This window comes from Lactuca saligna, chromosome 7, assembly GCF_052625555.1.
Source record: "Lactuca saligna cultivar CGN05327 chromosome 7, ASM5262555v1, whole genome shotgun sequence".
NCBI classification, from domain to species: Eukaryota; Viridiplantae; Streptophyta; class Magnoliopsida; order Asterales; family Asteraceae; genus Lactuca; species Lactuca saligna.
The window spans coordinates 27,884,823-27,956,911 of NC_136423.1; the positions used below are offsets into that span (position 1 = coordinate 27,884,823).

General features: G+C 37.7%; 4 protein-coding genes across 4 annotated transcripts; 3 read left to right on the top strand and 1 right to left on the bottom strand.

The window, feature by feature from the left end:
• Positions 1-16,550: 16,550 nt before the first annotated feature.
• LOC145006774 (uncharacterized) lies at positions 16,551-16,955 on the top strand. Its single transcript, XM_078965827.1, has one exon. It carries the CDS (start codon positions 16,551-16,553, stop codon positions 16,953-16,955), a length of 405 nt encoding a protein of 134 aa, XP_078821953.1.
• A 5,887-nt stretch (positions 16,956-22,842) lies between these two features.
• Positions 22,843-25,803, top strand: LOC145006439 (Chaperone DnaJ-domain superfamily protein). The gene is made up of 7 exons (XM_078965526.1): positions 22,843-23,666; positions 24,007-24,518; positions 24,608-24,693; positions 24,789-24,854; positions 24,936-25,025; positions 25,136-25,312; positions 25,413-25,803. The coding sequence occupies exons 1-7, from the start codon at positions 23,125-23,127 to the stop codon at positions 25,461-25,463; spliced, it is 1,524 nt and encodes a 507-aa protein (XP_078821652.1). The 5' UTR covers positions 22,843-23,124; the 3' UTR covers positions 25,464-25,803.
• A 2,242-nt stretch (positions 25,804-28,045) lies between these two features.
• Positions 28,046-29,075, top strand: LOC145006441 (Mitochondrial transcription termination factor family protein). The gene has a single exon (XM_078965529.1). It carries the CDS (start codon positions 28,048-28,050, stop codon positions 28,999-29,001), a length of 954 nt encoding a protein of 317 aa, XP_078821655.1. The 5' UTR covers positions 28,046-28,047; the 3' UTR covers positions 29,002-29,075.
• A 176-nt stretch (positions 29,076-29,251) lies between these two features.
• CIPK23 (CBL-interacting protein kinase 23) lies at positions 29,252-33,570 on the bottom strand. The gene is made up of 15 exons (XM_078965528.1): positions 32,745-33,570; positions 32,364-32,426; positions 32,086-32,157; positions 31,875-31,982; positions 31,698-31,778; positions 31,199-31,252; positions 30,980-31,105; positions 30,809-30,898; positions 30,604-30,723; positions 30,387-30,512; positions 30,063-30,179; positions 29,892-29,948; positions 29,700-29,774; positions 29,505-29,580; positions 29,252-29,423 (listed from the first exon to the last, which is right to left on the bottom strand). The coding sequence occupies exons 1-15, from the start codon at positions 32,916-32,918 to the stop codon at positions 29,398-29,400; spliced, it is 1,365 nt and encodes a 454-aa protein (XP_078821654.1). The 5' UTR covers positions 32,919-33,570; the 3' UTR covers positions 29,252-29,397.
• Positions 33,571-72,089: the final 38,519 nt, after the last annotated feature.

Below are 72,089 nucleotides of genomic sequence, written 5' to 3' on the forward strand. Positions count from 1 at the left end.
TGTTACGAGGTGAGGGAAAGGTTCCCGCTTATTCTTCCATTTGTATACCCTCTAACCTATGAGATTTGAGATTTTGTTGTTGTTGAATTCAATTATTACTGTTTGAAACCAATAATAAATAGTCTTGAGTGTTTTAATGAGGATAAATTACTTCCTCGATTATAATAGGCGGAATAAAAAAAATAGATATGAAATGTAGCAAAAAAAAAAAAACAAACTAAAGTGATAAAATGTTTATTTAGTAGATTTACAAAAATGATAATATTTGGATGTCAAATATATTTAAATGGCTATATTTTCATTTTTTTAACATGATTCACCATGTAAATTGTGAAAAAATGTCTGATGTAAGATTAAAGGGATTGGTAACACTCTTAGCATGTTATCACATAAGAATTTTAAGTTTTTTTCATGACACCTAGGCTTAGCATGTCTAGCACAAAAAAGTTAGAGAGTAGAAGCGTGACAATTTAATAGGTTTAATTGTGGAGGAAAAAAATTAAAATATATAAAAAAAAATACAAATCAACCAATCACAACACACCTTGATACTTTCTTTCTCCTCTTTTTTCTCGCTGCATCCATGACATCTCTTTCTTAGCACCCTCTTTAGCATAATGGGAGTGATATAACACATTTAACACTTTCCTTAACACCTTCCTTGACACCTCTACTCCTTTTAGCCTAAGATTATTTTATCTTATAGGAAAGGACCTTAAACAAAAAGCTTGCTAATTTTAGCTATGAGTTCGGAAATATACCAAATCGTAACCTTTCTAAAAATGTTTATGTAGTTTAATGTCACAAGTTAAAAAATTTCAGAATTGATCAACCCAATAAAAACATTAAAAGACTTATTTTTACATGTGCAAAAATGTATTTGATGAGATTTGATATATATATATATATATATATATATATATATATATATATATATATATATATATATATATATATATATATATATATATATATATGCAAAAATGTATTTGATGTGATTTGATCTCTCTCTCTCTCTCTCTCTCTCTCTCTCTATATATATATATATATATATATATATATATATATATATATATATATATATATAATATTATCATTGCTAATTTTGAGATTTTTTCAACCTCACAAAAACTACATTAAACTCACTAAATTTTCTCAATAATCTTGAGATTGAGTATACTAGCGAATTTACGTCTAAAATTCGCTTGCTTTTTGTTAAAGTAAGTCGTTTGAAGGGGCGTAGTGTAATCTTTTTAGAAAAATTTTGTTTTATGTAGTATATATATACACATCATTTCACTTATAAGTACAAACAAACAACTAGTCTACTAGTTAAGGTGTTGCCTTATTGAAACAAAGATCTCAAGATTGATTCTCGTTCCTTGCAATTCCTTTGTTTACATTTCTTTTATTTTTTCAGTTATTCTATTCATTTATTTTTCCAGTTATTTTATCTCACATCGCCAAACACATGTTAACTCAGTTATTTTCATCTATTTAAAAAAAACATTTTATCTGCATCCTTAATTTGATATCTCATTTGAGTCTCACATCAATTCAAATATCAAAAGATACTTCAACTTAATATTTATATAACAAGACTTGAAGTTAGTTAAGGATTCAATTAAGGTTTAGGTTTAAAACCAAAACCAAACCGGGAAACACAAGTACAAACTGAAAACCTAAACACCGTATCGATGAGTTTGGGTTCAGTTCGGTTCGGTTTTAAAAGTTTCAAAACCAAGGTTGTCGGTTTTGGGTTTGGTTTTAGGATAAAACCGACCCGAACCACCTCATACTTTGTCGTTGCGATGATACCCCATAAAAAAAAATAGGATACTCATTTTCTTTTAGCCCGGCTCCACTGCTGGTTACTTAATGATTTTGTGAGACTTTTTTCATGGTTTAATCATTTATTTTGTGACGAAACTGAAAAATAGAAATCATTGGTATATTTTGGCAGTCATATAGTTGTTTTGGTAAAGATAATAAGAATATCAATTGGGTGGCATGATAGGTGGTTATTAAATCGAAGGAGATGGGAGGTTATTAAACCAAAGGAGATAGGAGGTCTGGGAGTTGGGTGTCTTGATTCGGCTAATTTGGCACTTCTCGCCAAGTGGTGGTGGAGATTGAAAAATTGATATGATTCTTTTTGGTTTTCTTGTATAAAAGCTATTCACAATATTAAGCTTATCGATGGTAGATCAATTGTCAAGAAGTCTATTAAATGTGTTTGGTTGAGTATTTCTCAAATCAATTGTGATTTTGAAAATAGAGGTTTTCAGTTTGATAAATTTTTTAAAAGAGTTGTTGAATAAAGGTGACAAAATATTCTTTTGGAAGGATCTTTTGTGTGGTGATATAGCTTTAAAAGATGTTCATCCTAACCTTTATGCAATTGAGAAAAATAAAGATTGCCTTGTGGTTAAGAGTCAATATTATGAATGGGCAAATTTCGTCTTTTTCATGGGATTGGGGGAAACTTAGAGGTGGGAGGGAAACAAGCCAGTTTCAGGCATTATCGGATCAGATTGTTGTTTTCAGGTTTGATGAAGGATGTGATAGGTGGATTTGGGGAGGCGACAATGAAGATGTGTTTTCGGTGAAAGCTTTAAGAGATGTGATGGCTATTCAATCCAACAATAGGACTTTCGACTCTTTAAATTGGGTAAAATGGGTCCCTCTAAAAATCAACTGTTTTGTTTGGAGATTGATTGAAAACAAAATTCCTAATTTTTTGAGCTTAGTTAGGCATGAATTCATGTCTCGTCTATTTTATGTCCTTTTTGTAAAGAAACTGATGAGAGCATTGATCGTGTTTTTTCTTCTGTACTTTTTTCGTTGTGGTTCTGTGGAGATGGTTGGTGAACTGGTCTTCCCTTCTTTAGAGGCTTCCTAATTCATTTGGTTATGCTTAATTCTACCGTGGGGAGCAAAAAATCAAGAAATTGTGTTTTTCTCTAGTATACACCACTCTTTGGATGTTATGGAGGGTCAGGAATGCGATTGTTTTCAAAAACGAAAGACGGACAATCATGATTACAACTAATGATATTAGTTTAAACAGTTTCAATTGGATCAAACATAGGTCTAATTGTAATTCTATTGATTGGCATGCTTGGAACTCCTCGCCTATTTTGAACTGGTTCTTGTAATTTGGGTCGAGCTCATCGCTTGTGTTGTTTATTTGCTTTTTTGCTTTAATAATATTCTCACCGTTTAAAAACAATATTTATTTAAACAATTGAATCTTTATTTTAAAAATAACTAATAGTTATGCTCAACAAACTTATTGTTTATTTAATGTAGATCCGCAACTAATCCAATTTACCATAATAAAATCTACCGGTTTTGACATGTTATCTTATATGCTTGTGCTTATTGTCTATTATCAAAGCGATGGCTCAATAATTGAAAACTTACATTTAAATAGGGTATTTAAATTATAAAATAAGATTTATTTTTAGTCAATCCTTTCAAATATGTGTCAAAATACCTTAAAAACTATATATGGTGTCTAAATTATAAAATATAATGTATTTTTAGCCAACCCCTTCAAATATGTGTCAAAAGCCAAACTTATACATTGTCGTGGGTCGAAAAGTATTGATTTTAATTTAACGATCTTATGTGAAGATTATGTATGTTTTCTCGTCCTCGTCTATAATAAACACTAGCACTCTACTATAACTTAACATAGTTAGCCGATCAAAACAAATTTCAATATAGTTAATGAGTATTTAACTATTTATCATTCAGTGTACTGTATGTCCACAATAACTTTTGGGTACTGTATTAATACTTCAGTAGTGGAAGTATCATCTCCCTTATGACATCGGTATTGCCTCGTCTAAATAGACTGAATGAATTGATCTCCTTTTTCTATAGGCGGATACGACACAAAATGGTTATATCCGTACATGCTTTGACCATCGAATAATTATCGAACTAGTGGACAATATTTTGACTCGTTCATGATTTATTGATTTCATAATAACTTAGGGCCCTGAATGCAAGTTTTGCGCTAGATAGGGTTAAATGCACCTACAATAATCGTACTATCACGCGTATTCTTAATATTTATGATGCTAAGCTTTTTGCATCAATAATTAATCTCTTGTCAACACATTACGACAAATATCATTAGATCGCATTGATAATCATTTAAGCGGCATTTGGATTTATTCCTACTTCCTAATATATAAGGTCTAATTCATTAAAAAAAAACGGTGGTTGCCATTATTGTAAACCAATAACGAAAGGTTAATAATTCATTATTAAGAGAAAATTTACTTACAAAAAAAAAAGTAACTATAAATAAGAAAACGTTTATTATGGGTTAACCTACATAAAAGCTAAATAAAAACTCATTAAAAAAGGGTTATTATCCATACACAACAATTTATATATTATACACTTATACAATACAACCCTCTAAACCATAAACTGTTTTATATGGGTAAATATATTATGTACAAATCACTCCCCTTACAAAAATAACTCAATAGCTTATTATGTTAACATCTCCTCTTGCACTCACAATGTGATATCAATAAACATTGAATATATTAGTAATTTGCGAGGCTGATGGAACATATGATAGTGAAGTGGCACCGAGTTGTAGATGATAACGAGTAAAATAAAACTTACTACTCTCAATATGTGTTACCTGCTCATGAAAAAATGAATTATTTGTAATATGCATCACATTGTTATTGAAACAATGTAAAGGTAGGTCGAGAAACATCAACATCCATATATGCAAGAAGCCAACGTAACCAAACAATCTCACAAGTAACCATATACATAACTAGATACTCAACCTATGTAAAAGATCAAGAAACAAATATCGTGTTTCTTACTTTTCCATGAGATTAGTGTAACTCCATTAAAAATACAAAAACAAAGGATGAACTTGCAATCATTAGGATCACTATCCCAATTAATATCACTATATAAACCAAATCGAACATAGTAGCATGATGTATGCTTGGATCTGATAAAGGAGCACCATTAGTCGAAGAACATCGGATATTGGTTTGAAGAGTCGTATCAACAGTTTTATTATCAGAGAGTCGTATACGTTCAAACCGATCAAATTTATACTTTTTCGTGAGATAGAAAATAACATTTTTTAGATTGAACAACCCCGATACCCAAAAAATAACACATTAAGTGCAAGTCTTCCATAGCAAAACAGTGAGCCAAATCAAGCTTTAAATACTTAATAGAATCATAATCATTATTGCTAATGATCATGTCAACTACATATAAGGAAATGATAATTCGATCTGCACTTTGTCATCTATAAAAAAATATTGAATCGTGATTACTAGGAAGAAAACTAAGATAAGTAATCACCAATAGAAAATTTCGCAAACCAAGCAGGAGGGGTTTGTTTGAGATTGTATCAAGCTTTTAAAGCCTATCAAATTCATCCGACTGGTGAGCAATACTTCGAGAGAGGAGTCATATACAATATCTTCCACTTCCGAACATATTCAATTGTTATCAAAGTATGAACGGTCTTCGTTTTTGCAATCGGAGTAAAAGTCTCCTCATAATCTGTATCATACTTTTACAAGTAACATTTTGCAACAAGTCTGAACTTATATCGTTCAACTGTCTTGTCATGCTTTATTTTGTACTTATATACCTAACAACAACCAACTATATGCTTTTCTGGTGGAAATGGAACCATATCCCACATACGATTCGAATAAAGAGTTATAAGCCCCTCAGCCATAACATCTTGTCAAAGGGGATTAGAAGCAATCTCTCTGTATGACTCCAGTTCTAACATATGATATATATATATATATATATATATATATATATATATATATATATATGGAAAAAAAGCAAAAGAATCTGAATACAAAGAATAAGAAAACTTTAGGAGCTTGTTAGTCTTGTATGTACGAGTGGACTCACATAGTGGCAGAAGATCCATAGTCATAGCAGGTGAGGGGTGGTCGTATGTGTAGGGGAGATGTTTTGATGTTGGTAATGTATCATGAACTGAGACATCTGATGCAATTTCATCAAGGACAATACAAAAAATGATAAATAACTTGAAGATGTGAGTATGTCATGTCATGTGGCTAAGCATGGATAGGGAAAATTGGAATATGGTCCAAGAAAATGACATGCCATGAGACATACATTTTCAGACTTACTGGATTAAAACAATAATATCCTTTAAAATTGATATCATACCCTACAAAACACATAACACCGATCGTGGCAGTACATATTTCACTTAACATGAGGGTGGAACACAAAACAAGAACACCCAAAAACACATAATGAGTATATAATAAGGTAAATAACCATATAGCTTTTCGAACGATGACATCCCAGAATAACTTGAAGTGTGGAACTGATTTATCACATGGACAAGTTATAAGTGATTCTCTTTAAAAACACTAGGAACCTACATGATAGTAACAAAGACCACATAGTTTCAAAAAATGTCAGTGTTTCCTTTTCGCGATAATGTTTTTTAGGAGTAACACAGATCACTTAAGGTGTATTTCCCCTAAGCACATCGGAATCTATAACATCCCAAGATTTGTCATTTATAGTCTCTGGGGATGGAAGGGTAAAGCCATGAAAAGCCTAAGGGCTAAGTTGCAATTTTGGGACCAGGAGGAGTACGTTGCGCGTACATAAGGGTATGTTGGGCGTACTAGGCGCACCCTAGTATGTTGGGCATACACTTGTGTACGCTAGGCGTACTCATGTCAGAAGGAAACCCTAATATTTAGGGTTGGGGGCTATATAAACATCCTTATGGCTCATTTTCTGTCATCATTTCTAGCCTCCATATTCTAGAAACGTTCCAAACCCTAGTTTTGTGTGTGAGTGTGAGTTAGTATGTATTTTAAGCTCTTGAAGGTGAAGGCATTGCATCAAATAGTTGAAGAAAGAGGGCAAGCTTGAAGATTTGAAGTTCTCTGGTCCTCTAGAAGCTCCAGGAGGTAAAAAGCTTCTAGCTTGACAACTATTTCGAGTAGATCTTGTATTGTTTAGTTTCTTGGCACTTTTCTTGTCCCAAAAACCCCAATATGGTGCATGATGCATTTTGGTCATATTAAGTTGTCCTTACAGACCCTGGGAAGGGTCCTAAGTGATAAAAACGATGTCCCAATAGCTGAATGTGTCCCATGCATGGAGTAGGAAGGTCTTAATGGATTAAGACCATGTGCTAAGAACTTCCTGGACGTCAAAAGTCTTAAAGTTCAAGACTTTATGAATCGTAGGCACATTTGGTCGATAGATCTAAAGTTCGGGCTTAAGTGCTTAAGCTATTAAGCACTTATGAGAGTTTTGGTTCAGACTTGCGTACACCCTGCGTAGAGAGCAGTACAGCCCGCGTACCGAGTCAACGGTTGCGTTTTTTAGTCAAAAATGGGTTGAAATACACCCCGCGTACTAGAGGGGTACACCCAGCGTACTACCCATGTTGGGATTTGCGATTTGGGCTTCGGTATTGGGCTACATTTGGACTAGTCGGACTTGGGCCTTGATGGGATCTCTGGATAAGAGTATTTTGGGTCAGTTTTGGTAGTGAGTCTTAAAATGGGACCCATATGTGGACTTGTGGATCATGGATTTGGTATTGGGCCTTGGTCCAAATTAGAGGGAAGGCAAAATGGACTATTATCATAGGTGGGACTCTTGGTAAAATTAGTATTCCCATTTATTGACTTAATATTCGTTATTTTGGATAGTTCGGGATTTTTGGTGAGACAACGATTCGGGAGTTCGATTCTTCAACTTCGATCGACATTGCCAGGTGAGTTATCCTCACTATACTTAAGGGTCTAAGACACAGACCCTTTGGATTTTTATCCTAGTTATCTTGTGATTACGTGCTGTGATGTTATGTTAGATTTTTATTTTGGGTTAGGATGATGTTATGATCAGTGGTCTGTTAGGTCTGTATGACTATCCGTGCGTGCTAGCTTACATGGTTTAAAGGATATTAGGTTGAAAGGTTTGGTTCTGCTTCGCAGCTCTTCTCTGAGTCTAACCATTGTGGAATCGAATCCTTTAGCCTAAGATTGTTTACATTGTGGTGCATGTATGCTTAGTAACCTGTAATTTGGTCTGACTGTCTGTATGTTGGTAGGAGATTATATGTTATATGTGCACATGATTGATTCGTAGTTGAGGGTATTCCATCCCGAGGATGATAGGACCATAGTATGTTGTCTCTATAGATTGTTATATAATTATCTGATATAGGTACACATGTTTGACTGGTTGTGGGCCGAGAGTATTCCATCCCGAGGATGATTGGACTCGTAGTAGGTGGGCATTCCAACCCGATGGTTGAGGGCCTGGGGTATTCCATCCCGATGGATGATTGGACCCATAGTATTTGTTATATATGTGTTATATGTGGGCATTCCAACCCGATGGTTATGGGTCGAGAGTATTCCATCTCGAGGATCATTGGACTCATAGTATGTTGGCATTCCAACCCGATAGTTGAGGGGCCTCGGGTATTCCATCTCGATGGATGATTGGAACCATATCATGTTGTTTGTTCTTGTATGTGCATTGTTGTTAGTATAGGTATTTTGGGGGTAACTCACTAAGCCTTCGAGCTTACATGTATTCATTATTTTTTCAGGTACAACGGATGACCGTAGAAAAACGAAGGCGTGACCGTACACTTCCTCGATTTATGATGATGATTTTTGGGAACTCTGATATGAAACTATTTTGAAAACACTTTGTAGTAATTAATTTTTTTTTAATGTTTTAAAAAGGTTTAAATTGGCTTGATTTTTATGGGTATTATAGAAACACTTTAGATGTTGTGTCTAGACAAGAGTTTTGAAATTGATGCATATTGTCAATAAATTAGACTGCTTCATGTGATAAACCCAAGTACATCAAGTATAAATAAGGGTATAAAAATACTGCTAAAATATACCAAAACCTAGTGTAGCTAAAGTAGGAATCGAATCCACATAGACACAAAAACACTTGGTTTATACCTCTTTGCACAAGGTATTGTGATTCGACACAAAAATAACGACAATAAAAATAAAAGTGGGATTTTTAATTAACTAACAAGAAAACTAAGAAAAACAATTGCATAAAGGAAAGTAAAGAAGATATTTTTATGAATAATTATAGTTTTAGACAATTCTAGTTCTGTGTCCATTTAAACTATATGTAACTAATTCGTGATTTGATGTTTAGACAATTTTTAACCTACGTTGGTAGATTTAATTTTACTAACCATAATCTAGACAACCTCTTAGACTTTGATTGAAAAATCATGTTACGTTTCTTACAAGTTTCCCAATAATACTCAATACTTTTCATAAGCTCAGAACGATGAGTGTCTGAACTACATCGAGAGGCTGGTGACCATCTTGGAAGGAGAGGTAAAGGTTCCGTGTAGCAAAGACATATCCTTGGTAAAGGTACAAGTAGCAACATCGGAGGGGATCCAAGTAGACTTAGGAGTCGGAGACTGGGATGCAAGAGCATTATCTGGATTGTTCATTACAGTAGGCTTCGAGGACGAAGCCTAGTTCAAATGGCGGAGAGTTATAACATCACAATTCATAGGAATGAGATCTTAGGGATTTTCATGTAATTAAGGAAGCCTACTCGACAAGTTGGAGGCCCCAACTTGTCGTGTAGAAACTAGTATACTCGACGAGTTGGAGGATCTACCTCGACGAGTTGGAGATGGATATGAAAACCCTAATTTTTTGGGTTTGCACCCTATTTAAATGACCTTAAGTCCTTTCACCCAGCCAACCTTGCCACTTTCACGTCCAGAGAGAAACCCTAATCGAGCTAACCTTCATTTTAAGTGTGTGTGTGAGGCTAAAATGTGTGTGTTTGGTGCATTTTTGAAGAGGCTAGAAAATTTTGAGGCTTGGAACGAGGAGAAGCTTGTAGATCCAGCATCTTCTTCGTTTTGACATCCATTTAGAGGTAAAAAGTCTTTACCTTGGCTTTCCATTTCTTAGATCTCTTCTTGTGTAAGTATATGGGCATTTATGGTACAAAATGGGGTCATTCTCGGGTTTGAGCTTATCATGAGAACATGGTCTCATATCTGGAATCCTCTAGGCCCTCATAAACATAAAGTTCTCGACTTTACCTAACCCTAGCCCTTCTTTATTCCCTAAACCTCTTCCTAAGATTAGTTTGGATGTTTTAGCCTCATGACACCTTGCATGCACGTAAAGTTGGCAACTTTACATAGTAACTTCACCCTAGGAAGCTAGATCTACATTTTGGAGCTTTGGTGTCGCTTAAAAGCTTCTGACTGAGAAAAGGACTGAAGGAACTCGACGAGTTGCATAGTCAACTCGACGAGTTGGATGTGGGTTTCCCGATTTTTGGATTCTGCATGAACTCGGTGAGTTAGTGAGATAACTCGACAAGTTGGTTAGGGTTGTCCCGAGATTCTGGATGATGTTGCATGCACTCGACGAGTTGTCTGGTAACTTAGCGAGTTGACTGGGGTTTTCAGGATCTTCTGAGTTCCGAAGGAACTCGACGAGTCTGTAGGTTGCACTCGACGAGTTGGGTCAACATGGACTGTTGACTTTGACTTTGACCAAGTTTGACTTTTGAGGGTATTTTGGTTATTTGAGAATTCATTGAATTGGGTCAATGGTGGTTATAGGTGTTGGTGTTCGGAGCCGTGTTTCGAGAGTTTGTTCTTTTCAGTTCCGTTCGACATTGTGATGTGATTTTTCTTCACTATACTAACAGGGTCGAAGGTACCAATATTGAACCTTATTAGATTGTTATCCTGGTTATTTCATGATGATATGCTTAGTGACTTTTTATGTCGGTATCCTGGTATATAGGATGATGATATGTTAGTGACCTGTTAAATCGGTATCCTGGTATATAGGATGATGTTATGATTTGTGATATGTTAGGTCGGTTTGATTGTTTGTACATGCTAGCTTGCTTATGATGTTTATGTGGTGACTGTATACGTGGGGTTGGGTTGAGGCAGGACCTGCTTTGTGCGGAAGGCCAACAAACCTAGGGCAGACCGGATAGACTACAGACCCATTGGGGCATATCAATTAGGCCGAAGGCCTGGAGAATGGTCCAGGTATGCTGAAGGCACGGGTGGGCGGACAAGACATGCTGAAGGTTCTAACAGTAGGCCAGATAGACTGCAGGCCCGGTGAGGGCGGTTCAATTGATCAGATATGGGAAATGATTTCTGTGAAGGTTTCTTAGATCTTGCAAGAAAAATTGTTCGGTGTCGTGGACTGGGTCACTGCCAGGGTGATCGCCAAGCTTGAGGAGTAAGTTGCAGCCTTGAAATCTGTGAGAGATGTTGCTACTAGGATGGATATTGGGGGCGTGCTGGTTGTGGGGCCACAACTACGAAAGAGGAGGAGGGACCTTTCAGCAGAGGACGAAGAGTCGGAGGCTGCTGACCTAGGTACTGGAAGTCAGGAGGATCAGTAGATATGTGGTAACTGTAGGGGAACCCATGGACTTGATTGTCACAAGTTCATGTGTTTCAAATGCGAAGAGAGAGGGCATGTGCAACGGGATTGTAAGAAGGATCAGATATGCTTTCATTGTCACCATCCAGGTCATTTCAGGTCCAACTGTCCTACTTTGGGGCCGGAAGGAATTAGGATTTTGACAGTCATCGTTCCTCAGGAGGTCAAGATCGAGTCGCAAGAATTCTCTGGTATGTAATTGGAACCCACCCCATTATGTAATAATATTATGGTCAATTGTCCTTGATCGGTATTTGTCTTGCCTTGGAGTCTTGTTGAGTGTGGATAAGCAGTAGTTTCAGGTTAGTTACATGTTTTGTATGATCAATGTGTTGCGGAACTTCATGAGTCATTAGGTCATTAGAAGTGTCAAGAGAATTTTGTTATCAAAGAATTGTAGGTAGCTAGAGTTTAGGGATTCATTAGAGGATGGGAAGTAGAAAGGTTGATTGATGGATCAAACTTTTATCATCTATCACAAGGGTTGTACCTTTTTTGTTTTTCCATGTTCACAGGAGTGAACAGGCTTGTGACCCCAGGTTCAAGTTATATTTCCAGCTCGGGGTCCGTTAGTCGTAGGGGTTGGCGATAGTATTTCAACCTGGTAAGCACATGTGAGTCGATGTAGCATGAGTACCATATTCTCGGGTAAGCCGGGTGCCATATTATTAGTTGGATTGCAAACAAGGATTAGTTCATGTCACCTAAGATCGAAGGGGAGTTTTCCCGCATACCCTCAGGATGGTCAGGATAACCCAGGAGGAAGAAGTCAGGATTTCTTCGAATGCCTGTGATAGTGTGACATCTCATGTATTCTTCATGATGGTATCGGGAAATTGTATTGTGTTGAAATTTTACTGTATTGGGAAAGTTATATCCTAGGTTGACTTTATGTTATTATTGGGTTGATTTCTAACCAGTGGGTGGTAGTTAGAACCATAAGTGCGGGAGAATTAGAAATTCTTAAGTCGAGTGTCAGGCATTGAAGGTTTTGACAGTTGTTGTTCATACTCTTGTTTCAGAATTGATCGGTAGACATTGATCGACAAAACTCTCATGTGCAGTGTGCTTATGTTTCCCTTGGTCCTTAGGTAAGTTCACCCTCATTGGTAAATTAGAAATTCTTATTTATAGAAAACTCGGGATTGGAAACCATTGAGATCGCCTTAAAAGTCTTATTGGGCTAGTTTCGTGTGGGTAGGACCCATGAAGTCTCGATCAAGTATGGGATTTTGTTTCAATCGATGATGTGGGCATCTTTTGCTATTGATAGGGCAATTCTTCATGTGTATCTATGGGGGATCAAGGTAGCATTAGGGTTGGATTGGTTTGTAGGCATCGTTAGGTCGGGATTATAATCTGCGGATTGGATTAAGAGTTTGAAACCTCAAGTGGGGGAGAGTTGGCTATATGGGAGAGGGCACCAGGATGGGCCCAGGGTTTTGCTCAACAGACCTAGGGTGATCCTAATAGACTGAAGGTCAGCAGGGCGTACCAGTCAGGTCAAAGGCCTGGAGAACGGTCCAGACAGGCTGACAGCCCAGAGAGGCGGTCCAGACATGTTGAAGGTTTTAAGAGTGGTCCAGATAGGCTGGCAGTCTAGTCATGTTGAAGACTCTATATGTATTCTGTTAAAAATACATTCAGGTATTGAGTGTACTGTTATGTTGTAGCAATTAGTAGGTCTGTCTCCTAGCATTGAGCATGTTGCTTTGTGACAATAACTTGTGGAACTGCATGTTAATTGTGCTTGTTGGTTATCACCTATGGAGTGCAATTAAGGACTGTTGGTGCTCATGTAGGAGAGCTTGAAAACTCTTGGACATCAATTTTTTCTATAATGAAAGCGTGTGGTAGGATTTTCTGTATTGTGATGCTTGTTTGGTGTTGTGTGGGACGGCGATTAGGTTCCCTCGAGGCAGTGAAAGGAGGAGAGTGTCTTTAGGGCTCATGAGGATGGGCAAGTAATGTAATACTGACAAGGTAGGTATAAGATCAGGAGCATTTCAACCATGGAATGAGGACCAGGTAGGGGCATTCCAGTCATGAGTTGTTGGCCAAATGGTCATGATTGATCATTTAATCTCTTTACGTTACTCTTTGTATTGACACATTGGTGGAGATCGGAAGACCCATTAATTAGTTAGTTTGGATAGGGAATGGTCAAGGGCTGTTAGGAGTGTCATTCGGGTATCAGATTGAATTTGTGAAATGTTTGCCCTGTATTCTTGATTGTTCACAAGTTGTTGTTAGGGATCGGATGAAATGTGAAAGTTTATGGTTTGATCATCTTCTTTCATCACTCTAAAGGTTGGTAATGGCATGGCAGAGATTCAAGGGTATGATATAGTTTTGGTGAACATATGGATTCAGATTGGTAAAGGTCCGCTATCGACCTATTCGAGGATATTTTCTGCATGATCGATTGTGTCTTCAGTCTTTAAGTTGGGGTGTATTCATGGATGGCCATTTTGGGATGGCTTATAGTGAAAATTTTCGTTGAGAATTATGAGTGTATCAATGTGAGGCATGCATCCTGGAAGACAGTGAGGTGAATGGGGAATCTTTTGGTTTGTGGTGCGAGTCACGAGTTTCAGGCGAAAGGTGTGATGTTATTGATTGTCAAATTGAGGTTTGATGGGTTAGAATGTGCCTGTTCTTTAGGTTCTGGGAACCGGGTTAGATCTTTCTCCTAATTGTCTATGGCAACACATTGTGCTTAGGAGGGTTGAGGCGATCCTGCTCTATGCACCAAGCCAAGATACCCGGTGCAGGCCGACTGAAAGTCGTAGGCACAAAAGCACCGGGGGAGCAGTAGGATTGAGGCGGAAGGCCAACAAACCCTGATAACTTCAATCCGTTTGTTGATTGGATTCGACACATTGATATTCCATCCCGAGGCTGATCGGTACAATCATGGGTGTTTGTGGTTATACACTAGCAGTTGGTTGTTACTGTATATAGGTTGGGGAGCTGAAGGAAGCTTTACCCTGTCAGCACAAAAAGGGTTCATCTCCCAGTTGCCTCCCATGGTTCGTGTTATCCCTGGAAATCCAGTCATTGAATGAGCTTTCCCAATGAAAGAATACATAATCTCTTTCCAGCAAAGAATTATCGGCGACAGCTGTAACATCCATAAAATTCAAGCCAATTTAAAACTTTTTAAAACATTCAAAAACCAATCATTATTACAATTTTTTTTCAAAATGGTTTCATGTTAGAGTATCCCCATAATCAAATCATAAAAACATAAGGAGGTGCACGATCACGCCTTCATTTTCCCGCGATCATCAGAAGTACCTGAGACAAAATCAACAACTATACGCCCAAAGCTTAGTAAGTTCCCCCAAAATACCAATGCCATACAATCATAATAATATCAGATAAACAAACATCATGCATATAGAGTCTATAACATGAATGGACCACCCACACCAGGCCTACAGTCTATCTGGCCCACTCTCAGAGCCTTTAGCATGTCTGAATGCCCTCTAGGGCCTTCAGCCTGTCTGGACTGTTCTTTAGGCCTTCGACATAACTAACATGCCCTCGTGTCCTACGGTCTATCCGGTCCACCCTGTGTATGTTGTCCTTCAACACAAAGCAAATCCGTTTCAACCCAACCCCAAATCAAGCAAATCATGTGCAAATAAATATCATATGCTAGCATATATAACAGTCAAACCGATCTAATAGATCACTAATCATATCAACATCCTATAACCAGGATACCGACCTTACTGGTCACTAAGCATATCGCCATGCTAACTACAAGGATGTAAATCAATAAGCATATCATGCAATAAACCCGTATACAAATCTAAAAAGTGTCGGCATTGGTGCCTTCCACCTTGTTAGTATAGTGAGGACAACTCACCTCACAAGTAGCTCGGGATGGTAAATGCCAAACTCCACAAATGAAACTCTAAACTCAATCACTTACATCCACCAATTATCCGCTTCCATAAATTCCCAAATTACTAAAATACCCCTAGAAGTCAAGCTGGTCAACCCATTGGTCAAAGTCAAAGTCAATGGTCAAGGTCAACAGTCCATGTTGACCCAACTCATCGAGTGTAGCTCCGTGACTCTTCGAGTTCTTCTAGAACTTAAGAAATCATGAAAACGCTAGTTGACTCACCGATTTTCCCGACAACTCGTTGAGTCCATGCGATGTCGAAATGCCGGGACAACCCTAACTGACTCGTCGAGTTGTCTCACTGAATCACCAAGTCCATGCAGAAACCAACAACAACTAATATTCATCCGGCTCGACGAGTTGATAATGCAACTCGTCGAGTCCCTTCAATCTATTTCTCATTCAGACGTTTTTAAGCTACCCCAAAGCTCCATATTGTAGATCTAGCTTCCTAAGGGACGATTTCCACGTAAAGTTGCTAACTTTACGTGTATGCAAAGTCTTAAAGGCTTAAGACATCAAAACCTAGTCTAGGATGAGTTTAGGGCATGGTGAGAGGCCAATACAAGATGAAGTTGATAACTTTATGAATTTGGGACTAAGTGGAGTCCAGATATGAGACCATGTCCTTCTGCCAAGCTTAAACCCAAGAGTGGCTCCATTAAACCCCAAAAATGACCAAAAATGTCCATAGAAGAAGATCTAAGCATGACAGGGTCAAGGTGTTAACTTTTTACCTCAGATTGGTTGCCAAAGCGAAGTAAATGAAAGATCCACTTCCCCTTTTTCGATCTAAGCTCCTCACTCTTCAAGTTTCCCTTCCAAGATCAACAAATAACACCTTTCAAGCTTTCAACACACACAATGGGGGTTTAGGACTCGATATAGGGTTTCCTAGGGCTGTTATGACGACGAGGGAGGCTAGAAATGGCCTATAAGTTTTTTTAAATATAACGAAAACCCTAAATTTAGGGTTTCCATGCACAACCTCTACTCGTCGAGTCGGGGTCCTTCGACTCATCGAGTAAAAGTCATAAAATCACGCGGGATGACTAGGTTCGTCATAGCGAGTTGGGGCCTCCAACTAATCGAGTTCGGTCAATAAAATGAGTATAAAGCTTTTAAAAGTATACCCGAGAGTCGGGGTGTCACAGCAACATATAATCTATGATTTTGTTTCTTGCAAGAACTCCAGGTTTTCAGGTGTAAGGGAAGATGGTGTTCGATATATTGGGCCGTTCCGGGTTGATACAGAGGTTGGAGAGGCGGCTTATCGATTGGGTCTTCCGGAGGAGCTCAGTCAGATTCATATCACTTCCAGTGTTTTGCAGTTGCGAAAGAGCCTGTCAGAAAAGGATGTCGTGGCATTATTGGGTGATCTTCAGGATGATGAGCGCCTGAACAACATCGAGAGGTTGGTCGCCGTCTTGGAAGGAAAAGTAAAGGTTCCGTATAGGAAAGACATACCCTTGGTAAAGGTACAAGTAGCAGCATCGGGGGGATCCAAGTAGACTTGGGAGCTAGAGACTGGGATGTAAGAGCATTATCCGGATTGTTCACTGCAGTAGGCTCCGAGGAAGAAGCTTAGCTCAAGTGGCAGAGACTTGTAACATCACGATTTCTAGGAATGAGATCTTAGAGATTTTCATGCAATCACGGAAGCCTACTCAACGAGTTTGAGGCCCCAACTCGTCGTGTATAAACTAGTCAGCCTGTGTAGAATTTAGAACCTACTCAATGAGTTGGAGGACCCACCTCGATGAGTTGAAGCTAGATATGAAAACCCTAATTTTTAGGGTTTTCACCCTATTTAAATGACCTTAAGTCCTTTCACCCAGCCACCATTTCCACTTTCACGTCCAGAGAGAAACCCTAATCGAGCTAACCTTCATTTTAAGTGTGTGTGAGGCTAAAGTGTGTGTGTTTGGTGCATTTTTGAAGAGGCTAGAAAATTTTGAGGCTTGGAACGAGGAGAAGCTTGTAGATCCAGCATCTTCTTCGTTTTGACATCCATTTAGAGGTAAAAAGTCTTTACCTTGGCTTTCCATTTCTTAGATCTCTTCTTGTGTAATTATATGGGCATTTATGGTACAAAATGGGGTCATTCTCGGGTTTGAGCTTATCATGAGAACATGGTCTCATATCTGGAATCCTCTAGGCCCTCATAAACATAAAGTTCTCGACTTTACCTAACCCTAGCCCTTCTTTATTCCCTAAACCTCTTCCTAAGCTTAGTTTGGATGTTTTAGCCTCATGACACCTTGCATGCACGTAAAGTTGGCAACTTTACGTAGTAACTTCACCCTAGGAAGCTAGATCTACAGTTTGGAGCTTTGGTGTCGCTTAAAAGCTTCTGACTGAGAAAAGGACTGAAGGAACTCGACGAGTTGCATAGTCAACTTGACGAGTTGGATGTGGGTTTCCCGATTTTTGGATTCTGCATGAACTCGGTGAGTTAGTGAGATAACTCGACAAGTTGGTTAGGGCTGTCCCGAGATTCTGGATGTTGCATAGACTCGACGAGTTGTCTGGTCGGAGAGTTGACTGGGGTTTTCGCGATCTTATGAGTTCCGAAGGAACTCGATGAGTCTGTAGGTTGCACTCGACGAGTTGGGTCAACATAGATTGTTGACCTTGACCGTTGACTTTGACCAAATTTGACTTCTGAGGGTATTTTGATTTTTTGAGAATTTATGGAATTAGGTCAATGGTGGTTGTAAGTGTTGGTGTTTAGAGTCGTGTTTCGTGCATTTGATCTTTTCAGTTCCATTCGATGTTGTGATGTGAGTTGTCTTCACTATACTAATAGGGTCTAAGGCACCAATGCCGACCCTTATTGGATTGTTATCCTGGTTATTGCATGATGATATGCTTAGTGACCTGTTAGGTCGATATATTGGTATATAGGATGATGATATGTTAGTGACTTGTTAGGTCGGTATCCTGGTATATATGATGATGCTTTGATTTGTGATCTATTAGATCACTTTGACTGTTTGTACATGCTAGCTTTCTTATGATATTTATGTGTTGATTGTATACGTGGGGTTGGGTTGAGGCAGGACTTGGTTTGTGCAGAAGGCCAACAAATCCAGGGGGGACCAGATAGACTGCAGACCCATTAGGGCATATCAATTAGGCCGAAGGCCTTGAGAACGGTCCAGACAGATTGAAGGCCCGGGTGGGTGGACCAAACATGTTGAAGGTTTTGACAGTGGGCCAAATAGACTGGTTTGTATGATATTGTTTTGGTTTGTATGGTGTTGGTATTTTGGGGGAACTCACTAAGTTTCGGGCTTACAATTTTGGATTTTGTTTCAGGTACTTTGGATGATCGCGGGAAAACGAAGGCTTGATCGTGCACCTCCTTGAATTTTATGATTTTGATTTTTGGGATACTCTGATATGAAACTATTTTGAAAACATTTTGTAATAAATAATGGTTTTTGGATGCTTGAAAATGTTTTAAATTTTCATGAATTTTATGGATGTTACATGTATAGAATCTTTGTAACAAGTAATTGATGTATTTATAAAGCCCACTTGGTTAAATAAGCATAGTCTTATCCGTCAAAAACTATGTTTGTCAAATGCATTCAAAGTTCAGGAGAGAAAGTTGAAAGCTTATACTTTTAACATTGTCAACATAAATCTGGAATAACTAAATGTGTAAAGCCCCTTTATTTTGACTTATTTTGTTTAGTTTGGGAAAGTAGATTAATAAATGTTAGAGGGCATAACGTGTTAATTTGGGTAAAGGTGGAACATTATATCTGTTTAGATAGTGCGTCGAGGCCTAAAGGAGCTTATTCGAGTTTCAAGGGTGTTGTAACGCCCTGTTCCAAATCGTTTCCTAATGCGAGATGTTGACCCAAATACTGAGTATCATCAGGATTATCACCTTTGAGGAGAATAGATTTAGACCTATTTAGGTGTGGGTAATGTAATTTGGATGATCTTGGAGTTCGGTTTGTGTTTTGGCGCCAAGGGGTATTTTGGTAAAGTGTCAATTCAGGCTTTTATAGAAATTGGATTTTTGATCGGGAAGTTTTGAGTCAAGTATAAGTTGATATAAGTGTAGGGCTTCTTGTTACGTTTCCGTGGATATAAATAACGTCGAAAACGGATAAGGGGTGCAAAAGTTATGATCATTTGAAGTTAGAAGGGTTTTGGACCAAACTGGGTATACAGGGTGTACCAGGTGGGAACGCATGGTGTTTAAAGGAAAATGGACACGGGCCAACTTGGGAATGTTAGGTGTTCCTTAAGGTAACGTAGGGCGTTCACAGGGTTGTTTCAAAAACTCATTTTAAGGGTTGGCCCCTTTATAAGCATCATTATGCACACGAACCTCTTCCATTCTTCAACCTCCTTCCTATCTAACCCTAAGAACAAAACCCTAGCCCCTATTTGAGTTATCATTAAGCTTCAAGGTGATTTATGTGTGTTTTTGGTGCTTGAGGAGGAAGAAGGAACTTCTTGAAGAGTCATTTCTTGACATGGAGCTTTTGGATCCTTGCTTTGTTCACCTAGATCTAACTTCTGGAGGTATAAAGTCTCAACCCTGACAACTCTTTCATGTAGATCTAGCTAGGTGTCACTTTGTTATTATTTTGGTCCCTTTTTGGTGGTTCTTGTGAGTAGAAGTTACTCCAGAATCTTTGAGCTTCGTATTTGGCCCTTGTTGGGGTTATGGAGTCATAAAGTTTGGATCTTGATGAGTACAAACCTTCCATGCATGATTTGATAGTCATTTGATGAAGTTTGGGACTTAAGGTTTTGATTTGGGTCCCATTGAGTTATCTTAAGTCATAAAGTTAGAAACTTTATGACTTAAGAAGTCCCTTGAAATCAGATCTAGAAGTTGGAAATTTAGACTTAATGGATTGAGTTGAGAAGATGCACTTGTGGTCCCCTTTTTAACTTAAAATATTAGATCTTGAATTCTTGGACCATTCTAATGGATAAAGTTGGAAACTTTATCCATTATTAAGATATTAAGAGCATAAAATCTAATTTTGGGTGTTGTATTCAACCCATGCATGTGTTAGATGGTCTTAATGGGTTAAAAGGTTAGAACTTTGACTTTAAGCACTTAATGGACATGAAAGGTCATAAAGTTGGAAACTTTATGACCCTCTGTGACATATTAGACCTAGATCTGTGTTTGGACAAAAAGACTTAAGGTATTAAGCGCTTAATAGAAAGTTTGGGGATTCAGCGCGAATGCCCCGCGTAAGTGGGAGGAACGTTGCGTGTTTCGGTTCGAGTTCACGATTTTGGTCAAGGGCTTGAACGCTCCACATTCAACAATGGAACGCCCACGTTCGAAGTAGTTCAACTTGGTTTACTCGTTTGACCTTGAACCTTGACCAAGTATGACCAAAAGAGTATTTTGGGTATTTTGTGAAATTAATTGGGTTTTGGTCTACGTCTAGTATTCAGGAAGACTTGTAGAGCTGGTGTTGGAGCAGTGTTTTGTTTAGCTATTTGAATGTCTGTGAGGTGAGTTTTCCTCGATGTACTTATGGGTCGAAGGCATCAAGGCCGACCATTTGGATTGTTATCCTAGTTTATCGTATGATTAAGTACTGTTGTGTTATTTTAGAATTGTATCTTGGTAGATGGAATGATGCTATGCTTAGAGAGCTATTAGATCTGCCCGTTATCTATTCTGGCTATATGTTTATTGATTGCATGTATTGATATAGTGTGGTTGGGTTGAGATTATACTGCTTGGTGCGACCAGTCAACAAACCTGGTAATATTTATATCGATATGTTATATGTATGCTTATCTGTTATATATATGTCGACTTGGTTTGTGTGTGGTTGGGTTTAGGCGGTCTTACTTTGTGCTGAAGGCCAACAGACCCAGGGCGTCCCAGATAAACTGAAGGCCAGTGGGGGCGTACCAGTTAGGCCGAAGGCTCGAAGAACGTTCCAGATATGCTGAAGGCTCGGTGAGGCGTACTAGTTATGCTGAAGATTTTGTGAGCGTACCAGAGAGACTGTAGGCCAGTGAGGCGTTCCAGTCAGACTGGAAGCTCTGGGGCATACCAGATGGACCGTAGATCGGTAGGGAGTTCTAGTCATGCCGAAGGCCTTGTACACATGTTGTTTGTTGGTAAATGTTATATGTTTGTGTGGTGGTACTTTGGGGGAACTCACTAAGCTTTGTGCTTACAATTTTGGTTTATGGTTTCAGGTACATCATAGAATCGTAACAAGGTGAAGGTGTGGCCATACACATCCTGATTTTATGTCATTGATTTTGGGAGACTCTGATTTCAAATAATATTTTGGAAATAATAGTTTGTGAACACTTTTATTATTAAGTAGGTCGCTTTTCAAAGGTTTAAATTTTTTGAAACTTTGGATTGTTACGGGTGCAAAGTGTAAATAATGTTCATATAAATACGAAGAGATGGAGATTTATATCTCATTTCAAAGATGAAAACCCTAACTCATGTCATGTGTACTCTACGTATTATGAGTCATAAGACATTCTACTTAATCATCTTGGTTAGCTTGTTATTACATTAATATGTGAGTGAGAGAGTCAGCACATTGTGAGTTGTATGAGTGTAGATAGTTGTGTATGTATTAGGGTTTTCTTGTTTGTTTTTTAGGATGATAGTTGTTAGAGTTAACATTTGATTTTGAGATTTATGTTGAATTTCATTTAAGCAGCCCTCCTCTATACGACACAAGTTTCTTATCATCAAATAATACATTTTTTTTGTTTTTTCTCTCGAGAAATATTTTAAACATAAAAAATTATTTTGCAGAACCATTGTCAGAATGAAAAAAAAAAAAAAAACCGATGCCGTTAGGTTGTCGAAGTGGGAAGGACACCATCCGACGTGGTCACCTTCCATCTCACTGCCAAGTCAACCACACCCCTCCACCACCACCACTATGCTATCCTTGACATAAGGAAGAGAAGATGAGAATAAAGATATAGCGATACAAAGGGAAAAACCGGAGAAGATATAGATAGAGAGAAGAAGACGTCAAAAGCGTAAACCATATTGCATACCATCGCCACAACACCAATGACGCCACCCCGAAGTGGTGCTTGCGCCTATCACGTGCACGACACGTCTACGATGTCCACTCTCTGGAAATAACCTTATAACTATTTCAAAGGGTCTTATCTCCTTTTTCAATGGACCCTACAAAATTAATGGTTATTAAAAAAATTCATATTTTTTTAGTTATTTTCATAAAATACTTAAAAAGAAGTGTCGTTTTGGTTTTGTTTTTCTTTCTTTTTTCATTATTATCGACTATGTTCCATATCAAACATTCTCTTGTCAGTTGTCACCCATGACCTGTTATTTCCATTTGTCTAGTATTCTTCTATCTTTCTACTTTATATTTTCTACCACATGGAGGTTGAAGCTAAAAGAACCCACTTTCATCAAAAAGGAATAGCGAAAATGTCGATTACCCATGTCCTAATCCATGAGGAAAGTGTCACAATTATCAGAAAGCAATCTTTATCGTCTTCCACTGTCCCCAGGCATGAAAAACATCAATCATTTCTCATGGCCCCTCACATCAAACTTTCCAGATAACCATATACCTAAACCATGGAGTTTTACCCACTCTGCAAAACCCCATTACACCCATACAACAACAATCACCACCACCACCGGGCGCCGCCCGACCAAAAATGGACGAATCATGGAGGATGAGAATGGGATCAACGGCAACCAAACACCAACCCAGTAACCTCCCTCCGCGACGCTCGGCGGATGAAGCAGATCGCCAGAATGGTGACGGCGGCTACGAAGCCCTAGATCCTGAGGACTTTGATGATGTGTTCGGTGGTCCACCTCGCAGTGTGCTTTCCCGTCAATACTCCGTTGATGCCGACTTCGCGAGGTCAAGGAATTTGGTATTTGAAGATATTTTTAGGAAACCGAAAGGGTATATGGATTTGGGAGGGAGGAGTGATCGGACGTTGCCGGAGTTTAGAATTCCGGAGAGTCGAACAGGAGGAGGAGAAAGGCGGAGGACTGAAGAAGAGTTTTACAGTGATATATTTGGTAACTCCAGAAGATCGAGGTCGAGATCTAAGTCGCATACCAACTCAAATTCAAAATCAAAGTCGAATTCGTCTTCAATCTTGAGTTCGGAGGAAGTGAGTCCGTTCCGGCCGGCGGTGGTGGAAGACGACGACGTCTCTTTCTCTTCCTTTGCTTCCAAGCTCAGGTCAGTGTACTTGAGTCCGTAAAATTCCCAGATTCCGTCTTAGGATTGAATGGGATTCAATTCCATTCCTTTCCTTTATATTATAAGATTAAAACACCTTCAATATATTGAAATAAATAAATAAATATGATTTTATTAATCATAACTGAAAATTTTAGAACTACACAAATGATAAATTGCTAGAATTATATAACACCTTTACTATTCTTTGATATTATAATTCCATCTTATTCCGATTCCGATTCCAATTCCAATTCCTTTGACAAGCTACATTCCTTCAAAAAAAAATTAGCTTCGTATAAAAATGGAAAGCTCATAGAAAGTTTATGATTTTGTGAAGGCCAATAAATGTCTCATTGAAATGGAACACATCGGAGAAGATGCAAACGGCGGAGGAACAACAGGATCTTCCTTGGAATTGTAATTCTTTCGCTAAAACTCAAAGCGTCGAGAGTGATTATATCCAGAAATTCAAAGGCTGCTATTCGGGATTCTCACAAAGGGTTTCATCTCCAGAAATTATCAGTTTTGGACTCGATTCATACACCAGTACTCTCAAGGAGTCCATAGAGGATCTGCAAGTCAACTCCCCTGCATCATCCGCAGTGTCTTCGTTTTATCAGGAGCAAGATGAAGGAAAAGACGTCGATCCAGAAGACGAAGAAGAAGACGAAGACGAAGTTATGAGCTCTTACGTAATTGAAATAAACCCTAGGAATCGGGAAAGAATAGGCGAAGGGATCGGTATAGATGAAGCGATTGCTTGGGCAAAACAAAAGCGTGAAACGCGTAATTTGGAGAAAGTATGGAGTAAAGAAGAAGCTGAGGAAGACGAGTGTGGTGGAGTTGAAGGTGATGCAACTAACAATTCCAAATTATTTCAACTTTGAAGTAGCATTTACATTACTAATTCTCAGTTTGTATGTTCTGTTTCTTTTCAGACACAAACACAAACACAAACACAGCTGGTGTAAAACAGGTTCCTGAAGCGCAGATCACCGGACATTCATCAAGAGAATCACCATTGGTGAACATTTTAGCACTAATTTTCAGTTCATATGTTCTTAACTTCTTATACTGACTGTGTCTGTATTATTAACTCTTCTTAATCTTCACTTTCAGTTGGATAAACAAAAGGAATGGACAACAGAAGAACCACTGGAAAAAGATGCAAGCGCATGTAAACAGGTAATGAAAACCTTGATATATCTATACATGAATCCCATGAATTTTCTTTTAACATTTGTGTTCTTGAATTACTAATACAAGATGGAACTAGAATTGCTGGATGAGGATATAAAATTGTGGTCTGATGAAAAAGAACCAAACATCCGATTACTTTTATCAACATTACATCATGTAAGTGGATGTGGATGTTGTTTCTTTTTTACTTAATGACTTAATCCATAAAGTTATTAACTTTTTCCAAATTTGCCCTCATTGACATTGTTAGTTTTCGATGAATTCAGATTCTATGGCCTAGTAGTGGCTGGATCATGATACCTTTATCAAACCTCAAAGAAAGCTCAAATGTGAAGAAAGCTTATCAGAAAGCACGATTATGTCTGCACCCTGATAAACTCCAGCAACGAGGTGCCACCATCCCACAAAAATATGTTGCAGAGAAAGCATTTCCAATCCTACAGGTAAATCTCTCTCTCTCTCTCTCACATACACACACACACAGTGAGGATGGGTTAGGAAATATGGTTAGTGATGAGTTTCTTGATGATGTTTTTTGGTTAGGATGCATGGGCTTCTTTTATATCAGAAGATGTTCGTTCATCTGTAACATGAAAGTGGATGCAAGAATCTGTGTGAACATGTTTAGACACACACACACACATACACGTAAAAAACACACACACACAAACACATATGTATGTATGTATATATATATGTAGAGCGAAGGTGTGATGGGTTGTGTATGATAAGAAGGGAAAAGCATAATTTGAGAAGATGACTGCAGAAGAATTTGCAGGAGTGGTGTGTTTTGAAGAGAGAGAGAGAGAAGATATTAAGATAGTGTTTGTTTGTGTCAAGTAAGGATATTCTGACATGTTGATTATAAATTTTGTGGTTTTTCTTTTTTTATTTAAACTTGAGATTAGTAATTTGAATTAATGAGTTTGTGAAATTGTTACGTGTTGGTTGTATAAAAACGTAGTTGGTGTTTTTTGATTGTTGTTATATAAAACTGTTATTTGAGTCATAAAGGCTAATACTCTGCTCATTTCTAGACAACAAACAAATATATATTTTTATTTTTTTTAGTTGTGCCATGACAGTGTTTTTTTTTATCACAACTCTAGTTAAATTGCATGACAAACACTATTGTAAACACAATTATATTCTTTCAAAGTTAATGGGGTCTTATGTTTTCTTGTAAAAGTGTTTAAACTTGTACAACACTAAAATGTAGTTTAAGAAAAAAAATATATGGATTATTTATGTAACTCATTCAAAACTGTTTATTAGCGCTATAAAACCATAATAATCAGTCGAAAAACTAAAAGTTAACTTACCAATCTAAACAAATAAGCACTTTAAATAACCAATCCCAAACTCCTCTTAAAAGACAACCAATATTACACAATGTTGGTAAACAATTGTCTGATTGGAGTCTGAAATAAACTTGTACTAGGAATATATATGGTGGGTTTAAAATCAGAAATATAGTCTAGGCCGATTTTTGCTTTAGACAAAGTGCTTTTTTTTTAATCAATATTATTTCATTTATATTATGCAAAAATGTTGTAAAACATAAATTATGTAAGCTATTTTTATCCGAAAATAAATAAATTTTGAAATATTGATTCATTTATATTATGCAAAAATGTGATGGTGGCAGGAAGCTTCACTAAGGCAACGAGCCCTAGCTCTAGATTCAAGTATCAGAAGGCTTCATTCATTCATTGCTTCCTCCATCAAGAAAGAGAATTTTGATCCAAAAGATGCCGAAAAAGTAGGGTCTTGTTTGTTTGATTGAATCTATTATCTTAAACCTTCATAAAATGAACTAGATGTGTGGTGAATCGAGCTCATATCCGTTCTTGATCCCTCACATTTAAACACACAAAAAGTCACACAATCATTCAGGTCAATCGCAAAATAAGCATCGGGATGAAAAGAATTAAAACGGCCACAAATGGAGAAAAAAAAATTGAAACCACCAGTAATCAGGAAAGGAAAACTCAAAACCACTACAGATCTACAAAAATCACAAATTAAACAAAATCAAAATCAATCACCGCTCCCTGGTCTTTCTCATCTGAATTTGCTAGAGACTTGCTTCTGAAATATTTCAAACACAACATTTCTCAAGCTTCATTCAACAGCTAAACACATATGTAACAACTTTATCGATAAAAAAAAGGAATTAGATTCACTTGTTATGACTTATGTTTATTGATTTTTGTGTTTGAGTGTAAGGATTTAAGAATATCGTATCATATTGGATCCATAAAGTGTATAGTTGCGAGGAAAAACTTTTGGCTTACGTGGCAACATTGGTAGAGGTACCAAATTAATTAGTAAAACATAAGTTTGTACCCTTTCAAAGACAAGAAAAATCACAGAAACCATTTAAACCAATATATTAAATATTGTTGGGTTACGGTGAAAATAACCATCAAAATTATAATTGGAATGCCTAACTTAAAATTTCTATAATCATTATCGATGTAAAATTAGGAAGTCAAGTAGTCTAAATGTAAACAAAGTTTTTGAAAATGGAATCATAACACATTCATTTTGGATACACAATAAAACTAGTTTCAATTTCGAATCTCATAAACTTCGCTCTAAAATAAAGTGAGTTTCATGTTTGAATCTCAAACCCTAAAGTTTGATTTCCAACAACTTTAAACAATCATATTAACTCATCAGCAATGAATAAAATATAACTAATATAGAGGTGGAAGCCTCTTAAACAGGAGGTCTTGGGTTCAAATCTAAGCATAGACGAATTTATTAAATTGGTGAATTTAATATCTAACAACTAACCGGCCGTTCAATAAAAAAAAATCAAACACTCAACACTCCCATTGCTACTCGAATCAAGGTGTTATTCTCCAAAACCACAACATATCACATCAAAACCAACTAAGCAACTAGGCCTACACTCTACTATTCTAATATATACCATGTCATAAAAACTCTATATGAGGACTATCAACGTAAATTGTGAAAAGTCAAAGGGCTTAAAAGAATATTTCATGAATGGTTCTTTGTACAAAAGATTGAGAGTAACCTCTTACCTCATCCATAAAATCATCCAACAACCAATGGGTTTCTACCAAAATTGCCCACCTCACCTCACCCTTCCCTACCCTACCCCACCCCTCACTCTTTGCACCAGATATATAAGATATATAGATATATGCACCCCACCCCTCTCTCTTCCTTCACACACAAAAACACCATGGCTGCAACAACAGCAATGACAGCATTCAACTCATACTCACCTCAAGAACAAGCACAAGAATCAACAGACACCCCTCAACTTTCAAAAAAACCCAAAACCCTCCTCCATAAACACCCTCTCTACACTCCAACCCACTCAAAACTCTCCCTCCAATTCAAAGAAAAAATCCTCTGTCTCGAAGTCATGGGAATCGATTCAGGGAAAGCCCTTTCCTTAAACCCTTCAATCCATTCCACCTCCCTCGATTCCATTCACTCCATCATCACATTCCTCCGATCCAAAGGCATCCAACAGAAAGACCTTCCAAGAATCATCGGTATGTGCCCTCAAATCCTCACATCCACCATCACCAACGATCTCATTCCGATTTTCAATTTCCTTTCACACGATCTCAAAATCCCAGATCACAATTTCCGAAGAGTCATCAACAAATGCCCTCGATTGTTAGTTTCGAGCGTTGAAAACCAACTGAAACCTGCTCTGTTTTACCTTCAAAGACTTGGGTTTCGGGATTTGGAGGCGTTGGCTTATCAGGATTGTGTATTGTTGGTGTCGAATGTGGAGAACACGTTGATTCCGAAGCTGGATTACCTGATTGGACTTGGGTTTTCGAAAAGGGAAGCGATTGAAATGGTTTTGAGGTGTCCTGGGTTGTTTACGTTCAGTCTTGAGAATAATTTTAAGCCGAAATTCGAGTATTTTGAGAAGGAAATGATGAGGGATTTGAGTGAATTGAAGGATTTCCCACAGTATTTTGCTTTTAGTTTGGAGAAGAGGATAAAGCCTAGGCATTTGGAGGCTTTGGAATGTGGGATTAAGATTCCATTACCACTTTTACTTAAAACCACTGATGAAGAGTTTGCAGATTTGTTAAAGCAGGGGGATAACAACAAATCAAGATATTTGTAAATTCATTCGTTCATCTCTTTGTAAGTATTGCGAATAAAGCTAAATTGCAATAAATAGCTAGCTACTTCTATTTATTTATCTATTTATAGTATTTTATAGTGAAATTTTCTTTTTTTGGATGACTTTATAACAAAAAAAGTGAAAGTAACAAATCAATGGAAATATGTAACTATTTTAACCCTCTATGGAAATATGCAACTATTTTGTTACATTTAAAGACTTCTAATAGACATCAAAGATAATGCAAGTGTTCTATTAAACATCATTTGTCATAAAATCGTCTGAAAACCATTACATTACATAGTTTAGTGTTTAAGTCATGACAATATATATTATATATAGATCAAACGAAAACAAGAAATTAAAATAATTGGGAAAACATCCACAAATCCATTATCAAGGAGGTAGTGTAGTGGTAGTACCTGAAAAAAAAATGAAAAAAGAATAAAAGATTTATTAAAATTTTCATTGAAGCGCTTAATCCAAATAGACAAAAAAGATACCTTTCAGATCTCCATTTGCTTCATCTCCATTTCTCCACACAATATCCTTCAATCCAGTAGAAAGGTTCTTATAAAACTGCATACTCAACAACAAATAATATATATAACATTAACAACATTTTCTCCTGAACAAGATTTATAAAATTAAAATCAAACATCAATGCAAAGAATTCATGTCACTTTTATTTTGTATACCTTGTGAAATTCTAATGTATCTCCTCCTGCTTTTCGAACCTCAACCATGTGCAATGAAGGTGCCACTTCAAAAATCTGAAAAAAAAAACACTAATAGTTTAATACAGATTTTTATAACCAAAAAAAAATAACAAATAGTTCCCCGTTAAATTTAATATATATATATATATATATATATATATATATATATACCTCTGTTGCAACAGATAAATGACCCTTGCGTCCAGTCTTTTCGCCTTGAAGTTTCAACTGTTGTTTAAAACATTAAAATCAAAGGTTAAAAAATGGACCATTTTTTTTAATTTCTTTCCAATTCAAAAATAGAAAAAGAAACATGTTTATTAGATTATCTATCTATATCACCTTGTAGTTATTTTTCTTGACATCAAATCCAAGTGGTGTAGCAGCTTCTTCTATTTTTGATATAATCTCATTCGCTGGACATTTGGATGTAAATCTTGTTTCACGCTTCACAAGCCCCTATCAAATTGTTTTTTTTTTTTTTTTTTTTTCAAATGTAAGGGTAAAATAGTCATTTAATCTCCTTTCGATATACTTTGGAATGTAAGGGTAAATATAGTTAGTCATTTAATCTCTTTTTGACATATAATAAAGAAAGCCAAGAAAACGACTTTATTTTTTACTTCATTTATTTTTTAAACAATTATTGGGGAATAAAAAAATTACCATTTGTTTTTCAAAAAGAGAACTGAGATTGAGGCCTTGAGATTTGGAAATAAGCTCAAAAGCATTCATGGTGACAGGTTGAGCAGGGCGTTCATCCCGCCTTTCCACTACAAGGATAGGAGAATCCTACATTTCATAAAACAAAACAAAACACCATCAACACAAGGGTAAAACCGTAAAACGACACATCATCATATCTTAGAGAGAGCATAATCACCCCGGCTTCATTGAAAATAGCATCCACATCAGCAAGACTAACATCCTCTTGTTCAAATCTAGGTGGCACATATCCTTTCTTAAACCATTCATTCTCCACCACTTCAGCTGTCGTAATTCTCTGTCATAAATAAAAAAAATTACAATATTGGATTTTGACTTTTTATTTTGACTTAATACAGAAAAAAAAAGACTTGTTAACATACTGTTAAAGGATTAGGATCCAGAATCCTTTTGATTAGCTTCTTTGCACTTGAAGAGAACCATGGAGGACAAGAGAAGTCAGCCTTGAATATCTGCAATCACTTCAATTATCTTACAAAATATTCCGATATTAACCCTGATGTAAATGTAAAGGATGCTAGAAATCCAAACACCTTCTTGTATAAAGCCATAAGATTTGATTCTTCAAAAGGAAGGTATCCAGCCATAAGAACAAAAAGAATAACACCACATGACCATAAATCAGCCTTAGCTCCATCATAACCCTTGTTGTTTATTACCTAATCAAATACATAAAAACCAAACCCTGACAAAATTAGCTTAATCAAGATCTGTAAAAAAATATATATATGTGGGACCAAAATATAACTTACCTCAGGGGCAACATAGTTTGGGGTCCCACATGTTGTGTGTAATAATCCATCTTCCTGTAAAGAAACTTAGTTCAATCTTCCCTATTTTATATTATGGTAATGATGTTTAAAAGATATTTTAGAAAATCACATCACTTGAGGAAATGGAAGGAGAAATTCAATGAGGGCAAATTAGTAAAAAGTTAGGATTTAATCGGGAAAGTCTCCTTTTTCCGAACTTTCTCTTTGAATTCGTTCTTTCTGCATTAAGTCAAAGAAAGTCAAAAGCAAACACCCAACGGGTGTTTCTTTTTGACTTAATGCAGAATGAACGACTTAATAGAGAAAGTTAGGAAAAAGGAGGCTTTCCCGATTAAGCCCTAACTTTTTACAAATTTGCCCTCATTGAATTTCTCCTTTCCATTTCCCTAAGTGTGATGTGATTTTCTAAAATATCTTTTAAACATCATTTATCCACACAAAACTTAATGGGAAAAAGTAAGAAAAATAAAACACTCACACGAACTTGTTGTGGAAGTGCACTTAATCCAAAATCAGAAACTTTGAGACAACCAGTTGCATCCAATAGTAAATTTTCAGGCTGAAAAAATAAAGAAAGAAATAGTGGTGTTTATATAAGAGAAAAGAAGATGTATTAAAAAAAAAAAAAAAAAAACTTTTAAGTAAGAAAAATGACCTTGAGATCTCTATGAAAAACACCACGACTATGGCAGTAATCTACAGCATTAATGAGCTGCTGAAAGTATTTTCTTGCTTCATCTTCTTTAAGTCTACCTCTAGTTGCCTGAAAAATATAAGGACAATTTTTTTAATTATTATTATTATGCGAATTGTGAAATATGACATGAAATATATATGGAAAATTTAAAGCTACAATGAAAACTTACAATTTTGTCAAATAGTTCTCCACCTGTGACAAATTCCAAAACAATGTATATTTTTGTCTTGCTTGCCATAACCTAATACAAAACAACAATCCCTTGACTATGTTAGTGCAAAAAGATTAAAAATAAACGTAAAAAGGAATGTTTTTCATTAATATGAATTGAAACTTGAAAGGGTAGTAAACTAAGTTTTTATAGAAGATACACGTGTGTAATTAATGCTAAGATTCTAATTTCTATATGTGACTTAATAGTGGAAATGTAGTGATTGACATACTAACCTCATGCATTCGAATGACATTTGGGTGTCTGATAAGTTTCATTGTTGATATCTCACGTTTGATCTGCAATTTCCCAAAAGAAATGTTACAAAAACAACTGCAAACAAAAGAAAACACAGAGGAACTAAATCACTAAATATCGAACATGGCAACAGATGGACTTTTGTGTTCAAAAAACAATCCCAATGCAATTATAAAGAATCAAGCTATAGAGTGAAGAAACAAAACTAGATAGCTCGATGATTATTAGATCGTATTACAGATTTTCAATATGATCCTTCTGCACTTGAATCATGAAAGAACGAATCGCGAAAGTTGATTGGATCAGACATTTGAATGAAGGATTTACGAAGTCAACGTTTATGAACAGAGACTCCATACCTGAGTGATCATCTTATGCTTAAGAACTTTCTCCTTATCGAGAATCTTGATGGCAACATTCTCATTTGTTTCAGTATTTCTAGCGAACTTCACCTTCGCAAACGTCCCTTCCCCAAGCGTCCTTCCGAGCTCATACCTACCGACTCTTGTCCTCGAAGGTCGCGACGACGACATCTGTTTACCCCCTCCTTCTAACCCTCTATGTAAAGTATACCAAATGAAACCCCCGTCTGTTTATCTATCTATACAGAAATATACAGGTATATTCCTATGAATCTTTGACGATCTTTCCAAAAATTGTATTATTCCATCTTCTTTATTCGAAATCGAAAGAAATATCAAGTTAAGATATGCATATACCATCCATTTTCCCCGAAGAATTTTTTCAATCAAATCAAAGTCTCTTCTTCTTACAAGGTTGCCAAACCTGAGATCTGGAAACACTCATCTTCCCCAAAATTTCAGATGTAGAAAGGAGAGGAAGCAAAGAGAAAGAAACCCTAGAACGAATTAACCTCGTAGGAACCGCCTTCGAGATCTTCAAACATTAAAGCATGATCACAATTAGCTGAAAACGGAATCACAACATAACAGGTCTTCAATTTCCAAAAAGTAAACATTCAAAGAGAAAGATTGGGAAAGATAAATGGATTTTTGGCATGCCAATTTTGGGGAAATTGGGGGGTTTTGAGAATCTTGATCTCTTTGGTAAGAACGGAGGGCAAAACGAAGGGGGTTGACGCACACAGAAATCACAATAATTGAATGGCGTGGTTTTGGTTACTTGAATAAGAATTTCATATTCGCATGAATTCTTCCCCAGTACAACCTTTCCCTAATCTTCTAAATTAGTGTATAAAGAATGTTTAATTTTTGTTTTTGTCGTCTTTCATATAATTATAATATATTCCTTAATCACTAAAATACTAAAATAAAATAAGATCTTTTCATAGATATCATAAAATAATCAAAATCTATGCAAAAATCAAAATGTCTTTCTTTTTTTAAATTTATTATGGTTTGTTAAGTTTGGTTTAATTTTTAAAAAGTTGATAGGTTTTGTCCATGTAGTTTCAAACAATTACATCATTAGTCCCTTTTGATGGATGTCGTTAATAACAAGACAAGTCAAAGTAAAAGACCTATATACTTCTTTTTTATTTTTGTTATTCTTCATTTTCTAAAACTATAGAGACTAAATGTGTAATTGAGAAAAAACAAAGCCAAAAAAACTAAAATCTTTAATACCCATCCACCATGTTCAATCCCAACCCTTTGCATTATCTGGTGGATGCACTGCCACCTTGTGTTGTATTAGCAGCTATTTTTTTGAAAACTAGACCGGATCGGTCGGTTCGACCGGTTCAACCGGGAACCGATTTTGGATCCGGTTCTTAAAGGCTAAAAAACCGGTATTCATGTGAACCGGTGAAAACCAGTAAAAACCGGTCGAACCGGAGACCGGTCAAAACCGGAAATTTAAAAAAATCTATATATATTTTTTTACTTTTTGTATTTTTTTAATATAATTATGACATCATCCGGTTTTTGAGACCGGTCCGACCGGTTTGACCATCTGAACCATCGAACCAGTAATACGAACGGTTCGGTCTCCGGTCCGGTTTTCAAAACCTTGATTAGCAGCGTCCTTCGACAACATGTGTTCACATTTTCTCCTTAAAATGAAAACCTATTTGTACCAAAAGCCTCCCCTCGCATCACTTAATCGTGTAACTCTTCGACAAGCAACTCTATCACCTTATTGCTGGTGAGTTTCATAAGTATTTAATGACAATGTTTGTATGAAATGAAATGTCTTGTCCTTGTTTGTTTGTGTTTAGAAAATCCTATATTTTCTACTAGTATAAAAGTAGTCTTCCTTCAAGACCAAAGTTTGTTTCCAAAAATGTATGTCAGTGTAAAAATAACCAATATGTTTGAAAACCTTGTAAATCAATGTATTTTTTAATACCTCATGTGAGTTTTATAACCATACTATTGACTCGGAATGCCTATACACAACGTTCTTCAGGCGTTGGAATGTTATGACGTTTGTCACCCCAAATGGTGGACTGTAGCTAACAGTCAAGGTGCGAGTCGTCAAGCCCGTATAGATCTATACACAAACACCATGTTCCCCCTCCAAGGGATTCTGGTATATAATACAGGACTTGAAATGTGTACTCGAACGTACGTGAAGTTAATGTCTCACAGAACCGTAGTATAAAAACAGATTTACGTGTTAAAATGTTCGTTTGCTCTTGTATATGAAAGTGATTTCTTGAAAATCGTGTTTCTAGTATGTAAAATTTAGCAATATCCTCATAAAACTATACCTATTATAGTTTTCTAAAAGTGTGCCTCGTTTGTTTTAGAATATCTAGAAAAGGAATCACTTGTTATCAAAGCATAGATTTTTGTAGAGCCTAAGATAGACACATATACATTAAATCTAGGAAAATTGTTTAGTTTATACATGCATTACAACAATTTATAGTTTTAAAGATAGAATGCTATTGTAATATATTTTGTATACGGGAGTTCCCTATAAAGTTTATAAATCACATATGATTCTACTTAATAAAAGTGTATAATAATCTTTATATATAACACCCGATACTAGTCGTGTGTTTTACTTGTATTTCCTCCCCTTAGAAAGCATATAAAAGCGTTTAGAATATTTAAAAAGGGTTAATTAAGGGGTATGAACTCACTTGAAAGTTTGAAGATAGCGAGATGGAAAAACCGGGCAGAGTTTCGTCTCGGGAAACGGATTTTTCTCGGGATTCTCGGGAATCTCGGGAGTAAAATCGACCTTCGGGACTTGAGCAAAATGACCAGGGCTTCGGGGTAGTGCGGGCACGAAAATCGAGGCAATATCGTGAGAGAAATGAGAGAGATGGGGTGGATTTCTCGGAACCCTCGCATCTCTATTTATAGGAGGCTGATAGGCCTCGTTACGCGGGGCGTACGCACGTACGCTGGGCGTACGCGTACGTCATGCGTGACCGAGTCCTCGACTGCCTCGGAGCTCGGATGGGACGGGTCGGTGGTTCGCACAGGCGCGACGTGGACGATTCGAGGCCAAGGCCTTCGTGTACGTGGGGCGTACGGGGTTACGCGGCACGTAACTCGGATGAGTACGTTGACTCCCCCTTCGGATAATACCGGATTTTTATTTAAATAAATATATAATTTATTTAATAAACTTCAAAAATTCATATCTTCTTCATACGAACTCCGTTTTCGACGTTCTTTATATCCCTGCGAAGGTGAGACCATACTCTACAACTTTCGTTTAGATTCAGTCAGCAAATTCCGAAATTATTTTTATTATTTATTTATAAAATGTCGTGATTAAGAAATTTCTTTAAACAAATCATAACTTCTTTATCTGACATCGGTTTTTGCCAGACTTTATACTGCTGAAATACCATTATCGAGAGCTTCGATTCTCGTTTAGGTCATTCCGGCCAAAAGTCGCTCGATCTCCGATTCGAGTTTTTAGTTGTTTGTTGCTAAGCCGAATTTGGAAAAATCTTAACTTCAATATACGAAGCCGGATTTGGGCATTCATTTTACGTACGATCCCGGTTTAATGATATAAAACATAGTAGGTAGTTAAATAGAAACTTTTTGGACATTTTAATATCAACGTTAATTTTATTAACTCAAAAGTGGTTACAATACTTGACCTATTAGGTCATTACAAAGAGTTGAAATATCGGGTTGTCACATTCATAGAGCTACATCAGAAGACATTTTCACACTTTAGTGGTAAACATGGAAGATAATATAAGATAATTTCGTTTGGAGAGGGCGAGGCAACAAAGGCATGCTCCAAGTTCATATTAGAGCTGGAGATTAAATCTAAAAATTAAAACTCATACACATATCACCTTCATGGATTTTTTTGATTCTTAATCGGGAAAAATTGACTGTCATTTGAATTTCATTTGTTTCTTGTTTACATAGCCTTATAGTTAGGTTTCGTTTTTTTTGAACAACATACACATGCACCAACTACTTTACTCGTAAATTAGAAGTGGAGATTAAATCTACGTCTTTCATCCTAAGCGAGAGTTGAACGCTCAACCTTTGGTTGCAGGACATATCCTTAACAACTTGTGATACCGCTTGGCCAAGGCCCTTTGGTATTTTCATTAACTAGTATGCTATGAGATACATACAAGTATCACACAACCCGTGATTATTTCTAGTGATTACTAACTGAAACTTGCATATAAAGGTCAATTTTTGATCTATGTATCATACAATACTATGTGGGATTCTTTAGCTTTAACTGAAACTAGTAAAAAAACATGGGCTAGCCCCGGGTACTTTTTTTTTTTTGTTAAAATACTTTGTGTAACATTGTACTTTATGCTTCAAAAATATGAGACTCGTTTTATATTTAGATGATGTGACTATAACTAAGTAGAATTTTAAATTACGATGCCATAATAGTAGAACTAAAAGTAGCATGCTATAATGTATACACATCGTCCAAAGTAAGTCCCCCTTTCTTGTATTCAACCCTTAATTATCACCTTGGAAGGTTTCATATCGATGCAACAAACAACATGTAACGACTCAAAACTCCAAGGTAAATATTTTTTCTATTTTAAAACTATAAATCATACAAACTAGTTATTCTAAAACCGATCAAAGTGAGTATCATTTGAACATCAGAGTAATATCATTAATTGCCAATGTGAAAAAACTCTAGAAGATGTTGTGCAGTCACACCGGGCTCTTCCCTTTCGAACAGAAAGTACCTGAAACCATAAATATGAAACTGCAAGCACAAATGAAACATTCTAAAAAATACGGTCCAAAAAATCCGTTTTTATTTGTAATAAAACCATAGTAATTCAAATCGTCTCATAAAAACATAAGTGGTAATATCTCAAGACATCATGTCAAAACGTTGTATCAAAATCACATATCAAAATATCAGAGTAAATCATCCCAGGCTAAATGTTGTGTTGTGTGCAATGCAATCATCCCGAGCTCTTCCCTTTGCTACCAGAAGTACCTGAAACCAAAACTGAAAACTGTAAGCATGAAGCTTAGTGAGTCTCCCCAAACTACCACATACCATACAAATAATCATGCTACTAAGAGATACAAGCCCCGCCCACACTCAAGGAGATACGGGCCCCGCTCACACTCCGCTAACTAAGAGATACGAGCCCCACCCACAATCTGCTGACTACGATATATGGGCCCGCCTACACTCGGCTAACTGTGAACACGGGACCCGACCACACTCAGTTGCTAAACATACATACAAGTATGACACAAACATTAAGTATAATCGAATCTATCAATCAATCTTATATCTATACTCAAGTAATGCTATGAGATACGGGCTGCATCCACACTCATCTATATGATGAGATACGAGTCTCGTCTACACTTAGCTACTAATCAAAACATATACGGGCCGACATTAGTGCCTTCGACTCGTTCAACTAGGAGGAAAACTCACCTCGTAAAGCTAACTGTGAAATCTCGCGTGAGGAATCTCTGACGACTATTCTAACGAATCCCCGACTATCATTATCACAATAACACTTAGTCAAAATCTCACAATCCTTCTTAAAATAACCTTTTTACCCTAGTTAAATTCAATGTTCTGGGTTGACTCAACTCGTCGAGTTGACCCATCAACTTGTAGAGTTCTATAAATAAAAAACCGTGAAATTGCGATCCAACTCGTCTAGTCATCCCCCTGACTCGCCGAGTTCCCTGGCTACTCATAGTCGTGATTAAGCGAGTCAACTCGTCGAATCATCCTCAGACTTGTCGATTTCTACCGTGTTCAAAATCGGGACAAATCGACTCAACTCGTCGAGTTCCTCTATGGACTTGACGAGTTCCTCAGTATGTTTGGGCTATCTTAACGAATTAAGCCCCTACTCTTCAGATCTGAGCTTCTTACCTCTCATATATACTGAAAATGCACTTTTAAGGGTAAAATTTTCAACTTTACCCATTTATACCCTCATTTGACGGGTTTAGCTCAAACCATATTCTTGAACATTTACATGATTTTCCAAATGTTTTAGAAGACAAAAAACAACTACAAAGATTTATTGGTGTTTTAACTTATGTTGAAACATATATTGAAAAACTTGCAGCCATGGGAAAGCCCTTATAGGCAAAATTAAAAAAAGATATCATTTGGAATTGATCAAATACTGATACAGATTACATGAAAAAGATAAAGAAAATTTTAATCAATTTTCCAAAGCTTTATCTTCCGAACATTGAAGACAGTTTAATTATTGAAACTGATGCTTCTGATGAATTTTGGGGAGGAGTGTTAAAGGCCAAAAATTTCAAAAACAAAGAATAAATTTTGCAGGTACACCTCTGGCAGTTTCAAAGCAATCGAGAAAAACTATCATAGCAATGAAAAAGAATTACCCGCTGTAAAAAGAGTTATTACAAAATTCTCTGTATATTTAACACCGGTAAAATTCCTGGTGCGTACAGATAATTAAAATTTTACTTATTTTCTCCGAACTAAGATTGCAGGAGACAACAAATTAGGCCGACTAATATATTGGCAAGAGTGGTTCTCTCGATATACTTTTACTGTAGAATATCTTGCAGGAGATAAATATGTGCTGGAAGACTGTCTCACCTGTGACTTCAGGTATGTCTTACATCATCCATGATCTCACTTGCTCCTCTCGGGCCCTATAAAAGGATATGATCCCCACGACATTTTCCTTACAAACTTCACTCACAAAGAAGAGTGGGGGAAGATAAAAGAGTTTAAAAAATTACAAAATGGAAGACCTCAAATCCTTGAGGATGAAGAAACAAGTGCTCCTCATAGAGCTATCAGCAATCGAACAAAAAATCAACTTGTATGAACAAGTAACAACGGTCACCGATATACCGAAAATGAAAGCTTAGAAACGAAGGCTATTCCAGTGGAAACGGCACCTGGTAAAGAAACAACAAATCCATTGAAAGTTGATGCTTTGCTTAAAAGCATAATAAAGGAGACAACTACTCTTCTTCCAGATGGAAAAACTAGCTTTTTGGTTAATTCCAACCCTTGTACTGAAGGAATCAGTAAAATGACAATTTTGTCACCTACTAACAAATCTGTGCAGGATCTTAAACCGGATTACAAAAAGGATCTTAACAAAGAAGCTGAAAGATTCTATGTAATCTACAAAGGGCCACACGCCGGAATACATACAAACTGGGGAATTACAGAAACCTTCTGCAAGGTCGATAAAGTAACATGCAAGAAATTCAGAAATGAAACAAGTGCACGACTTAGTTTTGCCACCTTCAATGATGAAGCCAATCAAACCAAAAAACCTCTTCTAAAGCCGAAAGTCCAGAAGATTAAAGAAGAACACAGAGACCAAAGATTTGATATCCCAAATGACGTCAAATATGAAGTCAACAACCCTGCAATCTCCTTTGAAGATATCAGAACAATCTGGAGTAAAGCTAGAGCGGCATGCCCAGAAGATCTTATCCACGGAAGATTTTTCACAACATATAAGAAAACCAAAAGTCTGTACAACTTCCTTGAAGGAGCAGATCCAAGATTAATCCAACAAGCCTTTTCGGCAGGATTAATAGACAACATCTATCCAAGCTGCAATTTTCAAGAATTAAAGTTCTTCCCAACCAGTATGATAGAAACCATTAAGAATTTCCGAAAGAAAGTTCTCAAAGCAAGAGATGATCCAATTTACATCAGAGTAATCTCCTCTCTTCCAGAATGGATTCAAGAAACAACACTTGCCCCTTATCACTATCTAGAAATTGGCTTAGTAAAAGCTAAAAAAGACATCGAACAATCTCGACCCACGGAAGACAAAGATCTCCCGTTCTAAGAAATCCTTCATCAAAATCGTATCAACGACCTTAGAAGAATTTCTGAAAAGATCATTGAGATACTCTCAGGATCAAAGAAAAAAGTTAATTATACAAATTCACACTATATAATTACCAATTGGAGCTACGGCAACACTAGTAACGAAGACCTTGAACGAGCATCCAAATTCGGAGAACATGTAACAATAGTCAATTTCGGGTCAAGTCAAAGTCAAACAAATTCAACAAGTCAAACCGGACGACTCAATTAGCCCTTGTATATTTGGGTTTACATTGTGTATTTACTAAACAACTCACTATTTTAATGAGAAAACATTATTGGAAAATTTGTATGTTTGAATTTCCATAGCCGTGAAAATGCTGAACATTGAACCACAGTGATAAAACACTAATGCACACCCATCGGGAGTGTATAGGACCTTAAAACATGGCTTAGCAGGGTTTACGAACCTCGCATTGCAAAGTCGGACACTCAAAAGGGTCACAAACGAAACCTCTCTCAATTGTTTTCACTATACATCTTTCTATTTGAAATCTCTCCCAATCTCTCTCAAAAGTTCCCATGACTTTTTGAAGTCATTCGGGTCAGGTCATTACGACCCTTAACTGTGTCAAAAATCGCTTAAAACGAGGTTAGAACGGGTAAAATACCCCAAAGGACCCGGAACCTCCCCCTAGGGCCGAAGCCTCTTAGAGGTCGGACTCTCTTGGGTTGGTACCGCAGCGTGCGAGCCGCAACAGGTGAGTCGCAGCCTCCCCTTCTCCTTAGACCGCAACCAGGAGACTAAGTCACTCCGGTTCTAGGCTGTTGATGACCGAGACTTCGCCCTGAACTTCAGATTACAACACTTTCTACCCGGTTTTCAACATTTTTAACATTTTATTCCCGTTTTTAATTATTTTAATGTGGGGCTTTCTCCAGAATTCATATTTTAACATATGAGACCCTAAATATTCATAATTTATATATATTTTTATGGAAATATTTATTTAAGAATAAAATCTATTAAGTGAGATCTTGAGGTGGAGTGTGAATCTTTCCATAATAATTGACACAAACAACCACCTCATGCCCATTCCTTTGACCAATTATTGTACTCCCCACTATTCCTAATCACCTCAAGGCCCTACCCCACTCATTTACCAGCAAACTCACATCCAAATGAGCTAGAAAACTCTCTTTCACTCTTGACGTCACTCATTTTCCTCACTTCCACCAAGTATCAAACATCACTTTTCTCTCAAATCCTTTCACTCATATTTCGAGTTTCAAGGGATGATCATCAAACTTTCTCTCATTTTTGGTAAGTTCATCACTCTCCTTATGATTATTACATTCCCTCTTACTTAATATCATAGATTACTTACACAAACATCATCACATTCATGTTAGATCTTCGAAAATTCAAGTGATCCTTCAAGTGTTCTTGAGTTGAACACTTCTCATCTTCAACATTCACCCACTGAAATCACTCAAGGTGAGTTCATACCCCTACAATTTCATATTTTCTTAAGTTTTAAGGGGGGGGGGGGGGGGGGATACAAGTTAAAATCACTAAGAACACAACTAAATCCTTCTAACAGCTTTCATCAGAAAAGTTGGGCTCCATTCACGGACTGTTTTGGTCGACTTAAACATTTTTGTTTTCAAAACTGTATTAGACGCAAATAGTTCAGGTTTATACCTTTAAAATTACTACTTGCACATCTCCATACGATTTTTCTACAATTTATGGTGATTTTTGCAAAACTGCCTATCATTTCAAGAGCCAATCCGGACCAATCTGTATTTATGGACGTTTTCACCTAAGTTGGAGGTCACTAAAAATCATGGAAAAATTTATGAACAAACTAGAATCATTTTAAAAACTCCCAGAACTTACGGATTTTGATTTGGATCTGTTATGAAGTTTTTATAAATTTTTCTAATAATAGTGATCGAAGCTGTTATAAACAGAAAAATGCTAACAATTTAGTATCACCTTGTAACATGTTGAGCAAGGTGTATATCTTTGTGTGCATGTATGTTATTGCAAACGAATCACATTTTATCTTAATATATAAACATTCATCAGCTAATATATGGATGTTTGATATATATACATATATATATATATATATATATATATATATATACATATGAAATATAAAAGATAACACGATTTGTTGTAATCAAAGTACATCCATTTTACTCAAACAATTGAACGAACCACGTTGAATATAGTTTACGTACATTACATTTACTACCCTTGTTTTGATAAACTATAATAGGTATAGTTTATGATACATTACATAACACACTCATGCAAAAAGGGTACATATATACAATTAGGGATTTTCATTTCATTATACGTAAATTTGTTAAATACTTTGTGAGACATTCGCTTCACATTTACCAATAAGTTTTGTATTGTAACCAGAGTCTCCTGGAGGGAGAGCGTGATAGTTGTGTATAGATCTATATTGGGATTGACTAACCCACACCTGAGCTGCATGCAATAGCTAGACCGGCAGGTCTGAGGTGACAAATGTCATAACATTTCCGACGCCTGAAGAACATCGTTTTAGGCCCACTAGGTCATAACATGGTTATAATAAACTCACAGAAAGTATTAACAAACATAAGAATTTATGGGAATTTTATTTAATTCAAACGCATTTATATCGATTTAAACACATATCATTTTCTAACAATAAGAGAGGTTACTTATACATTTTGGTCTTCGGATATAAGACTACATTACACATTTTAAGGAAAATATCGGATTTTCTGAAACAAATATGACATTTACAAGAGAAAGGCTTTTACCAAGATTTAAAACAAAAGCTTATGAACTCACCAACCTTGTCTTGACACTTTTTCAAACAACTTGTATTCTCAGGAAATCACTAAACAAGTATCAAAGTGCATTTTGAGGATGGGACGTTAAGGCGTCAACATTTCATGTTTTAACCAACATATTGTAATTGATTTGGAAACATGTAACTCATACAATGATGTAATTCTTTCAATTACATATATATATATATATATATATATATATATATGTTGGTTGTGTTTGCTTAAATTACTATTGAAATTGTGGTTATGATACTATACATGAAGTCCTCCATCCCCGGATGTTTCCGCCATCCTTGGTTTGGGGGTGTGACAGAATAGTTCATGAACAATAACTTTGATGCATCTACCACTACAAGACAAATCTTCTGTAGACATGCGGAGCATTTGTTTGAAGACCATCATTGCAACTACTGCATTTGCAGTGATTCCATGAAAAAAGAGGGTCCCTGCTCTGAAGATGACAAATCTTCATCATCTTAAAGAAAGATACTTCACGCGTCAAATAGCCCGCGCCACTCAAGAGAATAATGCCTCCTATATTATTAAAATCTTTTCCAGTTGTCCACAATAATGTAATCGTGAGTGGATAGAAACGTTATGCCTGACATAATAGGCAATTATCAGACCCTCTCAATGTATCTATAAATTGAGAGTTATGTTTTCATTAGAGGGCATCACAACAACAAAGTGCAAGAAAAACACTCTCTATTCTGTAAATTTTCAATTCAATGTCTTGTGAGTAAAATCTCCCTTAGAAGGGAGAAGATGTAAAATATTGTAAGAGTACTCTCGTTTTGGGAACTCTTTTATCAATAAATCCATGTTTTGTTATACTTGAGTGTTCATACAAAATAGAGTCATGAAACCTGTAAGTGACAGAGTGTCAGGTCGACGATGGTCAACAGTACCGCATGCATGAGACCAACAAGGAAAGCAACCACACAGACCAAAGGATGACACATACTGGCTTGAATAGTTTCTATCTATGTAAGTATTACACCCACTCCAAAACACTTCTTGATTAATGAGTTTCTCTTTACAAACTTTGCATCTATTCCCTTCTTGTTAAAAAAACCCGCACACCCAAACTCTTTAGGACACAAATCTTGGTCCACAAGTCATCCTTACACCAAACTAAAACATAAAAATAGAGATCTAGGCCTTAAACACTTCATGAACACGTAAAGCTTCCACCTTTTACTCCATGCATGGATTTTTGGAGCTTAAAAGGAAAAAAATAACATCCTATAGCTTGCATAGGCTTCAATTGTTATAAAGTTTGCACCTTTATGCCATGAAATCCCTTAATGATTCCAGATGTGATGGTTCACTCACTTGGGATGTCCATATCCCAAAGATCAAGCTTCTTGGACCAAAAAACCCAATAAAAATATGATAAGAGATCTAAGAAGCTACTATGCAAGTTTGAGACTTGTTTATCCGAAAATGTTGCAAATGGAGTGAAGTTTTTGGATCTACTATCTTCTTCTTGAGTCCTCTAGCTTCCTCTTCTTCCACAAGCTTCAAAAGCACAAGTTTTCTCTCAAAAAGGTCTCACAAGCTCACACAAGGCTCTAGGGTTTCGTGGCTAGGGTTTTGGGACTTGGAGGCTGTAAATGAGGCCAACCTTTAGGGATTAATGTGTTTAAATAAGGTGCAAAACCCTGAAATTAGAGTTTCACTTTGGCAGTCCTACTCATCGAGTTGAGGCTTCCAACTCGTCGAGTAGACTTTTGTAACTCCCCGATCTTCAGGTAATTGAATTACATAAGAACCTTCTTGATTACAAGGTCTAATCGATGAGTTGGTAGCCCTACTCGTTGAGTAGCAGCGGATTGGCTCGCGTGTTTAGTGATCTACTCGACGAGTAGGAGCTGGCAGATGAAACCCTAAATCTCAGGGTTTTGGCACCCTATTTAAGGGTCACATATTCCGCTTAGCCTCTCTTGGATCCAGAAACCCTAATTTGTGTTTACCCTATTTTGTGTGTGCTTTTTACCTTGAAAGAAGATCCTTTGGAGTTAAGAGCTTGGAGTTCAAGAAGTTGGAGCTAGTGGCTGTTGTAGATCCGGATTCTTCTTTGGCTTGGCATCATTTTGAAGGTAACAAGTTGTTACCTTGATTTTCCTTTGATTAGAACCCCTCATGGTTGGGTTTAGAGCCCTTTTTAGGTTTTTGTGGTGGCAAAAAGGGAGGGGATAGGATGATGATGTTAGTTGAGTTTAGGGTTTTATTGTATCGGTGGTTACTAGTATCAACAATGAGGTATGGTTGTGAGGAGCAAAGGAGTAGATGGGGAAGAGTGGGTAACGATGGTGTGTTATCTTACTGATAACAAAATATGAGAGAGAATAAGAAGGAGATATGGAGATTACCTTGAAGACGTTGCTAAGACCTATGATGGGGGGTGTATGTAGAGGTCGCGAGGGATAATGAAGGAAATTTGTGCAAGATGAAGATAGCCCCGTATTACTTGATGGTTCATAAGAACTGAGATTCAATGAATCTATGAAGAATGAAATAAAATGAGGAATCGTTTCCCTTTGTCTTGCTCTCTTGCTCTCTTTGGAGCTCTCTTTCTACCAAAGTCCTGCCAGCTGCTCCTTTTAGCCCTTGAAGTCCAACACTGATTGCAAGGATGGCCGATTGAAGGGCTCTCGATGTCGACTGAGAGAGAGTGGGGAATGATTTCTTTTTATCAAATTTGACATCAGAATAATGAGAAAGAGGATTTCTTGTATTGAAAGATTAGTGGTTTAACAAAGAGAACCGTGTAGGTAGTGCATGGGCTTGAGAGTCCCTGTGATGAGAGTCATAGTAGTGGGGATGCATGGATGTCGGGTACGCTTTAAAGAGGTAATGTAGCGTGGGATGAGCACCATAGTGTCTGTCATGGTGACTGGGCGGACGAGTGGTTTCCTTGGTAAGGAAAGAGGGAGGAATGAAATTCCGAAAAGGGAGTGCGAATTCACGGAAGTGAAAGCAGCAGTGTAGAGTTACGATTGGAGTGGTCCGTCGATGGTCTTTGAGTAGTGTGTTGCGGCGGTAGAATAAAAGCTCATTCGACTTGGTATGTTACTCAGGGCGCGGAGGGAATACCGCGGCGTAGAGCCAGGGAGAGGGGTTTGGAAGGGATACAAAGAAAGAGTCTTGGACTCTCAGTGAGATTCTGATCAGGGTTTTGGGTATGTATCAGCGGTTCATCCTGGAAGGATGTTTGAGGATATCATCAGTGTATCGGGTTTTCCAAACCTGAGGGTGCTAGAGCTAGTTCAGCATGTGTGTGTGATTGCGAGAGGAGAACTCGGGGGAGTTGCTCCAGAATGGAAGAATGGGTCTTTCGGTCGTCATGGGATGGATAGAGTGGAATTCGGATCGGGGATCCGATGGTTCGTGGCTTTATAGCCATATGAGTCAATTGAAAGATGAGAATTGGAGCAGTAAGGTATCATGGGTAATTCTCGGTTGTTGAGTGGGGTTATCGGAGGGTACAGCTGGTGCCCGGGTTGAGTAGGTGGTTAGGGCACCGTATGGAAGGAGAAAGTGAGCTTCTGGTTTTTATGGTTGTGCCTTGAGGGACTGGGTTCGGTCAAGGCCAGCTGGCGTGTCGTGAGAAGTAATTTGAAGATGAGATGCCGTAGGCTTCGAGGACGAAGCCTAATTTAAGTGGGGGGGAATTGTAACATCCCAGAATCGCAAGAGTAGAGTTGAAGGGCTAAAAGTGTAAGTTTTAGAGGGTGACTCGGTGAGTCCATGGATAGACTCGGCGAGTCAGGTCGCGACTATGGTCGCGTATCAAGTGGCCTACTCGGCGAGTCCAAAGATGGACTCGACGAGTAGGTGCTGTATGGAGAAAACCCTAATTTTCGTGGTTGAGCCCTATATAAAGAGCATTATACCCCTCCACAGCCTCCCTTATTCCCCCCTTGAGTTCCAGAAACCCTAAATTCATGGAGAGTCCCATTATTGAGCAAATTAGAGCTTGGAGAGGTGTTGTTTGAAGAGATCTTGAAGGAGAAGTGGCTTGGATCAAAGGACTTTGTGTGGATTCGAGTTTGGTTGCTATTGAGGCATCTTTTGGAGGTAAAACCTTCGTTCTTGGGCTGTATCTTTCTAGTTTCTCATTTTGGGGTTTGTGAGGAGTATATCTTGGAATGTTTTGGAGTTTGGAGGTTAGATCTGAGGTTGCTACCTCAGATCTGGAATATTGAAGGCCTAGAGTGCATTAAAGTTCCTGTGTTTGAGTGCTTAGTGAAGCCACCATGTCCCAAACCTTGGTTCTAAGGTGAATAAGGCCTAGATCTCTTTAGATTCACGTAAAGTTTGCCACTTTACGTGATGGATGGATTGTAGGAGGTTGGATCTATGTTTTGGATCAATTGCATGGCCTGAGATGCTTCTGTATGGATTCAGACCGGTGGTACTCATCGAGTCACATGGGGCGACTCGACGAGTTGCTTGAAGATGGCCTGGAACTCGACGAGTTGGAAGAACAACTCGGCGAGTAGGTTGAAGATAGCCTTGGACTCGGAGAGTTTTGTCGAGGAAGTCCCAATATTTCTGGTTGAGTCGAGGAATCGGTGAGTCAAGGGATGACTGGGTGAGTTGGGTGCGAGTGGACTCAGAGTTGTTGGACTCGACGAGTCTTGGGGTGACTCGGCGGGTTGGGTCGCTGATTGAAGGAAGTTCTGAGCATATGGACTCGGCGAGTCATCGGGTTGACTCGGCGAGTAGGGTCAGTCAGGGGTTGACTTTGACTTGTCCAAGGTTGACCAGTTGTCTTTCAAGGGTATTTTGGTAATTAAGGGTATTTATTGAGTTGTATGTTTTGATGTTCAATGGAGGAGTTCGTGTCAGAGTTCGGAGCAGCGGGATCTTATCTTTTCAGCCGACAGTTTCGAGGTGAGTTATCCTCACTATATCAACAGGGTCTAAGGCACCAAGGCCGACCCTTTATTGGATTGAGATTCAGATATGGTTATTATGTTATTGTTTGATGTGTCTGCATCCTGGTAGCTAGGATAGTACATGCTAGGAGACCTTGTTAAGGTCAGTTTCCCGATATACAGAGTGATGCTATGCTAGTGACCGGTTAGGTCGGTAACCCGGTTAGGGTAATGATATGCTATGTGATCTGCTTGCTCGGTTTGTTGACTATGACTGTTATATGAATGTATGTTTTGTGCACATGGTTGTTTGGACTGGAGATGGGTTGAGGCGGGTCCTGCTTTGTGCTGTAGGCCAAGATACCCAGGGCGGACCGGTTGTTCCGAAGGCCCAACGAGCGGTCCGGATAGGCTGTAGGCCTCACGAGGGCGGACCAGACGTGCCGAGGCTCGGAGAGTGGACCAGGCCGACTGAAGGCCCGATGCGGGCGGACCAGTCACACTGTAGACTCAGAGAGTGGACCAGGTGGGTTGAAGGCCCGATGCGGGCGGACCAACCCCACTGTAGACTCGAAGGACATGACTAGACCTGGAGGATGGATCCGATGGACTGAAGGCCCGATACGGCGGACCAGTCACACAGTAGACCCGATATGCATGGCTGTTCTATGTTCTGTTATATTATGTATGTTTTATATGTTTTGGACCGGAAGGTCGCAGCCTGGAAGGGCGTATGCGTGGTTGGTATTTTGGGGGTATCTCACTAAGCTTTCGGGCTTACAGTTATGGTTTAATGTTTTTCAGGTTCTTCGGGAGACCGAGGCAAGGCGAAGGCGCGATCGTACCGCTCCTCATGATTTTGTAGCAACGTGATTCTGGGAATACTCTAATAATTTGTATTGAAAACCTTTTTGTAAACATTTTAATGAAAATCGGGTTGTTTTGAAAAATTTAAATTGATTGTATTTTTCGGATGTTACACATTTTTAAAACTCAAAGAACCCACAAGAAATCCCAAAAAACCTTGAATAATTTGACATTTTGTAGAAATTAAATGTGTGTGTGTGTGCGTTCCATAAACACATAAAGAGAAAGAGAGAAAACAAGAGACGAGAGAGAAAAGTAAAGAGTAGTGAAGATGTTAAAAAATTTATATATGTGGCAAATGAGTTGGCAAGTTTTATGTAGCGACATGGCAATTATTTTGCTGACTAGGTTCAAGTTTACCGGTAACCTCCTTCATATTCTACAAAAGGACCTTTTAAAACCTAAAAATTGAAGTTAATGTCCCTCGGATGCAAAAAAAAATAAAAATATGAGGGACTATTTAAAACAAAACCCAAAAGTTGGTTGGGCTACGGTAATAACCCCTAAAAGTGGATGGATGTTTTGTTTGTTTTGTAGCCATCCAATGTTTTTAATGGCCCCCAAAATAAGTTGGCTAGTTTGGTTAGCTTGCCTTTATATTATGTTGTTTTCTTTGTCATGATTATGGGTAGTCGCTTGCTAGTTTTTTTTTATTTTTTTATTATTATTTTTATTTATTTATTTATTTTTTTTTTATGATGTTGAGGAAAAAAATTACTAGATATATAATTTTAGATTGTCGGTTTATGATTTTGAGAGACCCTAATAAGTAATGGAACATGTTGGAAACTTGTGTTAATTTCCATCAAACAATATCAAGTGAGAGATTGTTAAGTTGTGGAGATTAATTCTATCATTTTTAACCCTATAGCCGTTTGGTAGACAAAGAATGAGATTCTATATCATATACCACACTAATTAACTGAGTCTAGAAGAAGATTTGTTAAAATTTTCGGGCTTGGTCTTATTGTCAACTTAGTAGTATTTATATCATGTAAATTCGTGTAACCTAATGTATTTGTAAGTTAATCGGCAATATCACATGGAATCTTTCTCTTTCGTGTTCGTTCGTGGACGTAGCCGATCAATTTGATTGTATTGACCACGTTAAATATTGTGTTCTTATTACCGTTTGCATTATTTGCTTAAACCTTATCACTTATCACTTGTGGGAAATGGTTGAATTGTTTATTGAAGTGCTTAAACCTTATCACTTATCACTTGTGGGAAATGGTTGAATTGTTTATTGAAGTGCTTAAACCTTATCACTTATCACTTCTTTGCTATATATTTTGAAATTTTAATCAGGTGGATTATAAGCAAGTCTATTAAATAGCCAAATTCTTAAAACATGTCTCGAATATAGCAACATGTGCAATTTAGATGTCCATATACGTACATAAAATTGGTTTATTCCCTGGATCAAGTTTCCATCATTATACATATTGCTAACGTAAACTAGATCATGTGAATGCATGTTTTAGCCTTCACCAAAATTCTCTAGCTTTAATTACTCAGTAGACAACCCATAACTAGCTATAGCCAAAAGAGAGCAAAAAACACTTGTTTCTGAGAACTGGGGATGATAGAAAACACTAGAGTAGAATCATAGTTCACCAATCGTCTGTTAGACTGTTACAGTGGACCTCCCTTAATTTTGGTATGTTCGAAAACGAAAAAGGATTAATTTACTCCTAATTTTTTGATGATTCGGAGCAGAAGAAAATGATGAGTTGAAAGCATCAACCTTTGCTTCCTCTCATCAACTGAAACTTCCCTCTCATCTTCACTTATTGCCTCCATGATTTTTATTGTCCGTTGCCTCATCACACTGACAAAAAGTGGTGGTGCTACCTCACTCACAAACCTTTCTAACCTTGAGCTCGCCATTTACTGTGTGTGTGTGTGTGTGTGTGAGAGAGAGAGAGAGAGAGAGAGAGAGAGAGAGAGAGAGAGAGAGAGAGAGAGAGAGAGAGAGAGAGAGAGAGAGATTATGAAAATTTCAAAGGTTGCAGATGATAGTATATATGGTACTATGGTAGGACAACAATAAACAATACAGAACTTATAAGGAACTTAAAGTTTGTGTAACTCAAGAAACCATGATTAGACATGTACGAAAGTTCATATATAAATTATTAGGCCTCGTATACCCCCCTTATTAATTTTCAACGTGCATGTAGGATATGTTATACTGATGATTTGTCCTCAAAATAAAGTTACCCATTTCAGAATGAGCCCTCATCACTTGTTGAGTTGCTGTCCTAATTTTAAGAGTCACTATATAAGTTTTCAAACTTTTCTGCCGATTATATTAATTGCATTTAACAAATCTTTTCATGGAGAAAAAGTAATACGACTTTTGCGACATTAATGCCAGTCGTATATTAGATGCATGGTATGTGGATACAATTAAAGATATGGTTTTTGTTGGCATCGAAAATCTCCTTTTTTGCACTTTTTCTTTGTTATTCCAAGTAGACCCAACTTGTGAAAGGTCACACATTGACGTTGATTTAGCACACCAGCATTACAGGCAAATCTTTTCCAGGGGAGTTGGATCTTTAAGTTAATACAGATTTTGTATTTCTTGTAAATATCCTTCATTTACAAAGACACATGAGCTCTTGTTTCACACCTGCTAACTTCACCAAGATAGCACAAATAAAGTATATGATATAAGAACAAAAAAAGTCAACAACTTTGATCATCCGATCACTGTTAATTATAACTGTATGTGTATTAATTGATATCATAAAACAAGTAACCTGACCAAGATGACTACGTATCCATATCAAAGCCACCATGACCAAGTCAGCTGTGGCCTACTCAATTGCTCTCAAATCAGAAGCCATTGCCGTGTAGAAAGGGTATAAAATTAATTAAAGGAATAAAGCAGATGTATGTTGACTTTCATCCACTTTCTAAAGCACAAATTTGGATTTATTAAGAGACGTGCCGGGCCATTTTTTGCCGCAACAATAATACACTATATTTTAATTTGAAAAGGTAGCAACTACTAATTAACACCGTATAGCCCCTCTGCAAATATTTCTATGAAAGGTACTTAGTGATTAAGAGATGCAGCTGGAAAGCTTGGTCAATGTTTATTAGGCTTAAGTATTTCAACAAGTTAATAAACAATTTCTCAAAAGAGTAGTAATGCAAAAACCAAAAATTAAAAAGATACAATCAAATTAGTGGTTCAACCAATCAATACGATCTGTTACTAGTTTTTGTTTTTTTGATATATATATATATATATATATATACACACACACACACACACACACACACACACACACACACACACACAACAAACTAATATACTCCTAAATTACCATTTATGTTTCGGACGAGACTTGAACTCATGACTTCTCAAGTGAGAGAGTCATTCATTACTGAGTTACTAGTTATGTTAGTGTGTAGGGTTAGGGTTTAGGCCTAAGGCCTCTAAGGTTTAGGTTTTTCTTTGTATATTCCTATGTTATATGATTGTCAATTGAGTAATCAAATAAGTTATTATCTATCATGGTATAGTGATTTAGGTTGAACTCACTGTTGCTGACAACAACTGTGGTTGTTGACCTCTACATCCGAAGGACCTTTTCTAGTCGTTGTCGGAGGTGCATTCCGAGTACCCCCTCCCCCACCCCCCAATTCTCAAAATTTCTCCTTTTTCTCCTCCTAGAGAAAACCCTAAAGCCGTCGACTTCACAGATAATGATTTATATCTTCAGTTGAGAAAACAGAAATCCATATGGATATAAGATTCACACAACAAGAATATCAAGTTTTAGTGGTGATGCCATTAACGGCGACACCCAACATTTGTGTTAGGTGTCGCCACTAATGGGGTCACCACTAAAGCTCATCGACCCCAATCCACATGAAACTCTGGGTTAAACCTTATCCATCGATTTTGTGTATAATCCAACAACTAGAGGAACGATACATACACACTAATAGCGACGACACCAATACCGGTGACGAGTGTCGTCGCTAATACCAAAAGAAAGATCACCAATACTTCCCTCCAAAGACATCGTGCGTCGTTGGAGATTATACCCTTCCTATAGTGTGACACTTGAAGCATGGTTTCAATCATTGTCACCACAAAAATGATGCTAGAGGGAACGAGAGGAGCGATGATGTCATGTAGCTATTTTTAGGATTTATGTTTTTTTTGTAACGTTTTTTCTACATTTGGAAGGCATGGTTTAAAAAAAACAGAAAAACACTTTTAAATAGTGGCGACATAAGGCATTAGTGGCGACTCGGAAAACAACTCTGCACCTTCTCTTAAAGTTTCTGGAAGGCCAACTTAAGTCATACACAACCTAACTTATTTGTAGTCACCATATTGGTAAACTTGTTTGTTGGATTCAAATAAATTGTATTTGATCCGCGACATATAGTTCTTTGTTGAATTGGAAGGCTAAAAATTAGCCACAAGATATTAAGTACATATTCTTTTTATCTTTACGAATCCATCGTCAAATTGTTTCACCGTGATGTTGGAAACCTCTTTTTTTTAGTTAATTAATGCTCATTGCTAGTCCTAATTTAAGAGTCCCTATCAAAAGCATCCACAATGAACAATGAATAAAAAAGTTGAATAAGATGATATGTTTAATTGACACACAACAAATTAAATTACATCGTTGTGAGTTGATATGTTCGCGTTCAATATATATGGAGGTCAAGGATTTTTTTAACTTTTCAATATGAAAAATAAAACTTTTTAAATTTCTAAGTATTTTTTTCTAAATGTTTTTCTATTAATTGCATATATTAAGACCATTCACGGGGAAAAAGAGTTTCAGGATGGTGTTAAATTATCACCCCCCCGCCCCGCCCCCCCCCCCCCCCCCCCCCCCCAATTTGCATTGTTTTTGTGTTTCTAAGTGGACCCATATGTTGCGACGTTGAGCAATAGTGGCGAAATCGGGAGCAGTAGCGACAAACCAACATCGGTGACATATTTTGTCACTAAAGGTCGATATTATTGTAGTGAATAGAAAATTTGATTTACTTTTTCTATCTATTCATTCTTGGTGCATTCATTTTTCATTTTTTTGGAACGATAAATCTATTTTACTCCTAATAACTTGTGCATTACGAGTGATCTAACATGATAAGATTCAAACCTTAAGTAAAAGCCCTAATCCAACCACCATCCTGTGTAATTCAAGTAACATGTATACTCTAAAACCAATGAATTGACTTTTATTAATCGCATGAAAAGCAAAACCCAATGGAGCATTATATTTTTCGAAATACAATAATCCTAGTCTAATTCATATACCTAGAAACCGGGAAATAGAATAAAAAATTTAAATAAAATAAATTTCCTAATATAATAAAGTGCTTATCCAAAAATCCAGCTAACAATATCTTTGATAAACCTTACCAAACTGATTGGGGATATCAATACTCCCCTCCCAAACATGCACCTTGTCCTACAAGGACAAGGTGAAAATCTGGAAATACGTGGACAAATCGTATCATAAGACTCCCATGTAGCTTCATAGTCGGACAAGTCTTGCCAACAAATTAAAATTTCCCGCCCACCACCATCTCCGTGAATGCCTTTCACTCCTTTCGACCACAAAATAACCTCCCTGTCTTCCATCAAAGTTGTTTAGAGTTGTGACAAACCATGTTGATTACAAATAGCCAATCGAAGTTGAGAAACATGAAAAACATTATGGATGCGGACCGAATCTGGTAACTTTAAATTATACACAACATTCGCTCAAGAACTTTAAATGGACCAAAATATCGTGGAGCTAATTTCTCATTTCTCCTACGAGCCCCCGAATGCTAAAGGTACGATTGTAGCTTAAGGTATACCAAATTATCCACCATGAAATTAACCGCACGACGGTGCATAGCTTTTGACTTCATCAGTTGTTGAGCCCGAAACAACTTCCGGCGCAACTACTCCAATATATGATCCCTACCCTCTAAATATTTTCCAACATCGCTATCCATGGACCAAGAACTACCGTAATAGAGTAGATGTGGAGGATCTTCACCATAAAGCACCTGAAATGGCGTTGTAATGGTAGACGTGTGAAAGGACGTGTTATACCAATACCCAACCCATGATACCCACCTAACCCAATGTGAAGGTGAATCAGATACCGTAGATATGTTTCCAAGCAATGGTTGACCACCTCCGTTTGACCGTTCTTGGGTGCTATGCCAAATTACGCCTTAAGGTAACTCGTCTCGATTAGACTTAAAAAAACCTTGTCTCGATTCGAGATGATAGACTCAGGTATACCATGAAGACGAACTACCTCCCGCAAAAGTACCTTAGCAACTGAAATCGCGGAATACAACGTTTCAACAGTACAAAGTGTCCATACTTACTAAGATGTCTGAAAACAAGAAATATGAAAATATACCCTTGCGACTTGGGTAACCCGTCAACGAATTACATAGACAACAACAAATCTAACCAAACTTTAGTTGATAATTCTAATGATTGCAACAATCCACCCGATGCCATAGTTGAATATATTTGGCATTAACACACGTCATATTCCTAAATCATTTTTGCCACATCTTTAATCATGATATGCTTGGAGCATATGCGATGTTATTTTTTTATATTGATTATGTGTGACGTCCCAAAAATCATGACCAAAAATTTCATTTTTAATTATTAATAAAACCATAGTTATCAAATCATCACATAAAATCATACGTCATTGTATCTCAAAACCTAATCATTATCTGTCAAATATATCAGAGTAAAAACATCCCAAGCTAAACAAATGTCATGTGCACTGCAGTCATCCCGAGCTGTTCCCCTTGCTACCGAAAATACTTGAAACCAAAACTAAAAACTGTAAGCACGAAGCTTAGTGAGTCTCCCCAAACTACCACATATCATACACATAATCACATAATAACATAACATTTGGCCTTTCCCTCTACATCGGGCCCCGCCCGACATCGGACCGACGTCCGACATCGAGCCCCGCCCGGCATCAAGCAAAGCTCGGTATACATATAACATATCAACAAATACATATAAACATAATCACGTAACATAAACATATAAACATTCCTAGGGCCCCGCCCGACATTGGACTGAAATCCAGAAACATACAAACATTCCTCGGGATTTCCGTGGCATCGGACCAAAGTTCGAAAACATATAAAACAAGAAAATTCAAGAATCACGAAGACATCAAGCATACAAACATTCCTCAGGCTTTCCTCGACATCAGACCGAAGTCCGAAACATATAAACCTACATCGGGCCCTGCCCGACATCGGACCTAAGTTGAAACATACTAGCATACATATATGAGCCGACATTGGTGCCTTCGACCTGTTTATACAGGAGGAAACTCAACTCGCACTGCTGAAGTCCTGCGAATAAATCTTTGGCTGATGGCTGACAGATCCCTGAACCGTCAACACTAAATTGACACCCAATTAATAATTGGGTTCCAATACATAACCATAATTCCATGCTTATGGTAAAAGACTACTTTACCCCTAACCTAGCTTGATTCAAACCTAAGGCCCAAATTCACACCTTGAAGGCCCAAAAGCCAAATAAACAACCAAGGCCTAATTATGACCCAATCTTCCAAATTGGGCCTAAAGCCATCACATAGGCCTTACCCTAAAGCCGATCCAGATATTCTAGTCCATATACTTGTTCTTGGGTGGCCCATCAATAGCCCAACAGAAAGGCCCAACTCAAGGCCGAAGCAAAATTAGGGTTTTCAAATAAAATAACGATTAGGGTTAATCGGAAACACTTAACCCATTAAGTCCATCAATATACTAGATCAATCATACAGTGTGGTCAGGCTTATTCCATAATTCCAATCAAATCCTCCAAAATGCGGGTCCTGACAAGCCTAAATTAAAATCTCCAAGATTAGGGTTTTCTAAACCCTAATTAGGGTTTCCAACCTAAAACGCGCCAATTAGGCCCAAAAGCTAAGTCTTTAGATCAATTACTATTTCATTAGGTCAAATAGGGTTTCAGTAGGTCGGGCACCACCTACTACCACCTCGGGTAGTGGTGGTCAACGACGGCTCATGGCGGCGGCTACCACCTCGTGGTGGTGGTTATGATTCTAGTCCAAATCATGTCTAAGCATCCCAAAAGCAATCCAATCACATGTAATGCACACCGCCACCTAGCACGGCGGCCGAAGGCGGCAGCCACCACCTCACGGTGGTGGTGGTGAGTGTTCTGCCCAAAAATTAGATATACAACTTCACACCTATAAAGTACCCTCTCTCTCACACACACACAAACCCCTCACGGTGGCTAGTGGCGGCAAAAAACGGTGGCAACGATCACCTCATGGTGGTGGCGGTGGGTTTCTGGCCAAATAACACATGTATAACCCCCATGAATGCATCAATCAACATTTACACTCTAATATACAACCATACAACCAACGCCTAGGCGACATGCATCGCTAGAAAAACACAAACAGTGGCCCCACGGCCACAGACGTCGGCAGTGACGATTCCGACATCGTACCCACAGAAAAGAACGAAAGAGGGGGAGAGAGAGAGAGAAAGAGAGAGAGAGAGAGAAAAAAATATGGGTTGCAGGTAGACTTACCGTACGGTTCCAGCGGCTCACGAACCTCACACCAGGAACACAACACCTCCTTCGATCTTCGACGTATTCTCCCAGTTGTTCGCGGCATCGCTGGCAGTGGGTGGTGGTGGTAGCGCTTCAACAACACAATAGCGAGTGGCGGACGACACAACAATGTGGCAGCGACTGAGAGAGATCCCATGGTGGCGGCTAATGAAGACTAGGCTTAGGGTTTGTATCTTCTAACAAGAGGGAAAAGGAGTTACCGGGTCCAATCCCGTGTCCATAAAAAATTCATACAAGTTTTACACTTCCAGTTCCTCTTACTCATAAAATTTTCAAAATAGATCCATAAGTTACCATTCAGCCCCCATCACTCCAAAGTCCTTTCAATTTAAGTCCTAATAATTACCAAGCACCCACTGTCTTTAAAAATCCTTTCAATGTAAACCCATAATTTACTAAACAGTCCTAAACCTTCAAAATTCTTTACAAATTAATCCGGAAGTTACATTTTAACCCCCAAACTCTTGATTATGACTTTTAACTCCCAAAGACCAACACCCTGCTGAGATATTATGGATTTAGAGCTTCAATAAAATATATTATACCTCTCGGGGATTAGGGTTAATTATTTATTTAATTTTTTTATTTATTAAATTTCAAACAGAATGTTACAATTCTCCCTCAATTAAATTAGATTTTGTTTTCAAAATCATGCCTTATAATTCCCGAGACACCCAAAAACTTGAGCAACACAACCACAACTGACTATTCAACTTTTGTTGTTAGGGTTTCCTGTTAGAAGCAGAATCACTGACCAACTATCCCTGCAGATCATTTACACTTAACAATAGGCTCAAATAATCCTTCGAGTATGAGATCCATCCCTGCAACGGTTAGACTTACTCTAGAGCTGTGTAACAGGGTCAAATCAATTACTCTGAGATTATTCAATCCCGCTGTGAGTGACTTAGCATTACCTAAGAAATCACTTATCCATCCATACCTGTCACACCCCCAAACCAAGGATGGCGGAAACGTCCGGGGGCGGAGGACTTCATGTAGAGTATCACAATAATGAGTATAATAGTGCTCAAAGTAAATACAACCATCACAAATATAATTGAAATCTTTACATCAAAGCACATGTTTACATGATTCACATCAATTACATTATGATACAAAATGAACTATTTGACGATTTATCGTCCCATCCTCAAAACGTTGTTGATTTCATGTTTTCACTGAATTCCTGAGAATACAAGTAGTTTTGAAAAGTGTCAACACAAAGGTTGGTGAGTTCATAAGAGATTTCGTTAGAAAAGTAAACCGTTTTCCTTGTAAAAGCGTTAGAATATGTATCCGGAAAATCTGATATTTTCTTTAAAATCTGTGTAATGTAGTCTTATGACCGAAGACCAAAATGTATAAGTAACCTTTCTTACTAATAGAAAATGTTACGTGTTTAAATGGACATGGACGCGTTTGAATTAAATAAAATTTTCGTATGTTCTCATGTTTGTTAATACTTTATGTATATGTAGTCCTAAATCCGAGGACCGAGAAATAACAAGTATTGACCATACTTAAAGGTATAAATGTGGTTTCAAATGATGTGTAGTCATAACTACCAAAACCAAAAGTGTACAGTAATATCCGTACTCATTGAGATAAAAAGTGATTTTAAATCGACATAAAACCCATTTAAGTTTTATAAATAAAATCCCGTAAACTTTATGGATTGTTATATCCCTATGTGAGTCGCTATAATCATACTATGACTATGTGAACCTGCCACGACGTTTCTCAGGCGTCGCGAAAACTGAAATGACATTTGTCACCCGTAGACCTGCAGGTCCCACTGTAGCTAGCAGCAAGGTGTGGGGTGTCAAACCCAATATAGATCTATATACAAGTATCACGTTCTCCCTCCAGGAGATTCTGATTATAACTACCAGGAATTATATCCCGCACTCGGACGTACGGGGAGAGAATGTCTCACAATACAGGTTAACAAGTTTACGTGAAATGTGTGTGAATATAAATCTTTTCTGTATGAATGTACCCTTTCTGTACGAGTGTGTTGTGTGATGTATCATAAACTATACCTATTATAGTTTATCTAAAACGTTTGTAATATGTATGAACTCTTTTATGGAAATGTATTAGTGTTATGAATTTATTAAACTATACTTTTTATAGTTTAATATACGTGTTCTAAAATGAATGAATAATATTTATTAGGAATGACTTAGTTTCAGTTCATGATGATAAACTAACAAAGAAACACATTCAATAATTAGAACTTAAGATTATACACTTTGCTCAACATAATACAAAGTGTTATGATATTTACATGCTGTTGGCTAACTTTAGCCATTCTGCACTGTTATGGGAAAATCATAGAAAAATCATACGAAGTTGAAAACTAGATCCGTAAATTCTGTGAGTTCACAAAATGTGTATAGTTTACTCATAATTTTTATCACGATTTTTAATGACCTCAAACTTGGGTGAAAAAGTCCATAATCACAGACTGGTCCGGATTGTTGTTTGAAATGATAGGCAGTTTTGTAAAAATCACCATAAATTGTAGAAAAATCGTATGGAGATGTGCAAGTAGTCATTTTAAAGCTAAAAACTTGAACTATTTGCACCTTGTACAGTTTTGAAAACAAAAATGTTTAAGATGCCCAAAACAGTCCGTGAATGGGGTTGAACTTTTCTGATGAAGGCTGTTAGAAAAATTTAGTTATGTTATTGGGGTTTTAACTTGTATTCCCCCCCCCCCCTGAAAACCTGAGAAAACATGAAAATGTAGGGGTATGAACTCACATTAAGTGATTTCAGTAGATGATTGTTGAAGAATGGAAGTGTTTAACTCAAGAACACTTGGAGATGCCTTGAAGATTTTCGAGAATCTAACATCATAGTTATGGAGTTTGTGTAAGCAATCAATGATTTGAGTAGAATGAAGTGAAATAAGCATAAGGAGGATGAATTTTACTTACTAAGAGTGGAAGAACACTTGAAAATCAGCCTTGAATGTTGAAATTTGTGTAAAAAAAGTTTGAGAGAAAAGTGGTGTTTGATACTTAGTGAAATGAGAGAAAATGAGAGAAAATAAGGAGAGAGGATTTTGTTCCAGCTCTAAAAACGTGGGAATGAGTGTAATTTGAGTGTAAGGGACATTGAAGTGACCTAGGTAAGGTGGGGAGGTATGGCTGGTCATAGAGTGGGTGTGGGGTGGTTGCTTGTGACATAAGTTAAGGCAAAGTCAACACTCCACCTTAAATAAATCCCCCATTAGATCTTTATTATTTAGATAATGATTTTCATCAAAATATGTTTAAATTATGAATATTTAGGGTTTATTATGTTAAAACATAATTTCTGGAGAAAATCCCGCTTTAAAATCACGAAAAACGGGCTTAAAATGTTAAAAATATCAAAAAGGGGCTAAAAGTGACAAATTTCCGAAATCTGGCCGAGGTTCGGCCTTCTGATGCTGAAACCGAGAGGAGAGAGGGCAGAAACCGAGAGGGGAGAAGAGAGAGGACAGGAACCGAGAGGGGAGAAGAGAGAGGGCAGGAACCGAGAGGGGAGAAGAGAGAGGGCAGGAACCGAGAGGGGAGAAGAGAACAGAGAGGCACGAAGAGACAGAGAGTAGAGAAGGAGCAGAGACCGAGAGGAGGGAAGAGAGAGCAGAGAGGCGGAAGGCGAACAGAAGCAGAGAAGCGATAGAGAGTGCGAGAAGCGACAGAGAGCCGAGAGGAGGGAAGGAGAACAGAGAGGTGAGTAGAGAGACAGAGACCGAGAGGCGAGGAGCAGAGACCAAGAGGCGAGGAGCAAAGACCGAGAGGCTTCTCTCCTTACTTTCGGTCCAAGAGGCTTCTCTTCCTAAGAAGGGTTTCGGTCCTAAGAAGGGTTTCGGTTCCTAAAGCCTATTTTACTCGTTTTCACTCCGTTTTGAGCCGTTTTTGACCCGGTTAAGGGTCGGAATGACCCGAATGATTCCAAAAAGTTACGAGAACTTTTGAGAGAGATTTGGGAGAGATTTCACATACTTGGAAAGATTTGGGAGAGATTTAACATTCTAGGAGAGATTTCTCATACAAAGAGATATTTGAGAGATATTTCACATGCTTGGAGAGATTTCTCATACGAAGAGATATTTGGGAGAGATTTGACATTCTTAGAGAGATTTGGGAGAGATTTCACACACTTGGAGAGATCTTTCATACAAAGGGATATTTGAGAGATATTTCACATGCTTGGAGAGATTTCTCATACGAAGAGATATTTGGGAGAGATTTGACATTCTTAGAGAGATTTGGGAAAGATTTGACATTCTTAGAGAGATTTGGGAGAGATTTAACATTCTTGGAGAGATTTCTCATACAAAGAGATATTTGGGAGAGATTCTTGATAAGAAGAGATAGAGCGAAAACGATTGAGAGAGGTTTCGTGTGTGACAAATGTGAGTGTCCGGCTTCGCAATGCAAGGTTCGTAAACCCAGTTAAGCCTTGTTTAAGGGTCTTACAGACCCCCGATGAGTATGCAACATGGTTTTATCGGTTTACCTAGCCACGTACCACAATTTTAGGTTAAGGAGATCTAGATGTTTGCACCTTTTGATTTATGATCTCTCATTAGAATAGAGAGTTGTGTAGAAATTTCATAATGTAAATTCTAGTACCCAAGGGCAAAATTGAGTCAAACGGTTTGACTTGTTGACTTTAGTTGACTTTGATTTGACCGAAATTTGACAGTTGTCACAATACTTGAAATCCTAAAACACTAATACTGCCCGATACAACACCGAGGCCTCACTGGTCTCAATTTGTCTGCTAGTCATTTCTAATACCGAGTTCCTACCTGGTTATTGAGCCAAAGGCTCCCATACAGTCACCCCTCACGAATTCCGAATGAAATCCTCATCTGTCAATAGTTACCACTAGTTATCTTGCCATTGTGGCTCTAACAACCTCCTGGTCCAACCGATCGGGTCCATACGTCGAATCCTGGCGTCACCAAATCCAAAGCTAAAAGTGATTTCTACATGACTAAAAGGTAGCCTTATATCACAAACGACCTTATACGGTCCATTGCTTCCTTGATCCCATGAATTTAGCGACATTTCTATGGTCTTATCACTGGCTCAACCAGGTCTAATTCATCTGGGGGAAATCCGTAAACCAATCCGTGGATTTGCCATGCCTTCACTGCTGCACTCGAACTGGTAGGTACTCCTATTCCTTCTACGATCTAACAACACTCCCATGCTTTCTACCAACCTAGTGAATGCTACAGAAATACCCGTAATCTTACAACACTCTAGCACTATCTGCCAACCTTGTGAATGCTACGGCTACACCCGTAGACTTACAACACTCTAGTACTATCTTCCAACCTTGTGAATGCTACGGATACACCAACAGACTTACAACACTCTATTTCTATTTGCCAACCTTGGGAATTCTACGGTTACACCTGCAGACTTACAACACTCTAGTACTATCTGTTAACCTTGTGAATGCTACGACTACACCCGCAGACTTATAACACTCTAGCACTATCTGCTAACCTAGTGAATACTACGGCTACACCCGCAGTCTTACAACACTCTAGCATGCTAACTGAATTGTTGACCATGGTCTTACCGCTGATTACCGATCCGAGCACATTCCAAGTCGAGCACCCACATGGTCTAATGTCCCAAATTGAACTCATGTCCTGACTGGATTCCCCAACTTGGTTCTCTAAATCCTGCTATCAAACATCACGAGAATGCGATCCCAATGTTGGCAAGTTTTCTGAACATCCAACTCACACTATCCCCAATCCATACAGTCACCTGGATTGTCTTCCTTCCTGACAAGGATACGAAACTTATCCCAGTTTCAAAACTGCTCATACTTCTGAATCCATGGACGATTCTCCCCCACTTAGATTTGACTAAGTCTTCACAATACATGAAAATTGAAGAATTCCCAATCCTTCTCACTTTCCATGATCGATCCAATGACAACCCGCTCTTACCAACTAGTTCTCCATTACTATCCAATCCTAAAAACAAAAATCACACAACTTCTAAGAACCAGATGAATACTTCCCGAATCCCAATGAGACCGATAACACCTGATGCTTGAAATGATACCACACTTGAATCTTGAAGACCAAAAGATAGATTCTCCAACCAATACCTCAGCAACGAGCCACTTCCCTTGGCGCTTCCATAAGCTAATAAATAACGGTTACTAAGACCACCGAATCCTGACGATGCTGGATAACTATCCTATGGAACCCTGACTGTAGTCCTTCTACATAAAACCCCTAAACCGATCTCAACCATAAACCAAGATGACATTTTACACTCCCAACTCGCAATTAGGGAAATGACCTTTCGCTACCCGTTAATAATTCTCGGCATGAAAATTGCATATGACATTACATGAAGATATAACCCTAACACAAACTGCGAAACAACCCAAGTGTACACTTACCCAAGCCCTTGGAACGAAAAACTCCATCGTGCAGTTTCCCGCAAGTTCTGCATTGAAACTGGCCGTGCTGGCCTCTCAAAAGTTGATCCGAAATCTTGGGTCTCTTCCCAAGACCCTTTAATATATGCAACTGATTTGGTTCCCTCTTCCCAATGTGCCCCAAGTCAATATCCCATTCTCGGGCTCTAGAAGTGATATCATTCAGGGTCTCGCACCCCAAGATACTCACGATCTCCCTGCTATCATTCTTTAGTATGTCATGATACCTTACCTTCTTGTGCCAACTGCTACGTCTCAATCTCCTAGGCAAACTTTGCCTGGAATCTGGTCGAAAGGTCATCCCATGACATAACATCAACCGCATCATCACCCAACTCACTACCAACCCCTTCCCATCAATCACTTGCCCTGTCCTTTAGGAGGCAGGAAGTAAGTCGGACCTTATCCCTCTCGGGAAACGGTTGGTACAAAAAGTGTTGGCGACATCTGCCAACCATTTGCTGCTAGCAATGGGGTCCCTAGCCCCATATTAATCTGGAGCTTCACAAGCTTTGAACTCCCGAAACATCAATGTACATGTCCCTATCATGGCCGCTATCTCAATGAGGAATGCACTCAGCCTCTCATCAAGAATCTCTAAAATTCCCTCCTTAACCATACTGAAGATCATAGGAGTCCGGTCCATAATATTGCGCGTAATCTCAGATGAAATAAACTCTTTCATCTAGTCATCAAGCTACCTAGCTCAAGAGTCTGAGCCTGATCCCTTACTGGTACCAGAACTACCATATGTTCTACCACGTAGCGTCACCATACTCGGAAATATACCATAACCATCATCAGAATACTCATCATAAATCGAGGGATCTCACACACTACAAGTTCCTGGGTTCATCTCAGCCTTCCTTGAGTCGAGTACGGATCCTCTGCTTTCAGTAGTACGGGCCCATACTACCTTCCACATCTATCCGTACTTTCCTCAAGAATTGCCTCAACTCCACCAACTCCCCTCTACTACTACTGCTCTTTACGCTAGTCTCATCCTAGGCTTGCTCTAAGGTAATCTCCGACCCACTCTCAGCCATCATCTGCATAAGAAATCCCTGCTATCTCCTCCTAACTAGCTCGCAAATACCATTGCATCACTAAGACCACCTAATTCTTCGAATGAAAGGTCTCTCCCTACAACGGTTAGACTCAGACGAGAGCTGCAAAATAGGGCTAAACCTAACAATGTGAACTTATTCAGTCCTCATAATATGGAACTTAACATATTCATTTACTAGTTAGTTAAAGATAACTAGGAATCCTAAAAGCACAAATCAAGCAACATTCAAGCATTGAGTAACCATAATCAAGCATATACTAATCATGCCATCATATCACTAACTAATCAGTACTAACATACAGTTAAATAAGCTCATATAACAGGCATATTAGGCATCCTTCCTAGATCCTTAGCCCTAAACTAGCATGTAGTTCTCATACACATATAATAATTCATAAGGCATCATTCCTAGATCCTCAACCCTAATCTAGCATGCAGTTCTCATAATCATATCATAACATAAACTTGTATGGGTAGTTTGGGACTACTTACATGATCTCGGCTGATTGCATGGGCCACACCTTTTTTCTCTTTTCAAAATCCTTTTTGTAAAAATGGTTTTTCTTTTAAAATTTTTATACAAAGTCCTTAGTTTGAGTTTAGACACACCCGAGAGTGTGCCCGAATTCCTCAAACCAAGGCTATGATACCAACTTGTGACATCCCAAAAATCATGACCAAAAATTTCATTTTTAATTATTAATAAAACCATAGTTATACAATCATCACATGAAATCATAAATCATTGTATTTCAAAACATAATAATCATTTGTCAAATATACCAAAGTAAAAACATCCAAGACTAAACAATGGTGTGTGCACTGCAGTTATCCAGAGCTCTTCCCCTTGCTATAAAAAATACCTGAAACCACAACTGAAAACTATAAGCACCAAGCTTAGTGAGTCTCCCCAAACTACCACATACCATACACATAATCACATAATCATATAATCACATACTAACATAACATTGGGCCTTGCTTGCTACATCGGGCCCTGCCCGACATCAGAAAGAAGTCTAGCATCGGGCTCCGCCCAACATTGAGCAAAGTTCGGTATACATATTGATGGGTTTTGAGAAAATCATCAATCTTATGGTGCACATGCAAAACCCTAAAACTTTGGATCTAGGTTTATCTAATTTCACATGCAAATTATTCAAAGCTCACAAACCCTAGATTTAGCATACTATAATCGAAATTACATATGAAAATAGGGTTTATATCTTACCTTGATTGTTATGTAGCAATAACAATCATAAACCTTCTTGATATTGACTTCTGAAAGCTTAGTTCCCCAAGTGTTGCACCTCTAATGGAGTCACAAATACCACTAAAGTACTCTCCCATCTTTTCAGATTGGAGAACTTTTATATTTCTGCCTAATTGATTCTTCTTATTCGTTCTTCCATTCATTGAAACTTTTCAATGATTCAGAATTATACTTAATCTTGTAGGCATAACCATATTTACTAGACTTTTAGTAAATCATGACGAATAATCTTATTGTTATTTGTGGCGTACTTGACCAGTGCACAACACTGCGTACCAGATCTCTTTAGTCTTCACTTGACTCATATACTTATGTGAACAAGGAATTAATCTTAATTTTCTAAGTACCAAGATTTCCATACATCACATGACTCAAATCATATGATTCCAAGCTTCTGTCCAATTGAAACTTGGGTGATGAGAATATTTCCTTACTTAGAAAAATTATGACACTACCATAAATAACACAACTAAGAATCACATCCACTTGATATTTCTTATAATAGAAACACACAAGCATCAATTTTCACAAATGACATTGCAAGGAGATATAAATAAGACAAAAACTGAAAATTTATTTTATTTATAAATGGTGCAGAAAACTTATCCTTATAACGCACATTCAATTAAAAACTATGTTATCTCATATTCCTAAGCAATATATCATAACTCTAAGTAGCAGCTCAAAAATCCAATCATCGAATCATGCAATCGAAATCCATTTCTTCGCGATCTGACTCAACTCACTTCTTCCTTTGAGCTTCCTTTCTTTTCTTCGATCCTACAACACATCAAAATGCAATCTTATTACATCATGTATTAAGAATATAAAATAGAAAACTTAATAGAGTTAAATAGTGGATTTTACCTAAAGTAGAGTGATACATATTGACTCTTCCATCTTTTAGATCTCTCAGACAGTTAGGGCAGCTTCGTAACCAATGCCCCCTCTTTTGGCAGTAGAAACATATGGATTCTTCTGGAATGGTACACTGGACTATCTCAGATTCAGCCTCTTTCTTGCATAGAGAAAATGTTTTTGGACATCCAATGTTGCCATTGCCCATAGAAGGTTGGGATATTGATTTATCAGACAAATTTGCTCGACTAGTGTGCCAAATCATTGCTGATTTAATAGCAATAAGCAAATAAGTCAAATCAATGAGGGTCACGTCATGGTCCATCACATAGTACTCTCTAATGAACTTACTATATGATTCGGGAAGTGATTGAAGAACCAAGTCAACAGCCAACTTCCTTGAAACATCGACACCCATCATCCTCAACTAGTCAATGTGTGACTTCATCACTAAGACGTGTGCACACACAGACTTTCCATTTTCGTGTCTTTTTGACAATAGGGCTTGAGTGACCTTGAACTTTTCAAGTCTTCGAATACGTAGGTCAGGGAGAATTATTGGAGGAGGTGGAGGTAGTGAAGTATGATTTTCATTTCCACAATCCAATCATGGAAAACCATCTTCATGTGGAAAACTTTTTCCAAAGGATTCGGGAAGATCATAGTTGATAGATTTTGACATCTACAAAACGGGAGAAATTCAAGTTAGTTGATTGGAATCCTTGATATAACACCCAAATGAAATATCAAGGCTAGGACCCAACACAATATCCTACAATGTGGAAGAGGGATGCCGTAATCCAAATTGCAGAATTTCTAAAGGTAGGTAAATGACGATTTACCAATTTCCACCATGAAAAACGAAAAGGAAATTTAAGTTTTAAATGAATTGAAACTCCTAGATCTTTTGAGATTCATTGAACTTTTCAATGACCTGTTTAATCTCAATTATGCCTACCAAGTTTGTGACCAGGATGCCAAGGATCACAACCAAGGTGTAGATAACCATGAAAATTAGTTTGGTACTCTCGATGTTACAAATCACTATATCAATATGCCGGTTAACCACACACGATCCATTGATCTATGATAAACATCAAGCTACCCATTACCATCCTTCATTGGTCCCATATTAGTGTGCCGGTCAATCATTTTTTCCCTTAATTCATCCTATCAGTTGTTATGGTGAAAGCACCCAAAAGGACCATGCTCATAAGTGGGTCAAGCACATACCAAAATAGTTATGGGTTTAGACACCTAATGTCCGAAATCTGAAAACATACAAACATTCCTCGGGCTTTCCCCGGCATCGGACCGACATCCGAAAACAGATAAAACAAGCACATGCAAGAATCAAGAAGACATCAAGCATATAAATATTCCTTGGGCTTTCCGCGATGTCAGACCAAGTTCGGAACAGATAAACCTACATCGGGCCTTGCCCGACATCGGACCTAAGCCGGAACATACAAGCATACACATGCAGGCCAACATCGGTGCCTTTAACCTATTCATACAGGAGGAAACTCACCTCGCACTGCTGAAGTCCCGCGAATAAATCTCTAGTTGCTGGCTGACAGATCCCCGAAATGTCAACATCCAACCGACACCCAATTAATAATTGAGTTATGATACATAACCATAAGTCCATGCTTGGGTTCAAAGACTACTTTACCCCTAACCTAGCTTTATTTGAGCCTAAGGCCCAAATTCACACCTTGAAGGCCCAAAAGCCCATTAAAAAACTAAGGCCCAATCTTCCAAATTGGGCCCAAACCCCTCACATCAGCCATACCCTAAAGCCTATCAAAATATTCTAGTCCATATACTTGTTCTTGGGTGGACCATCAATAGACCAATCACCAAAGCCCAACAGAATGGCCCAACTCAAGGCCTAAGCAAAATTAGGGTTTTTACATAAAATGACGATTAGGGTTAATTAGAAACACTTAATCCATTAATCCCGTCAATCTACTAGATCAATCATACAGTGTGGTCAAGCTTAATTCATAATTCCAATCCAATCGTCCAAAATGTGGGTCCTGGTAAGTCCAAATTAAAATCTCCAAGATTAGTTTTTTCTAAGCCCTAATTAGGGTTTCCAACCCAAAACATGCCAATTAGGCCCAAAAGCTAAGTCTTTAGATCAATTAGGGTTTCATTAGTGTAACGCCCGTAGATCCGGGCTAATCAATTTAGAGACGATAAGCATCAAAAATGACTTTTTTTATGGAAGATTATTTAGAAGGATTAATGTTAACTAAGTTATAGTATATGTTACAAGGATTCCGTACATATAAAGAACGCCGAAATCCGAGTTATAACGAAGAAGTTATGACCTGTCGAAGTTTCGCGACAAAACCGACACGCCACAGCGCGACGTAAATAGTGAATTTACGTTAGAGTGATATTTGGCCTTAGCGATCTAAATGAAAGTCATAGAATACATTAAACCGAGAGTGTGCATAAAATAACGTCTAAATTTGACTTCATATGAGGAAGTTATGATTTTTCGAAGTTTCAGCATTAGCAGTGTACAACCCGAAGTTCGAATATGAGATCGAGCAATATTTATCCGGAACAATCTAAATTAGAATTGAATATCTCATCTATAGTAGTGCAATGGTGGAAAGACAGACGAAAACGGACGACAGATGAAGAAGTTATGAGTTTATAACGGAGTTTTCCTGTCTCGGCCTATTAAAAATAATATAATAAAAATTAAAGTCAAAATTAGCCGATGAAGTATAAATGAAAGTTGTAGATCTTGTTTTTACCTACGTGTGGATATAAAGAACATTGAATACGGAGTTCGTATGCGAAAGTTATGAATTTCTGAAGTTCGGGGCGCGAAACCCCAAAACTGTCAGAGTTCACGACGTGAATACAGTGTTCATGACGTGAACTCAGTATTTATGACTTCTGGAGCCTGACAGACGCAACTTGTGATGGCGCATGCAATGACGACTGAAGTCAAGATGTGAATATTTGAGATTCACGACGTGAATCTAGAAAAATGGCCCTATAAATAGAATTCAAGGGGCAGCCGAGTTTGGTTGCTCAATCTCTTCTCTCCCACTCCCGATACCCTATCTAAGCCCTATTTTAACCCCCGAATACCCGATATCATCCCGTGACCCGAAGTGAGTCCTAAAGCCCTGAAGATACCGAGAAGAAAAGTGGTTTCGATCCGAAGCTCTGCTTGCGAGAAGCCCGGTGTGAGAAGATATCCCGGTTTCACCGAAGAAATACTACTCTTAGAGCCGTAGTGCTGCCCAATCATCTTCTGATCAAGTGAGTGTATAGTCCCTTTCATAACATGATTTTAATACAAGTATTGCTTGAACGTATTAAGTATATGTTATTTTCTTTTAACACATAGATATGAAGTATTTGATATGAAATATGTGTTATGTGTTTATATATTGTTTATTTATTTGAGATGGATGTTGGATGAATATTTTATACATGATTGTATATGATTTAAACTATATATGTAATTTATATCTACAAATATGTTGTGTAGAACATGGGTAGATGAAATAGTTGGTGTGTGAGGAAAGATTAGTTTGAGGATGAGACGAAAGATGATATAGATCATGAGATGAGGGTGACAGGTGAAAAATGAGTGAAAGCTTTATCCAAACGATGGCCCACGTCATTCAGCAGAATTCTAGACAGTCATGTATAACACTAGCAGGCTCGCAACTTGCAGGTGTTGTGGACTTGATGTTCACCGGTGTACTCTAAAAACCCATGGATATGTATTGCTAGAGGATGTATCGGAACCAATATTGTCAATAAACGAGATAAACCCCGACGACTATGGAGTTAGCGCTAGTTAAGTGAACCGTGGTGACTATGGAGTTAGCGCCTGTTACATAAACCTTGGTGACTATGGAGTTAGCACATGTTAGCTATGGATTTAGTACCTGATAGATAAACTTTGGCAGCAATGGATTTCGTGCAAATTCCTTAGGTAAATCCTTAGGAATGAATGAAGGAAGGATAGTCGATTCTTAGGGTAAAAACTTAATAAATAAAGAAGATAATGGGGATGGGTAATTGGGTTGATTGTTTGACGATTGAATATAATAAATATATTATTGTGGGTTGAAAACCCTATATGCTCACCAAGCTCCCAAGCCTGACCCACTCAGTTTTCTTTGCATTACAGGTAATGGCACAAGAGTACTATAAGCTGGTGGACTTGACGAGAGATTTTGGATTATAGATCACTAGATCAGTAGTTATAAATAACTGTTGTAAGGTCTATTTTATGTTGTTTAATCTTTTGGTCTGTATCGGAACATGACATCCCGAGATTTTGTTATTTAATGAAAATATATTTCTTTAAAGAAATTCTTTGATAAATTCTTGTCATATTTTGTTTTGTGAACAAATTCCGCAACTAATTTCTTTAAAAGATTACTCTGATTTTAAAACAAAACTTAAACAAATCGGTCTTTTCTGGCCGTGAAAATGGGGATGTCACAGTTGGTATTAGAGCATTAGTTTAAGCGAACTAGG

Coding starts and splice junctions, on each gene's coding strand:
- CIPK23 (XM_078965528.1), bottom strand. CDS start 32,918: ATGTCGTCGTCGCGACCTTCGAGGACAAGAGTCGGTAGGTATGAGCTC. Junction 32,158..32,363: donor ATGTCATTCGAATGCATGAG/GTTAGTATGTCA, acceptor GTTTTGTATTAG/GTTATGGCAAGCAAGACAAA. Junction 31,253..31,697: donor CACTTCCACAACAAGTTCGT/GTGAGTGTTTTA, acceptor GTTTCTTTACAG/GAAGATGGATTATTACACAC.
- LOC145006441 (XM_078965529.1), top strand. CDS start 28,048: ATGCACCCCACCCCTCTCTCTTCCTTCACACACAAAAACACCATGGCT.
- LOC145006774 (XM_078965827.1), top strand. CDS start 16,551: ATGAGTATAAAGCTTTTAAAAGTATACCCGAGAGTCGGGGTGTCACAG.
- LOC145006439 (XM_078965526.1), top strand. CDS start 23,125: ATGGACGAATCATGGAGGATGAGAATGGGATCAACGGCAACCAAACAC. Junction 24,519..24,607: donor CGAGTGTGGTGGAGTTGAAG/GTGATGCAACTA, acceptor GTTTCTTTTCAG/ACACAAACACAAACACAAAC. Junction 24,694..24,788: donor CATCAAGAGAATCACCATTG/GTGAACATTTTA, acceptor CTTCACTTTCAG/TTGGATAAACAAAAGGAATG.